General features: G+C 40.5%; 8 protein-coding genes, 2 long non-coding RNA genes and 1 pseudogene across 18 annotated transcripts; 6 read left to right on the top strand and 5 right to left on the bottom strand.

Annotated features, from left to right (window-relative positions):
• The first annotated feature begins 8,766 nt into the window (after positions 1-8,766).
• Positions 8,767-14,152, top strand: LOC108951165 (glyceraldehyde-3-phosphate dehydrogenase GAPCP1, chloroplastic-like; annotated as a pseudogene).
• A 1,318-nt stretch (positions 14,153-15,470) lies between these two features.
• On the top strand, positions 15,471-18,517 carry LOC135612377 (protein RGF1 INDUCIBLE TRANSCRIPTION FACTOR 1-like). Of its 2 annotated transcripts, XM_065108613.1 has the most exons (4): positions 15,471-15,949; positions 17,516-17,590; positions 17,681-17,821; positions 17,909-18,517. In XM_065108613.1, exons 1-4 carry the CDS (start codon positions 15,752-15,754, stop codon positions 18,215-18,217), a joined length of 723 nt encoding a protein of 240 aa, XP_064964685.1. In that variant the 5' UTR covers positions 15,471-15,751; the 3' UTR covers positions 18,218-18,517. The 2 variants fall into 2 exon arrangements, 1 of the variants encoding a protein (XP_064964685.1); XR_010486947.1 differs by lacking the exon at positions 15,471-15,949 and having other exon boundaries at positions 16,829-17,590; positions 17,894-18,051.
• A 1,368-nt stretch (positions 18,518-19,885) lies between these two features.
• LOC135597121 (uncharacterized) lies at positions 19,886-20,744 on the top strand. Its single transcript, XM_065089656.1, has one exon. The coding sequence runs from the start codon at positions 19,886-19,888 to the stop codon at positions 20,567-20,569; it is 684 nt and encodes a 227-aa protein (XP_064945728.1). The 3' UTR covers positions 20,570-20,744.
• A 475-nt stretch (positions 20,745-21,219) lies between these two features.
• Positions 21,220-32,567, top strand: LOC135597107 (uncharacterized). The gene is made up of 13 exons (XM_065089633.1): positions 21,220-21,378; positions 21,452-21,547; positions 21,930-22,007; positions 27,545-27,625; positions 27,707-27,926; positions 28,006-28,064; positions 28,581-28,630; positions 28,747-28,834; positions 28,920-29,174; positions 29,266-29,358; positions 29,867-29,971; positions 30,127-30,243; positions 32,218-32,567. Exons 1-13 carry the CDS (start codon positions 21,304-21,306, stop codon positions 32,281-32,283), a joined length of 1,383 nt encoding a protein of 460 aa, XP_064945705.1. The 5' UTR covers positions 21,220-21,303; the 3' UTR covers positions 32,284-32,567.
• A 743-nt stretch (positions 32,568-33,310) lies between these two features.
• Positions 33,311-36,106, top strand: LOC103970258 (uncharacterized). Of its 3 annotated transcripts, none has more exons than XR_010481127.1 (4): positions 33,311-33,381; positions 33,543-33,636; positions 35,567-35,833; positions 35,929-36,106. It is a non-coding gene; the product is annotated as an uncharacterized LOC103970258 (long non-coding RNA). The 3 variants fall into 3 exon arrangements; XR_010481125.1 differs by having other exon boundaries at positions 33,543-33,674; XR_670637.3 differs by lacking the exons at positions 33,311-33,381; positions 33,543-33,636 and having other exon boundaries at positions 33,682-35,833.
• LOC135597102 (polygalacturonase QRT3-like) lies at positions 36,061-38,985 on the bottom strand. Its single transcript, XM_065089621.1, has 3 exons — positions 37,881-38,985; positions 37,373-37,618; positions 36,061-37,294 (listed from the first exon to the last, which is right to left on the bottom strand). The coding sequence occupies exons 1-3, from the start codon at positions 38,052-38,054 to the stop codon at positions 36,257-36,259; spliced, it is 1,458 nt and encodes a 485-aa protein (XP_064945693.1). The 5' UTR covers positions 38,055-38,985; the 3' UTR covers positions 36,061-36,256.
• Positions 38,986-39,859: 874 nt separating this feature from the next.
• On the bottom strand, positions 39,860-43,814 carry LOC135585083 (uncharacterized). 5 transcript variants are annotated; one of them, XM_065089683.1, is made up of 4 exons: positions 42,391-43,116; positions 41,524-41,633; positions 40,166-40,409; positions 39,860-40,068 (listed from the first exon to the last, which is right to left on the bottom strand). In XM_065089683.1, the coding sequence occupies exons 2-3, from the start codon at positions 41,618-41,620 to the stop codon at positions 40,180-40,182; spliced, it is 327 nt and encodes a 108-aa protein (XP_064945755.1). In that variant the 5' UTR covers positions 41,621-41,633; positions 42,391-43,116; the 3' UTR covers positions 39,860-40,068; positions 40,166-40,179. The 5 variants fall into 5 exon arrangements, with proteins under 5 accessions (XP_064945755.1, XP_064945762.1, XP_064945767.1 ...); XM_065089690.1 differs by lacking the exon at positions 42,391-43,116 and adding an exon at positions 43,674-43,814 and having other exon boundaries at positions 39,860-40,409; XM_065089695.1 differs by lacking the exon at positions 42,391-43,116 and adding an exon at positions 43,674-43,813 and having other exon boundaries at positions 39,860-40,409; positions 41,524-41,639.
• Positions 42,791-43,227, top strand: LOC135597148 (uncharacterized). Its single transcript, XR_010481129.1, has 2 exons — positions 42,791-42,928; positions 43,003-43,227. It is a non-coding gene; the product is annotated as an uncharacterized LOC135597148 (long non-coding RNA).
• Positions 43,469-48,766, bottom strand: LOC135585043 (uncharacterized). Of its 2 annotated transcripts, none has more exons than XM_065089639.1 (12): positions 48,608-48,766; positions 48,435-48,534; positions 48,223-48,370; positions 47,415-47,503; positions 46,390-46,446; positions 46,171-46,279; positions 45,986-46,087; positions 45,846-45,910; positions 44,749-44,852; positions 44,595-44,659; positions 44,245-44,299; positions 43,469-43,838 (listed from the first exon to the last, which is right to left on the bottom strand). In XM_065089639.1, exons 1-12 carry the CDS (start codon positions 48,750-48,752, stop codon positions 43,678-43,680), a joined length of 1,200 nt encoding a protein of 399 aa, XP_064945711.1. In that variant the 5' UTR covers positions 48,753-48,766; the 3' UTR covers positions 43,469-43,677. The 2 variants fall into 2 exon arrangements, with proteins under 2 accessions (XP_064945711.1, XP_064945720.1); XM_065089648.1 differs by having other exon boundaries at positions 48,223-48,331.
• A 215-nt stretch (positions 48,767-48,981) lies between these two features.
• Positions 48,982-49,723, bottom strand: LOC103970222 (histone H2AX). The gene is made up of 2 exons (XM_009383915.3): positions 49,435-49,723; positions 48,982-49,350 (listed from the first exon to the last, which is right to left on the bottom strand). The coding sequence occupies exons 1-2, from the start codon at positions 49,648-49,650 to the stop codon at positions 49,123-49,125; spliced, it is 444 nt and encodes a 147-aa protein (XP_009382190.1). The 5' UTR covers positions 49,651-49,723; the 3' UTR covers positions 48,982-49,122.
• Positions 49,724-51,091: 1,368 nt separating this feature from the next.
• On the bottom strand, positions 51,092-63,944 carry LOC103970217 (methionine aminopeptidase 1B, chloroplastic). Its single transcript, XM_009383900.3, has 10 exons — positions 63,808-63,944; positions 63,184-63,262; positions 62,874-63,111; positions 61,876-62,037; positions 61,754-61,795; positions 61,538-61,609; positions 61,103-61,182; positions 60,595-60,692; positions 59,492-59,539; positions 51,092-51,508 (listed from the first exon to the last, which is right to left on the bottom strand). The coding sequence occupies exons 1-10, from the start codon at positions 63,908-63,910 to the stop codon at positions 51,363-51,365; spliced, it is 1,068 nt and encodes a 355-aa protein (XP_009382175.1). The 5' UTR covers positions 63,911-63,944; the 3' UTR covers positions 51,092-51,362.
• Positions 63,945-67,126: the final 3,182 nt, after the last annotated feature.

The raw sequence follows: 67,126 nt of genomic DNA, 5'->3' as shown, positions 1-67,126 counted from the left end.
CTGCCGATGACTCTTATTACTAAGACATGCATCACAATGTATCATAGAATTAGTGGACTTAAAAAGAGGAAGAGAGTGATGAGATAATAATTTCTACTGAATAAAGGACGAGGGATGACCAAGCCGACGATGCCACACATCAACTGGAGCCACAATAGAAGAATGAACAGTGGGCTGGGTTATTCGAGAGGCTGACGACCATTCGTAAATGTTGTCTTTATTCGGGCCTTGGACCAATGATGCCCCCGTGCTCAAGTCCTTAACAAGAAATGAATCAAGAAAGAATTCAATGGAAGTATTGTTATGTTTGCAAAATTGAGAAACATAAATGAGGTTGTGTTTAATATGAGGGGCACATAAAACATCATCGAGGGTAAATATATTAGAGTCAGAATTAAGCGTTGTGGAACGAGTTATAGGAAGTCCTTTACCATCACCGATGATGATATCTTCATCGCCGCCATAGGGATTGTGAAGAGACAAATTCTGAAGATCAGCGGTGATGTGATGAGAGGCACCAGAGTCGACAATCCAGTTGGACTGGCTAGGCGTCGGAGTAGTTAGAAGATTTTCCTGAGGCCAGTGTGACGGAGCAGGGAGGCGGGGATGAGACCGGCAAACTTTAGCGGAGTGGCCGACTTTGTCACACAGTTGGCAAACGACCCGTCTTTGATGGCTCGGTAGGGCAGAATGCCAAGACGGATGATGGCTGGAGTTGCCACTTTGCGAGAAGTGATGACTAGGAGGATAGGAGGGGTGTTGCATGGAACTCACAGAATCAAGAGGCGCATTAGCCAAACCTTGGGTGATGTTCGGCGAGTACCGAGTGCTCTTCCGTTTAGACTTGTGACTGACTTGAGCTGTGATAGTCGATCCAGGCAGTTTGTCCGCACGCTTCAAGTACATCTCATAGTCAGTCAGCTTATCATAGAGATCTTCAAAAGAGACTGGCGAGTCCCATGCCCGAATTGCAGCAGCCAATTCCTTGTAGTCGGTGTCGAGACCATTGAGGGTATAAATGACAACCTCTTCGTCATTTAGGGAATGACCTATCAAAGCCAAGTCATCGATGATAACCTTGATATGTTGTAGATAATCAGAGATAGTACTTCCCTCTTGTTTTGTCACCGTAAGCTTGGATAGAAGACTGAGCTTGCGAGTACGCGAATGATTTGCCAGGGTGGTTTGCAGTTTAGACCATGCATCGGCAGCTGTCACACATGAAGATATCAAGGGAGCAACGGATCCAGCAATTGAAGCTTGAATAGCTTGGAGGATGAGACGATCTTGACATAGCCATAGTTTGTGAGCTGGATTGGGTACTAGATTGGGATCGCCGGGGATGTTGAGCATGGCCGAAGGACAACTGAAAGAGCCATCAATGTAACCTAACAAGTTGTATCCAAATAAAAGATTAGAAAATTAAGCTCGTCAGGACGCATAGTTGTCACCCTTTGATAACTTAAAGGGGATCAGCGTGGCAGCATTGATGGAGATAAGCCCTGTAGAAGAACAAGAAACATCAGAAGAAGTGGGAGTCCCTACAAGAACTGAAACATCAGAAGAAGTGAACGAAGAAATTTTTTTTTTTTTTTTGTAGAAGCAATGCGGCGAACCTTGTGTGATACTCAGGTCACACAAGGTGGAGAATGAGGGAGGGGGCTGCTGCTATAGATTGCTTGCTTGCTGCAGCAGATTGGGCAATCTACAATAGTGCCCAAAGCTGCCGGTAGCTGCTGTGGATTGCTGCTTGCTACAGCAGATTGTAGAGGCTGCAGTTCGCTGGAAGATGGCCGCGAAAACTGCAGCGGTACTCAAGACTGCAGTTCGCCGGGAAATGGCCGCGCAAATTTGCAGTGGTACTCAAGGAAACTACAGTGAGAGAAATCTGCAGCAATTAGGTGTATAGAGGAAAGCGACAGCGAAAGCTGCTACGGTAAAGGAAGGAAGATGCAGCGGTTGCGGCTGCTGCTGGCCGGGAAGCGACTGCGACAGCGAAGGAGGAAGACGCGGCAGCCGTCGTTAAGTAAGGAAGACTGAGCGAGGAAGACACCGTCGTTCGCCGTTCGTCACTATTGAGGAGGAAGACACTACCGTTAAGGAGGCGTCGTTGTGTAGAGGGAAGCGGCAGCGAAAGCTACTGTGGTAGAGGAAGATGCAGCAGTTGTGATTGCTGCTGGCCGGGAAGCGAGGAAGACACCGCTGTTCGCTGTTCGCCGCTATTGAGTAGGCAGTGAGAGAATATTTTCCTCCTTGCGTGACGGCGACGGAGAGTGTCTGCTGTAGGCAGCAAATAGGAGAGGGAGCAAGGCCGGCGAAGAAAAGCAAGACCGGCGATGAAGGAAGAGAAGGAGTGGATAAGTAGACCCAAGACGGTGCTCGTTAGCACTGGCTCTGAATCCATGTCTTGGTGCTTCTTCAATGACTCCGCTTGAGGCAGTGTGTTACGCTTGGCTAACACACGGTGATACTGTTGTCGCTAGGAGGAACTGCTCTGATACCATGTTAGAAAATAAATAAATAAATAAACAAGTTGTAGAAGAAGTTTGATTGTTATTAACATATCCCCTTCTTTTTATACAGGTCAGAGGATTTCCCTCAACAGAGTAGAGAGATTTCCTCAAACAATTAGGGAAATCTCATCTACTATCAGAAATGACCCTATATTTTTATTCCAACTCACTAATATACTCTAACACAATAAGCGTTAGCACCCCGAAATTAAGTATTAACACAATAGTGACTACTATTATTTATAGAATATTTCACTTATATTATTCACAAGCAGTGTTTGTTACTATCTAACTTATATCATATGTGCACTTATATTTATTTTTTGTATCTATCTAGCAATTACTTATTTGCTTATTCTTGTGCTCTTGTTTTATTACAACTCTTGTGCGACACCCTGAAACTCCAATAAGTGGTATCTATCATTTAGGCAGGCTAGAAAATCTCTATTGTAATCGTATCAAGAATAAAAAATGCAAATGCTAAGCTTAGCCCACTCCGCATGAACGAAAGAAAATAGTAGATGTAGAGTGCTACTATAGCTCCTTATGGTAAAGGAGAGTACGATTTCAAGTTATTATATCAAGTAGAGAGAATCTTTACACAGGTAATGGAACAATTATAAGGCTATAGGAAGCGGAAAAGAAAGAAAGAAAGAAAGATTTATAACCCCGAACTCCTTAACGCATAATGTCTTATTCCATTTCTTGTTCTTTCACCCTTGTATGTGTCGATATGAATAATTAAAGGAACTAAAGTAGTGCCATTAAAGAAAGCAATATTGTGTCATTATAGATAGAATCAGTAGTTAAGTAGACATATGATATACAACATTAACAAAACACCGTGATTTCATTATAACCGACATCTTTTATAAGTAAGCTATTCATATCAGTTCAATATTCTATAAGTGATTAACAAAATAAAAATATAAGAACTTAGAACAATTATCTTTTTAAGAATTAATAAGTTTTCTTCGAGTTCATAAATAAAGACTTGCAAAAAAAAGGAAAAGATCAATCTATAAAGTAAGAATTACAAATTAAGCTTGCACTTGAGAATAAAGATGAATGTCTCTTGGAGGTCTTGGAAAAAACGAAGATGTGATAGAAATCAAATCGATGAATCCCAAAAGAACGAAGATGATGGGGACTAATCAAAGCTATGGACGTGACTAAACTGAGCTCTAATATATATATATATATATATATATATATATATATATAGTCATTATGTTTCTTCATGTTATTATCATCCTAATAATCGGTGAGAAAAGTAATTTAGCTGAAAAAGAAGAAAAGAATGGAAATCCTATTCACATATATTATAATATGAACAAATCATATATGTGTGACATCAAAAAAAAATTTATCAAAATGAATATAAATGATAAACATCACATTTGGTGATTTGACCAATAAAAGATAAAGGTCAAATCTTCCTTGAACTTAATAATGATAATGAATTATGAATTTCATCTATAAATATATTTTTCTAATTTAAAAGTATAATAATATATAAATAAGAAGATCAATGATTGACGACGATGTTCACCCTTACGTTTTCTCACTTCATTCAAATCGATGCTTTAGTGTAGCACCAATTTCGACAACTCTTTATAGATTTGATTTTCTATATCCTGGACTCAAGAAAGAAATCAATTATCTTTTTACAGCTCCACTATTTTGTGCTACTACTAAGCAGATAAATTCATACAAAGCAAAAGAAAACGAAAAAGTGTTTTTAATACCAAAGTCGTTATGACATCAGCAAGTTTTTTTTTTTTTAGAAAAGATTTCCATTACTCCATTATTATATAATAAGGTGGTGGAATTTGATCAACAACATCCAAAGGTGGTTTAAGGCAAGTGATGAGGGGTTTAATATGTGATTGATTGTAAATCCAAGCAATCATGTCTTTCCAAGGCTACAGGCTGACTTCCTTTTCTCTTGCAGTTTCTATCAGCTCATAATCAAACTGCTGACAAAAACCAAAAACTTCGATTATTGATAGGGAATTGAATCTCAGCATGAGAGGAGCACGTTCGCACGGCTTTTCCATAAAGAGGTCCCTGCATCAATCAGACTTTGCTAAAATGTGGTCGAAATTGCATTCCTAGTTCGTAAAGGAGAGGACACCACTTGGAGATTCCATGATTATCAACTCTGAATTATACTTCAAAAGCATATGTATTAGCTGTAAAGCGTCTCTCACTGACGATAGGTTAGACATGAACAAAGAAAGGAAAGAGAAAACTCAACTAATTCTTATGTTGGTTATTCATAGTCCCACTTACTATACATATCATATAAAGTAAGATGTTACTTTTCAATTCTTTTACTGTTATCAATGAGTCTAACAAAACAATCTAAAAGATAAAACATGTTAATTTACTAAATAAATTCTGATTTTGATACATATACATAAATATAACTTCTAACTAAAAGAAATATACACCTATACAATATGTCCAAAAGTTATACATATATAAATGTCATTATCGTTTATATCTATATTGGCACAGGCTCGTACATGCTTACTTTTCAACTCAATCATTTGGGTGAGATATTAATATCTTTACCTGCAAAATAGAATATATAGTGAGTAATCACTTAATAAGTATAAATCTTTATAGGTTTATTTAGGTGAGCATGCATCATGTTTTATTATAATATTTTAAAATCATTGACAAAAAATATTTAATGATAAACCCTTCGTCTTATAACTTTTTTTTGTAAGTATTACCCTATAACATAGCATATGTAAAATAAAGAGATAAAATTCTATATCAAAATAGTTCAAAATACTTATATGCATTCACATGTAGGAAACATAACATGTCATAGCATATACTTGCACGTCATAATATATTTATACACTCTCACACTATATATTATTGAAAACACGTGCACTCTTATATTACGTGTGTATATATATATATATATATATATATATGTGTGTACGTGTGTGCACATCTCAATTCATATATTTTTGTGTTTATAAAATATATATTCATTTTTACTATCACTAATTTAAAGTGAATTAAATTTATATTTACCTTATTTAATTTAAAAATAAATATGTAAATGAAAGATCATATTTCTTAATGATCAAGTATGCTAGAGAGTGGTACACGTATTAAATTAAAAGTATAGGGTCATGAGATATCTTAATTTATTTATTTATAATAATTTATAATAATTTTATAAAATTTTTTGATAAAATCTCTAATAAAATAGACTATACTCAACCTAAAATGTATCAAAATTTCACCATAGTAGTTAGTATCACTTAAACTATTACATAATTTTGTGAAAATATTTTACGTTACTATTTTAGTTGACCAAATAATCTTAAATTATCATAAAATTTTGTAAAAGACTAGAAGACAAACTAAATACACAATTTTTTTTTGCTTAAAACAGAATTATTTGGAGGCTATAGTACCTTCTTAATTTACCTATTTTATTCTATTGAAATTAGGTTGAGATTATTTGAACTTATAAACTTTATATGTTGGTGCACAAAGTTGGTATTCACTTATTTTCAAATCTCATAGAACTCTAAGAAAATCTTTTAAAATATATCAAAAGGATGAAGCCTAATCATAGTACATTAATTCAACTCAAATAAAACTTATTCTCAAAAAATAAGAGATTTTAAGTATCACGGATTAAGACACTTATAACTCTATGCGTTATTCCCAAACTAAAGTTATACTAGAGGTCTTAGACTATAAGAGATTTATATAAAATATATTTAAAAATTAAATATTAATTTAAAGTCTAGGTTACTCAAAAGTAGATAAAAATATTAGTCTATAAATTATAAAATTAAAATCCTAGGTATAGTAAAAAATGATTGAGTTTTTCTTATCTTAACATTTCTTAAGGCTGAAGTACCTAGCTTTGATAGAAAAGCTAAGAGAATGACCAAACAATAAGAGAAATGAGTTATAAGTTTGTAAAGATGATGAGATTAAAATAAAATGGAGTTATTTAAAAAATTATCTTGAGTTCTAGGGTTTAATCCCATTGGTCCTTGTTTTAAGTTTTTTTTTTTGCTAATATAATTATAAGGTTGCAGCATAACACTTATCTTTAATTTATATTTTTTATTTAATTTTTTGTTGCTTCATCTATGCATTAGTAACTTATTATCCTCTATTACATGATATTTAAAACTTAAAATTTATTATTTTAATCATGTTCAAACTCATTTAACCATTGAGATTCACTTAAGGTTAATTACAATTTAACCACAACTTTTAGTCACTATAAACATGTTTATTACCATAACTTAATATTATACTCAAATATACTTGTACACTTAAGCTTGTTGCGTCAAAGGACCATATCTTTTGTGCTGTAAAATATGTTTAAAGTAAATATTTGATTCTTTTGTATTCTCAACTAATATTTCATAAAATATTAAGAATAATATTTTTGAAAATCATATACTTCAACTTTAATGTCGAAAATATGAGCATGTCTTTATCATATTTGTGAAGTACAGACATTATAAAATGATTATATATATATTATTTGTATCTTTATCGATAGATGAGTTTTAATTTAATTTGTGTGAGACTCAGACACCGGATGTTTGATAAAAAATCGAGCCTCGACTAAATTTATTATAAATATAATAGTGAACTTATACTTAATGACAGTCCAATATACAGTTAAAGATAATTATGAACCCCTAATTAACCCTATATCATTAGTAGAAAGAAGCTCCACTATCATAGACCCTTTCACGTCCTACCAAAGTAATTGTAGAATTCATAAAAAAATCATACGAAAGAGTTATCAGATTAAGGGATAATAAAGAATTAGAGAGATGCTATAATTTAGTAATTCATTTTATGAGCCCGAGAGTAGTCTTCTTTTTTAGTTCAAGTAAGAAATGAGAATATAGAGTTAAAGACAAGCTTCTCTGAGGGGCAGAGGACAACCAATATTTTGTTAGAGAACTGTCAACTTCAAATATTTCAATTAAAAGAATATTTATACGGAATAGAAGAAGGCTACTATATAGGAGAGAGTGAAGGGGTTTGATTAGATAGCTGCCCAGTCATAGGTAGTGGAGGACTGATTGCTTCCTTAATTCTTATTATCGATGCCTACAATAATAAAAAGAAGGGCTTTTCCACTTTCCTTGAGATATGATGATATGCTTTCCATTGTTTTAGTAGAAGTGCTATCCACATTCTCATGATGCTTAAATTAGGAGTGGTTTGGAGAATCCCTTAAATAACGATTCTTTCGTAAACATATTGGATCATTAAGGTTATTCTCTCCATTCCATTCTCTCTAATAATAGATAAATAAAAGATACACTACTCAAAACATTCATAATATTTCTTTACTCATAAAATAAGGAAAAAATCATTCACAATTTATATTAGATCAATTCGACCTTTCATTCATCTCGAGAAACAAAGAGGCTTTGATCTATAATCCTACGAGTGTCAAATCAATCGAGTTTATAAAATGGGACATTAACCTTTATGAGAACAGTTATTTTATTTTTTTCTACTGAATTATTGATCCTCACTCTCACTACTTAAGTCCGTTTTTATTATTGACTTTGACACTGTCTCTTCGATACACTAAAGAAAATGATTACTTTTTACGTTTGATCTATGCTTATTTTTCTTCGTCTCATCGAATCTTTCTTGAGTTGACATCCTTGAGGTATCTATGAATGGATCTGCTTCAGGCACTGCTACACCAGTGGAAAGCACCAGACACTGATTGATGCCATTCGATCAAATAGAGAAGCAAATCCGTGAAAAAAGAGACTGGATTGTTGTTGAGATTCAATTCGAAGAAAAGAAGAGATTGTTTACGAGGAATAACGTATACTAATTCTCATTAAGAGACACTTCATCAATTACATAATGCCCGTCCCCAAGAAGTTAGGACGATCCTCTGTACCTGTCTCTGTAGGATTCAGGATCCAGGATCCGACCTCAGGTCATTGCATGGACAAGTACTGTGAGTAGGAATTCCTGTTCGCTGTTTCTGGAGCCCCAGCCGAGCCACCTAACCGCCTCCAAACACCAAATCTCCTCTGGACGGCGCTGCGTGCGCGTTTCTGTCGCCCGCTTGTTCTTCCTGGTTCAATTAGTTCGTACCCTACTCTTACCTGCTTTGTGATTGGCTGACGCTTCGGGCCCCACACTCAGGCAGGATGGTTAAGGCGGCTTATGAGAATGGCGCAGAAGAGCATCGACGTCACCGCCCACCTGACAGAGCGAGAGAAAGTCGCCGAATCACCTTCTGCTCTCCCACATTTGGGCCATTTCGTTCGCCTGTAGGGCTTTTTCACTTTGCGAGAGAGAAGGGAAGGTCTCCGATGGCAATCTCAACCATCCTCGGATCCGCGATTGCTTCCCCTCTGGGTCTTCCAAGGTCCGATCGATCTCCCCCGAATTATCTTATTTGGCGATCCTTTTTTTTTATCGGTCCATTTTCGATCCATTTTACGTGGATTCACTGGGAAACTGACGGTTATGGCATCTCCGTTCCATTTCCAGTTCGATCGAGTCTTTGCTAAATGGTCTCTGTATTCATCACTCATGCTCTGTAATTGACTCAACGATTCCATGTTTTGCGTTCACTGTCTTTTCTTGCTCATCCGGAGTCTTAACTCGGCTCAGATTTCTTCAGACTTTTTCGGTTCTGCCCTCAGCTCCGTGGAAGCATGCTCGTCCCCGTTAAGTAGTGATTAGCAGCTATGTGTTTAGTGATCTGAAGTATGACTTTGCTAAACGAGCATCCATCTTTCTACTTTTTGCGAATCGTGCAGGAACTATGATGTTAGGAGAAATATTCAGCCAGATAAAGCGACAGTGACTGAAGCTCCTCCTTTACTTAAAAGTAATCCTTTTCGGGAGAAGTTAAAAATAGAATAGGAGTCACTTATGTCTCTGCTTGTAACTTGCTTATGGTGAGGGCTTTTTTATGGCGTTGGCTTCTATACTTGCTTTCTATAGGTTCTAAAAGTGGGAGAAAGACAAAGATTGGCATAAATGGTGAGTTCCCTTACAACCTTTCTCGTTGCACTGTTCAGTTTGTTCATATTTTATGAATTGTATGTGATCGATGCTATTGCTTGTCACATATTTCTATGATGGCAAATAGTCCTTTTTCTTTACTTGCATCTACCGAAGGATATTGAAGCAATGGAAAATCTACTTCTTTGAATGCTAAAGAGGCAACAATACGTGATCTGGTCCATTGTTGTAAAGGCTGGATTACCCTATTTTGATCTACAGCAGGCATCACATCCTGCATAACTTTTAACTCCACATTTGAGAGCCATTTAGCTTATATTAATCACTGCTTTTCCTAGGACATTTGATGGTGACTTATTGCTTATGCACTGTTATTCTGGTGTGCATATTTCTTATTAGTCTGTGTGTATATATGATTCTGATGTTAGCTGCCGAAATATGTTGTTATATAAAAGTTTTTCTCCACTGTTCACTTAAATGGAATGTCCAATTATATAGACCAGGACTAGCAGAAAAATGCATGCCTTATCTAATTTCACCCTTTTATATCCTAGATAGCTGTACAATGTAGAAGAATATACTAATATTGTACACTAGTTTTTGAATAAGCTTTCGAGAGCATGCTCTCAGTCAAAACGGTTGGTTAGATAAGCGCTGACATTTTGTGTATATCAGGATACTCAAAAGTCAATGGACTACCAAAGAGTTTAAAAGTGCCAAACTAGTGCAATCTGTGTCTGTAACATTTTCCTGTGCAAGGTTGCTATGTGCTAGATTTTGTAAAGATTAAGGTCCTTTCATAGGAATGGTTATACAAGTTGTTCAGGATATTTAAACTATACGAGTGCACCTTTCTTTGCCTTAAATTTGTATATTTACAATATCTTTAATGATTTAAGATTTATTTATTTTATCGAAGCTAAATGTAACTGTATCTTGCAAGTTATTACATTATAGGTTTTGGGCGTACTGGAAGGCTTGTAATGCGCATGGCAACAACCAGAGATGACATTGAAGTAGTAGCTGTTCATGGCCCCTTCATTGATGCCAAGTATATGGTAGGAAACTCACATTATAGGTTTTGGGCATATTGGAAGGCTTGTGATGTGCATAGTAACAACCAGAGATGACATCGAAGCAGTATCTGTTAATGATCCCTTCATTGATGCCAAGTATATGGTAGGAAACTGGGAATCTTTATTATTCTTATTCACATAATGATACTCATAATTTGCATAGAACTAAAATTTCCTTGCTTTTTATTAAGTAAATCAATAAGGATAAAAGTATCTTTTATGCCAATAGTACAAGTAATATTGTGCTATAACTTTTGATGATTTTTTTTAAATTTCTAGTTGCATAAATTTGTAATCACCTGTTAATTTAGATTGTTTCAATTATTTATAGCGTAGCTGATTATAAGTTGTATCTAGGCTTTAACTAGTCAGTAATCCTCGTACTACTTAGTTTAGCTAGAACTTACCACTTATTAGATGAATGATATTAACTATAGTAAACCAAGAGAAGGCCTCAGTGAAACAGTTATGTCAAAGGATTATCCAACTATATTTACTTGATTAGTTTTATGGACTACTTGTATCTGGTATTAATGGAAGTTGAAATTATCAACAGAATCCTTCTGTTGTGTGCACACTTTACTGCCTTGATGACTGTGCCAACTTATCTTGGTCTAAATGAACACCCATGCAAATGGAAAATAATTGGTATTTATATGTATGATTATATGGGCTCCAAAGATTTTGATTCTAGAGAAATATATCTTATAGCTAAGATCGGTTCACAAATTAAATCAATTTGCAAGCAAAGTATTCAGTGAGTAAATTAAACAATTAACAAAGAGGAGCAACCACTGAGATTCATGGAATTCTGATTTCTCCAAGGTTCTCCAGTTAAATTCCAGTCTGATAATAAATGCTGGTACATTTCACCTTTCTCAAACCAAATCATCAACCATCTAGTGTCTTTAGGTGTTTGTTTACTTAATTAATATCTTAAATATACTTGTAGTTTGAATCCTTGTTATATTGATTTTTCATTTGGAAGTGCTTTTGTCTACTCTAGATCATATACCTATCTGCTCATTTACACAAAATGGTTCTTACTATTTCTTCCATCTTTTTTAAAATAATGATCATATCACTTTCTCTGGGCATACATGTTTAAGTATGATTCAACTCATGGAATCTTCAAGGGAACCAATAAGGTTTTGGATGAATCCAACTTAGAGATCAATGGTAAAAGGATTGCAGTCACAAGCAAAAGGTATTGCAATTATATTTAAAATTTAGCAGCATGTAAATTTGTATTGGATATCTTGATGGTATTTGCAGTATACTCTTTTGCCTCTTTCTTTAATTGTTGCGCATTGAATCAATATATCTACATATGTTTGGATGGATGTACGAGCACATGAATATAAGGTTTGGATTGCTATACGTCATCTGATTAGCCTATTATCTGAAACTTTTTCTTTACCATTTTGTGCTACATTTATTAAGAGACACTATCTGCAATGGAGGAGCTAAACTGAATTTGCAGGTTTATTTCTGTTTGTTTTGTGATATAGAGAAAAATTACTGTTTGTTTTGATTTAATAGTGGAATTCAAGTTTTACCAACTTCGCTCCATATATTGCTTATACATGAATACTTTCTGTTTGAAGTAACAAATGACTAAATGCACCCCTCTACCAGAAATCCAGCTGATATCCCATGGCTTAATTTTGGGGCTGAATTTGTTGTTGAATCTTCTGGTGTTTTTACAATAATGGAAAAGGCATCAGCTCACTTGAAGGCATGCTGCATCTTTTTCATATGCTCAATTATTTCATTTAGCTTTTCTTTTTATGTCTATGAAAATGTTAGGGGCTACCTCTTAAATGTTTCTGCAGGGTGGTGCAAAAAACGTGACAATATCAGCTCCATCTGCTGATGCACCCATGTTTGCGGTTGGTGTAAATGAGAACACAAAAAAGCCAAGCATGAATATTGTTTCTAATGCAAGCTGAACAACAAACTGTCTTGCTCCTCTAGCCAAGGTTGTTGCTTGAATTTATTGTTTTATCAATCATGTGTCTTTTTCTCCTCTGATTGCCCGGCATGACCTGCAATGTCATAACTGTTAGAGACATGTGGTACTTGAGACATGTGGTACTTTGTAGTTTATAATTATGCTTGTCCCCTACCATCTGACCTTTTAGGATTTTCTAGTGTGTTTTGCCTCACCTTCTGTCTTTTCGGATCCCAAGTTTCATAGAACGTGGAACATCGCTATGCCACTACATGATTGACCATTTCATATCTTGTAGGTTGTCCATGAGGAGTTTGGCATTGCTGAAGGCCTTATGACCACTGTTCATGCAACAACAGGTTTCTTCTTTTACATCAACTGTAGATGAAATAGGAACACATTTTCCAGAATATGTTTTGCAAGTTTGCTATTGCATTTATCATCATATCATATTGTTTACTTTATACTGTTCTTTTAATTTAGTTTGGTTCGTTCTGTTTCAGCAACACAGAAGACTGTTGATGGCTCTTCAATGAAAGATTGGCGCAGGGCCGGTGGGGCTGGACAGAACATCATCCCCAGACTGGTGCAGCAAAGGTGAGGTTGAAATGATATGTGAGACACTATGTGATTCTGATTTATCTAAATGAAAATGATTTTATCCTGGATTATAGACTTTTGGAAAAGTACTTCCAGAACTGAATGGGAAGCTCACTGGGATGGCTTTCAGAGTTTCTACACCTAATGTTTCTGTTGTGGACTTCACTTGCGGACTTGAGAAAAGTGCATCATATGATGGTGCAAAAGCAGCAATTAAGTATGCAAATCTTTCCCTTGTCTCACTTATATTCCATATATTTTCTTGGCTGATATATTGAGATGTGTGCTACATGGAGTCTGCTTTGCCTCTTATCCTTTTGAATTAACCTTATAGCTATTTTCTGTTGTATCTCTTGTCGTGTTTGATTTTTTTGTCTCTACCACATTGCAGTTCACTGAAACTACGTGAAGATTGATGAAGCTTTTGTTTTTCTATGATGCATGTCTATTCTTTGATTATCATTCAGGTGTGCCTCAGAGGATTCACCGAAGGGCATTCTTGGCTTCACCGATGAAGACGATGTCTCCAATGACTTCATTGGTGACTCGGGGTAAGTCTGTTTCGGCATGTAATTTACAACTAGGAGAGGTACTGCATGATCGTACGGATTATATTCTGTTCATTTGTTTAAGGCTGGTACTGGATCGAATGCCTCTTCCATGAAGCCAGTCTCATGGTATGACAACTGAGTGGGGTTACAGGTTAGAATCCACTACACCTATCCATTTTTCTTTCAATATTAGAAATTTCCACCTGATACTTGAAATTTTCACTTCAGTAACTGGGTGCTGGACCTCATCGAACACATTGCTCTAGTGAGTGCCAAACACTGAAATGTGCTGAGGAACTACCTAGAGAGATGGTACCGCTTCCTACGGCTTTTGGAGTTTTTCAACTGTATAATTGATGCAATTTTGATGCCACTCATTTGTGATTTGTTCCTAGTATTGAAAATAAAATGTGGCTAATGTCGACCTTATTTCCATCGCGACAATCTTTATGAGTTGACAAAGAAGGAGAACAAAAAAACAAGATAAATAGGAGTTCTGATTGCAATTTACATCTGAAGTCTGATGTGTTTTCTGTTGCTCTGTATAATAATAATCTGAAGCCTGATTATTATTATACTCGATCTGCGGCTGAAGGGGTAATGGTGAACTGTTTCATCTTCTGTGAGTGGCAAAGGTTTCGGTCCAATCCATCACCATGTTGTCATGATATTTACTCTTGGCAGGAATCCAGCAGTAGGGGATGGCGAGGTGTACAGTATGGGGTGATCCTCCGTAGCAGCCACGGTCGAAGCTGAAACGCGAGTTTGTAATGGAAGCACCGAGTCCACTTCTACAGGTCAGGGCAGATGGTTTAGCACTACTGTTGCAGTGGAGTTCCTATGTTGCATGTACCACCACACGGTTAGAGTTATTGCCTCCTGACATGGTGCCGATTCCTTGTGCATGGTTTTGGAAATCTGCTCTTCTTTTTTTTGTCTCCTGTTAAGCGTTTTGTGAGTCAGATAATGTGATGCAAACCAGAGTGGTCGTCTCTCGGAGGCCGTGCCTCGAGAAATAGGGGTGTGAGAGCTCTCCTTTACTCCATGATAGGTTAGACTAACTCGAGTTCTACCTGCTGCCGCACTTAAAAGATAGCTGACCTCTGTCATCCAACCATCTTAACCAAGTCCACCTTTTCCCAGGAAATAATGCGTCAACATAAGAGACATCACATCTTTGCAGGTACTGCAATCTCCATCCTCGGGTGGAGGAGGAGGCGAGTGGTCGTCACTTGACAAGCTTCTCGGTTGGGGATGGGGATGGGGATGGCGATGGGGATGGGCTGTCCCCCAGCTGAAGAAACAATGGGTGGAGGAGCAACCATGTGAACTCCTGGCGATGTCTTGTGACAGCAGCTGCTTCATTGTGAAGTCAGAGGGTCCTTCAAAACCTAAGGGGTGGCAAACATTTGATGACGAAAGTCTTTGGGATGATATGATTTTTGTGTGTGTTTTCGACCATATATATATATATATATAATTCATTCAACCTAAAAATAAGATAGAAAATTCCTCATTTCCATTTAATCTCAACCTACAATCCATTCTTAGTATTTAATGGGGGAAGAAGAATAAGCCATGCAGGATAGTAGAGAAAAGGTACAAAGAAATAGTAGTGGGGTTTGTGAATCCCATAAGATAAACCCACCAATTCGTCCACTCCCCTTCCCAAACAAAAATAGCGTGACATGACAAAGCTATTCGTAAAATCATCCCATTATTCCATATATTACATTTATATGTAAATGCATAATTGCTCATCTGGTTGGGCCCATCATCTTCTCTCTTGCCTTTCTTTACTCATTTCTCTATTCTTCCCCTGTCTTCATCTCTTTAATCTTGTCACCTTCCTCTATATATAGGCGCAGCAAGTTCGTTAGCCTTCCCTGCTGCACCACTGCCTTCCTTCTCTCCTCGCCTCTTCTCAAGTCTGCGTAAACCAGTGGTAAAGAACTGTTCTTCTTCTGCATAGATATTTACATAGAGAGAGAGAGAGAGAAAGAACAAGTCGTGTGTGTGCGCTGGCGCGCGTACATGGGGAGAAGGGAGTACGTAGGAGGAGGGGGAGGAATGCCGGGGTGGCTGGGGGGACTGGTGGAGGAGAGCTTCTTTGTGGGTTGCGAGGCCCACGAGAGCAGGAGGAAGAACGAGAAGAACATCTTCTGCCTCGGCTGCTGCACCAGCATCTGCACCCACTGCGCTCCCGCCCACCGCTCCCACCCGCTCCTCCAGGTGATGATGATCCTTCTCCCTCTGCATGATGTGCCCCTCTTCCTCTTTATTCTCCTCCCAACTCTTCCATCTTCTCTGCTCCTCTTTTGTTCCTACTAATGTTACCAGCACGGCGGTTGAGATATAGAATCATCCCTGCAAGCACAGAGGAAATTTCTGTGAGAAAAAGACTCTCTCTCTCTCTCTCTCTCTCTCTCTCTCTCATAATGTTGTGCTCCTCAGTTAGATTATTCTTCCAAATGATTATTCCAGGAATTAATTGATTGGATATTACTGATAGCAACACTAATCTTTTGAGACTCGCAGTGGTATCTTTCTCTCCTTTGTGTTCTACTTTCTCTTTATTTTCCAGTTTAGTCATAGGAAAGAAAAGACACTATATAGAAAGAATTCCACATGTTTGTGCAATTATATTCCCTGATCAATTCATTTTCTAGGATCTCTTATTTGGAAAAGGGGGAAATTACTACCATCCTGGTCAGGTTTTGTTTGGCATCAGAGAAGCAGCAGTTGTTGCAGCTTCAACAGTGGTGGGAATAGCTGCGGCACATCTCTCTCTCTCTCTCTCTCCCTTCTTCTGATACTTGCAATGCCAATAATTTTCTCCACAACATCTATTCCAGATAGAGAGAGAGAGAGAGAGAGAGAGAGAGAGAGAGAGAGAGAGAGATGAATGCATATGGGTATAGTAAGTGTCAGAAATGGGATTTGTAGGCATTGCTTTCCTGAATGGTGGTGGTGGTAGTCATGGCCCCATCTGCAGAAGCTCACATGCTAGTTGAAATATCACTTCATTTTCTCTTGAGGTCATCATCATTCTTGATTTAGACACCAACACCTTTTGTAGATTTTAGACACTTGATCCAAACTAATCTTGAACTCTGCTCTAAATTCCACTTGTTCTTCATCTTTGTTTGCATGCCTTGATCTACTTCTCCAGCAAGCAAAACCAGTTTCTGCTGCCTGTACCACTTCTCTCTGTTCATCGAGGCCTGTCTGGACTTGCCTTTTCTAAGGAGAAATGGTTGGCTCCTTTTTCTCCTTAGCTTTCTGATTCCTTTTGATAACTTGCAGCTTTTTACCACAAAAAGTATGAGCTTTCCCCTCCCCACAAACACAACTCTCATTCTCACTCCTCCTTCCATCTGTTTCCTGCCGTTTGTTTTTTACTATGGTAACTTTTTTGACCACGCTTACGGCCATTAGCCATGCCATGCTGAGTCCCAATCAATGGTGTGGCCCTTTTCACCCTCCAAATCCTCCTACATTTACCGGTTGTAGTCTGCCATTTTCCAAGGAATGCTCTCCGTGCTCTGTTGTCTTCCATCTCCCGTCCTCTCTTTTCCTTCGTGGCTTCCTCTGATAAGGATCGTGTCGTCAAAGCGTTACAACGCTCTTTTAACTTGGCATTCATTGCAGTATTCCCAGTTCATCACTTCTGATGCTATATGATAGCAAATGAGGCCAAATCTGTCTGCAACCCTTTTGCCAATTGTTCCCTTGCAAAATTACTGCACACAGTTGGATCTATCACCGATGACAGCAACCCGTCTTGATCCTGTTTAGGTGCGCCGCTATGTCTACAACGATGTGGTTCGACTGGATGATCTCGAGAAGCTTGTGGACTGTTGCTTTGTGCAGGTGCTCCAGTAAAATCTTAGAGCATTTGAATTGGTGCTGCAAATCGTGGCATGTGATTCTTTGATGACGCTTCATCTTTCTTGGTGGCAGCCTTACACCATCAACAGTGCCAAAGTGGTGTTCCTGAAGCCAAGGCCACAGTCCCGGCCTTCCAAAGGCTCCAGCAACATCTGCTTGACCTGCGACAGAATCCTCCAAGAACCCTTCCACTTCTGCTCCCTCTCTTGCAAGGTACCAACTCTCACAACTCGCGGAGAGCTCTCCGCATGCTGAACCCGACTCGACATAGATGACGATGTACAGAGTTTGGGATTGCAGGTGGACCATGTTCTGCTACGTGGGGAGGATCTATCGAGCATCCTGTTCAGGTTCGAAGACTCCGACTTCGCCTTCTCTCGATTCGAGAGTCTCCAGGTGGACGAGGATGACGGTCCGATCGCCGCTAATGCAACCCTGGAACAGCCAGCGCAGAGAAAGGAGGAGTGCTTGCCGCCGAGCCACGGTGGCGGCGGCGGCGGCGGTGGCAGCGGCAGCTCAGGAACGAGGAAGAGCAGGTTCTTCCCTCGGATAGTACTGTCCCTGAACAACAGGAGGAAGGGAGCTCCGCATAGATCACCTCTCTCTTAGCGTCATGCTTCAGCTTAATGTTACCAGAGGACTAAGCATCTAGGTTTAGCTTCTTACAAGTTGTCATTCGTAGAAGAGGGTGAAAGAGCTGTGGCTTACTGGTCCAAGAGGACTCTGCATTTCCATTACTGTCAAGGTGGAGACGATGGGCCACGGTTGATGATGCGGCTGTGGCCGAGCATTTCCACTACTGACAAGGTGGAGACGATGGGCCATTGTTGATGATGAGGCTGTGGCTCAGAGTTGTGCCCACCAGTTTTGCATCAGTGTAATGGAATGCATCTATATCTGTCCACATATATACATATATATACTGCTCAGCTATATGTTGACATGGCTGTAATAATGAACACCAAAGTCTCCCACGCGTACGACTGACTCAGCAGCCTTCATGTGGGTAATAAACAGAAAGAATTATTATTATTATTATTATTATTATTATTATTATTATTATTATTATAAGTGCACAGAGTGTTGAATCGATCCGAAAGAAATAAATTGAGTTAATAATTCGATGATTTCAAATTGAATCCAAAATGAGAGTTACGAGTCTGAATTGATTCCAAACCAACTAACAATAAAATAAAATATAAGTGGATTCCATGATATAGTGATTAACACTTCAAATTTAAAATCTAATAATTTGATCTTTAAATTTTGATGAAATAATTTATTTATTTTATTTTATTAATCAGAACCAATAGGTCAAATTGAAATCGAAATTGCTTCATAATTTGAATTTTAAGGTCTTTTATAAGTTGAAAGTGTTATTTATCATAATTCAACCTCATCGTATAATTGGTTCGAAATGCTTAAATCTATTTTAGTAGCATTAGACAGACCTTTATAGGTTACAGTGGTAAAGTCCACGTCTACATGGGTCCCTTTCCTTTGTTGACCAATTCTAAGTCTTCTTCTGGTGGGTCCTATTTCCCGCCTCTCTCTCTCTCTCTCTCTCTCATTAATGTCTTTAAATATAATTACGTCGTTTGTTGACTCCTTCGTCGGCCTCTGCAGCATCAGCAGCTGGCAACACAAGAGGGTGTCTGTGGCCACTTAGAACATGCGGTCACTTCACACGCATCTTAGTCTCTACTTCTCGAAGTGCCACACTTCTACTGTATTCTTTCTGAACAAAACATATACCTCTGTCTCTCTCCCCCCACTTTTGTGTATGCCTGGGAGACAAAATAGGGTTCGGAGTTGCTGTGTCGAAGTTGAAAGATTGAAAGTAAGAAGGATGATGACGATTCAAAAGTACTAATGTATTATAGATTAATCTCTTTGACTCTCCTCCTCCCTCTTTGACAGGTCTGCCCAGAAAACAAGAAGCGATAGATGCAGGTGACTCATCTTCCTTCGTCATACCGTGAGCTTTTGGAGACGTGAAATGATGAACAGTGTTGCTTAGTGTTGTGCACACCATGCGGAAGGCTTCGGCGCTGAAGGCCGACTTTGGTCGACCGACCGAGTCAACACCCCCTTCTTTCTCGACCAAACAATTCGGGAGGATGCTTCCGCGAACCAACCTTGCTTTTAAGATCAGAAAGCCGACGCTGCGGGTGCGACAGCCCGCACGTGGCAGCCATCCATGGTTCAGACGTCAGAATCGGATGGCTCACGTCCAAATCTTAGGCAACCATTGACCGCCCGAGTCATCCCCTATATATGCCCACCCTCGGCCGCTTACTCCATCCATCGATGGCCATGGGTGACACCGTCTCCGGCCCAGCGCAGTGGGCTCAACTCGGCGGCGGCGCCCGGCCGTACCCCTCGGCCACGCCCGCCGCATCGGACTCGAACCTGACCGTCGATGGGCTGCCGGCCAAGGTCACCCACCAACAGATCGAGGGCCGGGTGGGGAAGCCGGTGAGGCGGCGGTCGAGAGCCACCCGGAGGGCTCCGACCACCATGCTCAACACCGACACCACCAATTTCCGCGCCATGGTCCAGCAATTCACCGGCGTCCCTTCGGGACCGTACTCAGCCGAGTACCGGCCTGGCGGCGTCCCGATCTCCAACCTGGGCGGTGGTTATAGTTCGCATGAGCCACTGAACCAGCCAACCTTCACGTCCTTCGGCCACCTCCAGCATCACCAGTACCAGGGGCAGAGCTTGCAGTACCCACAGGAGGAGCGACAGCAGTATCGGTCATCTGATGGTAACATCTTTACCGCAGCCGGTGGCGCTTATCGTAGCAACAACAGCAACGATGCTTTTCTTCTTCAAGGGTTCAACAACTCCGGCACTGCCTTGGAGGTGGGCGATGACTTTTTCTTTGATGGTACGTACAGCCAAATGATGCCAAGGCCAACCTCCACTGACCACAGGGCTCATGGGTACTTTTCTTGAGACGGGATAAGGGCGGGGTTAGGGATGAGAGAGCACTTTCGATACTTCTATGTATGTAATGTGTGTACGGGGAAGAGAGCGAGACGGGCGACAACGCATGTGCATATACATTGTCATCATATCCTTACTAGTCATATGCAATATGTATCGAATCAGAAAGAGGTGATGTGATTAATTGGTCTCCAAGTGGACAAGCTGTTTGCCGCAGAAAAAATGCACGCTTGAATGGGTCGCGTGTAAAAGGAGTAAAGGCGACACATTGCAAAGTCAACATTTTCCACAGGAAAATGTTGGACTCATGAGGTTGAAAATTCCATTATCACGTTTCTTTGACGCTTAGATTTCGTAGCTCTCCCGTGGATTCATTCATTGGGTAAAGCTTTCATCGAATTAGGATTGAACTCACTACCGACAGAACCAATGGAATGTGCCGCATGTGTGTACTGAATTCCTTAACTTGGTTCGATTCAACCGTTTAACTCTTATTAATGGTGAATTGACTCGAATCAATTTAATATACGCTCATCGTGACTCGAGATTCTACCAGTCTCGACCGTATTGAGTCTGACTTAAGCTCGATTGGAATCCCTGTTTTAGTTGGGTCGGGCATCGAGATTGACGGGTCCGGATTAACCCATTAATTGGAGCCTCCACACGGTTCGATTGGATGGCAGTAAACCCTCGCCACTCCGCACCGGCAGTTCTCGACAGCGAATTCGACCCGTCTCGTCCCGATGGCCAGGATGGATTTCGAAGTCGTCGTCCTCGCCGGCGGCACCTCCCGCAATCTCAACCCCCTCGTCTCCCAGGTCCTCCCTCTCGCTCTCGGTCTCTCGATCTCCATCGCGTGCGCTTAATCTGGGGTTTTTGCTTCGATCACAGGAGGTCCCCAAGGCGTTGCTCCCTGTCGCCAACCGCCCCGTCCTGTCTTACGTCCTCGAGCTCCTCGAAGCCAGCAACCTCAAGGATCTCATTGTGGTGAGCTCCGTTTCCCCACCGATTCTCCTTTCTGAAAATTTGACAGTGAGATGTCTCGAGTTCTTTGATCTTTTACTTTTCCCTTTCCCTTGGAAGGCTGAAGTTTAGTTCTTTAGGGCTTTTGCTTTATTACGAAGTTGTTTGAAATTGTTGTTCTTTTCCATGCTTTTTCCCTCTTCGAGACTACGAAGGATTCGGCTTTTAGAGATTTTAATCGTATATTTATAGATGCAAACGGATGAGTAGTTGTGTCCCGTTTATCCAAGTGACTTCAGCTTGAATAAGCTCGAATTTTTTTCCCTTATTTTACATGTTGAGGTATCAATAGTCGGATTTTTGTAGCTTTTGCAGTGTTTCTGAATTGACTGCCAAATGCACACAGGTGGTTGAGGGAGAAGATGCTGCACTCCGCATTGGCGGATGGATATCGGGTGCTTACGTTGACCGTCTTCATGTTGAGGTTAGTCTCTGTCTGGATTAATTGGAATGTTTGGTCTTCATATTAGATGGAGCCAGACTTCGGGACTCATTCTTTTGTGCTAATGTGGATACTTTAGTTTGTTAAAACCCAGGTTTCTAGTGTAACTAGCCAACCCAAGATGGTATATTTGTTAGATTTTTAACCACATCTTCTAAATTAGTTGATAATATACACATAATATTAATTATTACCTCTTTTACATAAACATTATAATATAATTTCACATTCATGTTCCTATTTTTATGACTTTGCAGTCACCATTGTTCTTGTTTCATATTGTTTTCTCCTTTTTATCTTCCATCGTATTGTCACGAATTTGATTGGTTTTGCTTAAGTCGTGCGACACTCTTGCGTATCCGTCCGCAAAGGCTTAGCCTTCACGAAACCTTTTATGGTCCCTTAAGGACCTGTAAAAGAAAAGTCGGATTAGAGGAAGCGTTTTAACTCGAGATCCTACAAGCAAATATTTCAGTAAACACTTAATAGACAATGCAAATTAAAAACATAGACTTCGCAAGCTCTAAACGATCATGTGACAAAGGGTCAGTCGAGGCCGAAAGTCCCTATGAGTGCTCACATGTCATTGTTATGGAATAAGGCAACGAATCGGCCCTAGACAATACCCCAAAAGTCCATCTAACCATGTGCCAACGGGTAGCTCTAGGGTGTTATGTTAGTCGACACTCTGCACCACTCTACGGAGCTAGAAAACTCTCAAAATGATTGTTTGGATGACTTATGTTTGGGTAGTTTTGCTTTAGCGTGACAACTACACACAATATATGTTTGCAAGACTAAAACAACAATAAAAGCCAACCAAAATAGGGTTGTGAAGCCTATTGCGAGCCATCTACATGCTATGTAAAGCATGAACAAATCCAAAAGGCACGAACATACACATACATTACATCGAACACTCTGTGTATAGATTTGTCCGTGACATTCTCCTTCACTTATTCTTTTGACATCCTCGTCGAAGCCTTTGCAAACACGACATTTCCTCGCCTTTAATGAATCTTTAATCTTCTGCCTAGTTGCAACGCACCTCTGGGCTCTTAGCTGCTCTCCGCCATTGTTGTTGAGTAATCGAACTTTAATTCGCCAATACTACTTCAACTCACAAATGATTTTGACTCGGGTGTGTGATCAGTCGAGTTGTGCTAATATTTGTTGGCTCCCACAGATCCCTCAGATTAAGGAAAAGATCTTTCTTATTGTGCGCTTTAACGAGCATTACCTCGGAGATCCCTCACTCGAGTCAAAAGTCTCGTGTTGCTTGAATTGGGTGGATGCTTGTTGGAGCTTTAACGAGCATTATCTTGCAGACTTTGAAGTATTTTTATGTCTTTCCTCCATAAAATTTGCCCATCAATTTTTCTTTTACTTGTCGCTTCCAAGTAGGTTCATATCACTTCCGCTTTCGATTGATATTTTGTTGGGAAATGAAGCGGACAATGTACTCTCAGTATAACCGATCACCATTGGTGAGGATTTGACAACCATTGTCTCCTATTAAGTTTCTTCGAAGGGTCTTTGAACATGTGCAGAGAACCAGGGTACTCGTTTTTGCCCATTCTTTTAAAAGTTGAGAAGGTAATGATTACTTGACTGCACTCGCCTCCTCGAGGATTGTATTTCATGCATCAAGCTAATTACTAGCCTTCCCTTGCTCTTTGCTTATACTTCTGAAGCACTCGAAGTGTTTGCACTCCTAGCTACTGTAATTCGCCTTCTCATAGCTATTGAACTTATGGAATACAAGAAGTTTTACCTAAAAAGAGTAAAATTTTGTCCCGACTCAGAGCAAGTCTCTGAAAGCTTTGGTCGCCTCTTGGATTATATCGTCTTCTCCATCATTTTCGCTACCTACTCCTCTGAGTAGATAAGGCACAACACCGCGTATTGCCTATTTCGTTCCTTGGTCGAATACTCCTACATCAACTTGAAGTCCACCACTTTTGGTTATTTTGATGAGAAGCACATCGACATCGGCCTTGTGAAGTTCCCTGGCCTCTGCCCTTTTGTCTTGTCTCAATACTTGGAGTTTGCCTCTGCATTCTCCACCTCGACCCTTTTCATGACCATGCGTTCTCTTTCCATGAGAGCAAGGGATCGATGACCCCATGGTCTAACTATCCGTCGTCTCGCATCTATGTCCCTTTCTTCGCGATCGGTAGGTTCATCTCTACAGCATTGTGGCGCTCCTTCGAGTCCACCTTTATCTTAATCGATGCTTAGTTTTTGGGTAGCTAACTCCCTCTGACTCGTCGTCGCTTCGTCACCCCTTTCGATCAGTCGCTTCAATACCTTTATGTTCTCCGAGTAGTTTCCCTTGGTCGATGGAAAGATAGACTACAACTCTCATGCATGACCTCTATCATTATATTGAAAGGCTCGCATCGATTATGTTCTCCTTTGCATCATTGGTAGCAACGTTTGTTTACTCAACCTTGCCTCTTGATTTGTTGGGCTTCCTTAAGCGAATATGAGCTCTGGAGTAGTACAACTCTCCAACTGCTCTAATCATACCGTTATATAATCAAGTCCCCCCCCCCATGCGACTACAGGTACTTGCACTCGAAATCCCCTTCGATGGTACACAATCCCCATATGCTGATAATTAAGGCTTTCATCCGATACAAAATTCGATACACACACGAAAGACCCACCTCTTCGGTGCCATGACATTTACTCCTTGAATTCATAGCCCTTCTTGCCATCGTGTTGTTTACTAAAGTGGAGCTACCAATAGCTCTTAATCATACCTCTGTATGATTAAGTCCCTCACAAGACTTCTCCCGTGTGTCGTATTGCCTCGAATTGTTCCACCACGATTCGCTGCACTATGTCACCTCTTGGTGACATCTCCATTGCGTTCTGATCTTTGTGGGATAAACTCGGACTTCGATCTCTCCATGTTTGGCGTCTACCAATACATCGCAGGGCCTCCGTCACCTCCATTTGCTCCTTTGGAAATCGACCTTCGTCCATCCATTCTCGGGTCACATATGGACGAAACACAACTCTAGGACAGTCCATCGCCTAGTAGCTCTTGAAGGTCACCAACTTCGATGAAATTAATGCGCCATTGTCTGGATACTGGACCATTGCCCCCCAGCACAATCTCTACTATGCACAACTTGTAGCAATGTTGCATATTCTTCAAGAGTACCCGCCTTTGTGTCCTCTTACGTCATGCCAAAGCATTATGACCCGAACTTCGCCTCCGCAAGTTGAGTCACCTTAGTCCCTCCATCAATTGCTTTGTCGAAATAAGATGCATGTGCCTTGAAGCTCCCTTCTTCTTTGGCACCATGCAAGATGAATCCGCTCCATTAGAACGAGAGACTCATGGAATGACATGATTTCACTTTTGCTTCTGCAAGAGTTCATGTCCTTGACCTCTGTCCAAGGAAAACTTTGTGCTTCCACTTCATGTTCCGTCTTCTATATCGACTCCCTTCATACGGCTCGAGCACTTCATCAAGTTCCACCTAAGTTGCTTCGCTTGGTTTACATTGAGTTGATGGTGGCGCTCATGTCCACCATTCCATGGGTCAGCCTTTCATTGAGTCTGATTTCCTCATCGGTTTTAAGTGTACCTTCATTTGGTGTTGCCTAAGGTTGTTCCCCCACTTGATCTAACAATGCATCCACCAACGCATTTCCTCGTGCAAGATCATGTGACTCATTATCGCTCGCTCGATCCGTTGAGCTTTATGGAACTGTTGTCTTGAGGTACTCCCCTCAACATGTATAGTCCGTTGCACATGATTCTCCTTCAGGAAAACCAAGACTTATCCCTCCTGGATATCTGTCTTATTGGAGCAACTTTTCTCTTCGTATCATTCCTTTTAGAAGTTTCGGAGACCACCATCCCTTTGGACTACTCCGCCTTGCTGAAAAACTGTGCATTGTTTAACCATCGCGAATGCACTTGCTAGATTATGACTCTTCGCCAATACAATGGCTACTACGCCGCTCAAGGTCAAGAAAATGCTAGACTTATTGCACACTTCAGCCTCTTATGGACGTATCCTTCCCATGTTGAAGAGAAAGATTTCATGCTCCATAGCGACGAGTTTCGGTCGTGCCTTAGGATAGCCACGAATAATACGTCGTCCGCATACAAACCATTTCATGAGCATCAAATACTTCGAATTAGCAATTCCTCACCTCTGTGAGCTTTGTACAACTCTTTCGGTCATCGAGCAACTCATCCCTCCTTGTATAGTCTCATCCTTTGCCAAGTGCTCTGCTTGCCTTGAGCACTATCAAATTTGGTTGTCAATATCGAGTTGTAGCTCGAATTCAATCATCCCGGCCTTTGTGCACTACGCGTTCTTCCGAGCTCACTTGTCCTTATGGTGTCATTATGCTCGTTTCCCTCAAACGGTTATGTGTGTTGTCTACCCTTAACATAGTTCTGCTATGTCCCCTACGTTTGCATGCCAAGTGTTTCTAAGCGTGTTTGTCTCGCTCTAATATTATCTGTCACGGACTTAGCTAGCTTTGCCTAAATCATGTGGCATCATTGCATATCTATCCGTAAGGGGTCAATCTCCCCAAAACCTCTTATGATCCCTTAAGGACCTACAAAAGAGAAGACAGGCTAGAGGAAGCGTTTAACTCGGGATCCCACAAATAGATATTCTGGCAAACACTTGATAAATAATGTAAATTACAAACATAGACTTGAAAAGCTTTGAACGATCGTGCAACAAAGGGTTCAAGTGGTTCATCGTGGCCAAAAGTTTCCACAAGTGTCCACATGAGACTACTAAAAACAAGACAACAAACGTTATGGATGTTCTACAGTGTCCACATGATTTTAAAAGTGGTTCCATTTGCTGATTTTTTTCACTATCACAATCAAGTGTTATGGATGTTGTATGTTTTCTGAGTTACGCCTCTTAATAGCTATTTCTGATATGTCACCGACTATCCGAATGTTGGAGTTTAATTTCTCACCCAACTATTTAGCAGTATCGGCTATATACATCTTTTGCTGTCGTTGAGTAAAATCGGTAGATCCATGTTCATGCGATCCGTTGTAGAGCGTTGGTTGTCAATGGCCTAACACAACCATCCACCCTTTTTATCCGGGCTTGGGACCAACATAGGCAGTGTTTGAATGTCTTAGCAAAAGGCACAGGGACAAGTACATGTGAATTATGAGTGTGTATTACTTTATTCATATGTTCTGTTGGTAAGCCATGGATTGAGAAAAACAATGTTAGTTATATATATGATACTTTATAATCAAATTAAAGGTTGAAGTTTAGATAATTACAGACTTTAAGTAACTTTAAATGTCAGGTTCCAGGACATAATGTAGAAGTAAAGATTTTATATAGTGAACATCGTAGCTATAGCTAAAAAAGAAGTAAGAAAATACTACTTATTTGGAATGACTGCTGCGGTTACTTATATACGCACCAAACTCGATCAACTACTTGAAGTGAAGATTAACTTTCGTCGAGGCTCTATGAAAGCATCTATTTGTCCCTTTATAGGTGGCAGCTGTGCCCGAGGGTGTTGGCACTGCAGGAGCTTTGCGAGCTGTGGCATCTTACCTCACTGCCAATGATGTTCTGGTAGTCACCTAAATTCCTTGGTGATTTTGAAGGAGAAAAAAGACTGTGGGTTTCCGTTGTATTAATTCAGTGTATTTGTAGATTGTAAGCGGTGACCTTGTTACTGATGTGCCTCCTGGGGCTGTGGCTGCAACACACCGAAGACATAGTGCAGTAGTGACAGCATTGCTGTGTCCAGCTCCTGTTAGTGGTCCATCTGATACAGGAACTTCTGGAGGAAAGGAAAAGGCTAAAAAACCAGTCCGCTGCAATATTGTGGGGCTGGATCCAACAAGACAATATTTATTACACTTGGCAACAGGTTATTGAATTTATCATGCCAAGTATAATTTACCTAGCTTCTTTTTTGGTTACTTTTATGTAACATAATACCTTGACAGGGGCTGAAGTTGAAAAGGATATTCGAGTTCAAAAGAGCCTTCTTCGGGCTGTGGGACAGGTATAAAATCTGTTTCATAATTTTTCATATGGATAATAATATTGTAACCTCTTCTTGCTTTTCACTACATGTTTCATCCTTTTCTCTTGGTTCAGTTTTTGAGTGATTTTTTGGTTCCAATATTCTGTTAACAAGAGACTGAGATAACCACATACTCATGCAAATCATGTGGAACTGATATAGAAAATATTCTAACTTCTCAGTTAAAACAATTACCTGTACAATCAGATGCCACACACTAATTGTCACTAGCGTGTAAATGACACCTCCATCATATGCTTTTTGTACAGGCGAATCTCATCAATATTCTGTTGAATTTCTTGTCAAGTGGTATTTTTATTAGTTAATTTGGCTTTCTAGTCATTGCATGTTCAAGCTAGGAAGCGATATGAAGGTCATTTGTTGCTGCCACCTTTTGCCTTTTGTGCTAATCTGATCTTGGGTTTCAAATAATTATAGATCCTCTATTTAATTCACTTATTGTTCTCATGTCATGATTTTTTTGGCTGCCTTTAGATTGAAATTCGAGCTGACCTCATGGATGCACACATGTATGCGTTTAAAAGGTCTGGCATTTCCTTTAAGTGGTGACTATTATATATTTTTTTTATAAAATCTTCTTTCTTATGCTTTTGATCACTAAATCCATTTCTTTGTCCTCTAACAAGTTATCATATATCAGGAGTGTTCTGCAGGACATTTTGGATCAAAAGGATAAATTTCATAGCATTAGACAGGATATTCTACCGTATCTGATCAGAACCCAGCTGGTATGCTAAGTAATATCTGTACTTCTTAGTAATTTTTAATTTTTGCTACCATTAGCTAACATTACAATTACATCATTGTCATCAGAATTCAGAAGTATCAGATAATGGAGGTATTAAATCTGAATTGGGGATGGATAATATATCTTCACAAAATGACCTGAGATGGTTGTCTCAACACCGAGAAATTGCTCCTTCTGCTTTCCAGGAGCCCCATGCTTTTAGTCTTAAGCCGCTACCTGATGCTCGAACAACCCATAAATGCTGTGCTTATATCGCCAGTGAAAGCAAGTATTGTGCTCGTTTAAACTCTATTCAGGCATATAGTGACATTAATCGTGATGTAAGAATCTAAAAACCTAGAATACAATCATGACGTTGCAGCTGAGTAACTTTGTATTGTAACAGCTAATAAATTTTCATATGGCAAATAGGTGGTAGGAGAGGCTAGTCACCTTTCTGGCTATTCTTTCTCTGCACAAAACAACATCATTCATCCATCTGCTGAGCTGGGATCTAAAACTACGGTGAGCCATTGCACATTCTTAGTATCATTTTGTTCTACCTATGGTGCGTATGGTATATATTTGATTTTTCAATATATATATTTGATTTTTCAATATATATATTTGATTTTTCATGCATGCATTTTATTAGAAAGGTAAGGTAAATGGCATCATACTTCTGGTATGGCATAGATGATCATCGAGTCACTTTCTTATGCATGATTAATGATATAATAGACATCAGCCCATATATAAAACCCCAGAAGTTACCTTGTTTAACCAATAGGGCTGAATTGTTAACTTGTTGCCACTTCAAAAATCAATTTTGCTTTTACCTTTTCATGTATTAATGCCCTTGCAATCTTTACTTTCTAAGTGAAGTTCATTGGAGTTATGTTCTGTACTGAGTTTTCTCTGTTGGACTACATTTTATTTTCAATGCATTTTGGTACTTGATATTTTGTTGTACTTTGTAAAATCATGTGTTGTTTTTTATTATCCACATGACTCATGTAACTTAGTGATATAGGTTGGTCCACAATGCATGCTTGCAGAAGGTTCAAAATTAGGTGATAAATGTAGTGTGAAACGATCTGTCATTGGTCGCCACTGCAGGATTGGTTCAAATGTCAAGGTACATAGACACTGCAGTAAACCTGATCTCAAGCCAATTCTGATGTGTTATTATCAAAAGTGTAATTCTTGCAGCCATATATGAAAAACATGTATATGCTGCGGGAAGACATTACTTCAATTTATGATATTAATGATTTGTGTTTGGGACTGCAGATTGTCAATTCTATTGTGATGAATCATGTCACTATTGAAGATGGTTGTTCTATTCAAGGTTCTGTTGTATGCAGTAATGTGCAGCTTCAAGAGCGTGTTGTTCTAAAGGACTGTCAGGTGCACTATTTTTTTTTCCTTCTCTGTTTCTCTAACTTACTATTTGTGAATGAGAAAAAAAAGGATTACTACAAAGATCTCTTCCTGAATACATTACAATGAAGTGCAAGTCATACAGGAAGATAGAGATATGTTGTTTTGTCTCAATAGTCTAAGTCCATGGGAGAGTTTGAGAATATTTCTATTGTGGGTACAAGAATTATAACCTCTGACATAACGTTTACGTAAAATTTAAAGCCTAATTACTGCATGTGGAACCTCCAACACTTGTAACAAGAATCTCTGCAGGAAATCTCACTCTGATCACCTCACTGAACAATTTATGCGTGATAAATATTAAGTTATCTAGGATAAAGGAACTGCATGTCTATAATGCCAAAATATACAATAGAGCTTCTGTAATTACAGGTACAAATCAGTCCTAACCCTCCCTTGTTAATGAGCCTAACCACTTTGTGAACCATACAGACATGCAAGGAAGCAAGTTACATGTGTATGTGCAACTCATTAATGGAACAACCCATTTGCAATACAGCTTATAGTTTTGAATTTTTGAACTTGTGCCCACAAGGATTAGACACAAGTTCACTAGTGGTGGTCTTAGAATCAGAAAGAACTCCCAAGGAAGGAATCCACATCGAACATCATATATGAGTTGCCCAGATGAGTCTTGTAGTCCTTAATGGCTTTTTATTTATGATTATGATTAACCTAAGTTCAGATCTAATAGGAGTTGGCTTTGATCTCTTTATCCCATTTTTCACACCAGATGCAAGTGATCTAAAATTGAATTCAAATTACCAATGATCTCCACTTTCTTTAGTGGTTAGAATCGTAAGACCAACTTATTACAATTTTCACATTGACTTAATTTTTAATCTCTTTTTTAATGAGTACTATCATTTCCTGTCGCCCTGAGTCTTGGGCTATTATTATGCCACTAAGAATTATATCATCATATTTGAGTTTTCACCTTCAGCTCTCTGTAGCAACACAAGCACCTTCCTGACCCATTGTTGAACAGCTGCCTTGTGCAGCCTTATAAGGACCATCGTGTTCTCATACAACTATAGAGTCTAATCAAAATTGCACCTATACCTGCATTCATGGTTTTACTTGCGTAAGTACTGTTACATTACACATCTCACCCTTCATGAGTGGACTTGCTTGGATGATTTTGTCCATTTGAAATATCAAACTGAGGATTGCTTTTTCTATTTGAAGAGATTAGGAGAGGGGAAGTTGAAAGGGTTGGAAGCTATAATCGTCTTCCATCACAGGCAATCCTGATGTTTCCAAGAAAAGGAAGACCACCTTTTCACAGTGAATTTCTTTAGGATGAGTACATTTACCTTCTCCAATCCTGCATTCCCTGTGCACTGCTGGTCCATCCTTTTTTTAGTCATTTGTCTTTCTAGACACACTCCCATCATTCGGTAAACTAAGAACAGTGTTGGGATGCCCAAAAAGACTCAAAATTGTGCCGAGATTATTCTGTGCATTTAGAGACACAAGTCTTAACCAACTATAGAGACCAACTGTTCAGCTTCCAACTCCAAGCACACTTTAGAGTGTTCTTCGCTACCAGCAACCGATCAAGTTGGTATTTGAAATGTTCATATTAAACCTATGAGCAGACAAAGAAACCCTGTTTTCTTGGGCTCTGGTATCAAACTAGAGTATTGCTTTGATAATTTGCACCTTGCGTGTAGTGTTCTATATGATACTTCCAGCTGAACAGAATGAGTATGAATTGCTTTCAGTGATCGCAAGTAGATGTCTCTAAGTTTGTTCTGGAAATTAAAAGTCCACTTCCCCATGCTGCCTAAAATTTGTCAAGCTTGCATGTTTTCTGCAAGCTGTGTTCCTGAATAATCTGTACCTTACACTGCTATAACTATTAGCATCACATAATGTTCTTACTGACTTGTTTGTTTGATTTCCTCTGGTTGTTCTATTGTCTTGAACCATCAGGTTGGTGCTGGTTATGTTGTCACAACTGGCAGTGAACACAAGTCCGAATCGCTTGCAAGAAAATAAGTGCTAACAAGTCTCTCGCAAGGTTTCCTAATTGCTTGCTTTTTCGGCGGAACTCCGGCCTATACATCCATGTGCTTTGAGGTCATGAGAGAGTGAGAGAGAGAGAGAGACATTTTGTTGTCTCCCTTTTTATCCATGTCTATTGCTTTTTCTTGTCTTCTTTTTTAACCCAAGTACACCATCACAATATGCCAAATCCTTGATAGAATTCTGAACTGTCTCGTATCATATGTTTGCATGTAAAATTTGGTTTCTATTCATATCACTGCTTTTGATTTCCTTAATTAATTTCTTCCATTTTTTTCAATAATTATTAGCTAATCTCTGTCAGATCGTCACTGTTGTATGGTTTTGCATTTTATTTTTTTTGGTGTCCTACTTTGTTTAATTGATTGCAGTGAAATGTTCGCTTTATTTCATTCAATCTCGATTTCACGTCTGACATGATGCTACTAAATTTTACCTCCATATACCTATTAAGGCCCTACTAAGATCATATTACCAGCTTGGATGCACCGAAGAGAACAACGCCGTTTGGTCATATAATTCTTAGGTTCGCTCTGAAACAGGTCCGATGTCTCTCTGGTCTCGATGCTAACTCGACTCGGCCCTAACAACATTCAATTCAATCGTCACCCGCCATGATCTCCGCCGGGGGGGAGGTGGTCTGTCCTTCACTCGTTAATCCCACTTAGGTTCGCTCTGAAATAGGTCCAATGTCTCTGGTCTCGATGCTAACTCGACTCGGCCCTAACAACATTCAATTCAATCGTCACCCGCCATGATCTCCGCCGGAGGGGGAGGAAGTCAGTCCTTCACTCGTTAATCCCACTTAGATTTGCTGCAAGCCCGACGATTCGCTCCCCGTGGAATTCGATTACGATCCATCGCTCTCCGGTGGCGGATGCGGAACCCGAACTCGAGCATGCGGAATAGCTGGACGAAGTGGCACGGCCCACGAGGCGGAAGCAGACGCAGGACGAAGAAAAGGTAAATATCTTGCTTCCTTCGGTTCCTTTCTTGATCGCTCGACTTGTGAACTGCGTCGGATCGGCTTTGCTCGATCTTTTCGATTGGATTATACCACAAGCTTTTCGGGTGTGGTGGTTGTCGGTCTTGGACTTGTTGTATCTTTCTGATAGAAAAGATCGAGTTTTTTGCCATTACAAGTTTCGATGTGCTAGAAAATGTAGTCATGCGAATTTATGTACCTTAGGAAATGATTTCTGGGAGAATAATTGATTCTTCTCGCCCTGTAGGTTTCGAAGCACATATCTTCTTGTGGGTTGCTGCGATGACGAAGAAACAGGAAGAAGACTGCCATGATTGGGAACCGAGGGTTATGAACTGCAAGTACCGTATCTTGCTCTTTCATTTTCATTTCTTACAAGGTTTCCCCTTATTCCATCCATGAAGTTTTCCTACTGCTGTTCTTAGAATTTGAAATGCTCTCTGAAGAATCGTGTGCCTCTTTTGATTGTTAAAATTCAATCACCCCCCAAAATACCCTAATTTTCAGTTGGCTTGATGTGCTGTAAGTAGAAGCTGATCAGCAATCACGCATACTAAATTTGAGCTTTGCGTATGAGTCAACAATAGACTGTGCTATGTTTTAGCTGGGAATTACCTTCTTATCATGCCTCCAAGGTTGTAATGCATGTTTATTGGAATTTGTGTATTGAAAATGATGTTGATTGCATATGTTTAGATTGGGTTAATCAGGTAGGTGGCGAGGTATGTCCCATATCTACAGGGATGCATATGGACTAAAGGCCTATATATAAATTTTATATGCACACATATAGTTTTGGTAAGCATCACAAAACCTCACATCTATCTGTATAGCAAGTGAGCAAAATAGGTCTTCCATTTTCATGTCAGCCAGCTCCAGTTTTAATACGATGGATGCATGTTGAAGCTCTAGAATTTCTATTATTTGTAATAATTCCATACATTATCGGCGCCATTATTGCTGATTCATTTGCTATAGTTTAATATCTACTACATTTGAGAGAGTGCTTCTTGAGGTTTATTCATTATTGCTAATATCTATAATGAATAATTTGTATTTCTTTCTTCCTTCAAATGTCAAAATCTTAGCAATTACAACGAGAAATTGTTCTTTCATTCACTTACCAAGCAACTGCTACTTAATGTTCTAACAAAAAACATGAAGGTATATATACGCCCTCTTATTATATTTCTCTTACTCATAATTTGTCGAATGTGGTGCTTTAAATCTTTCTGTTGATCCCAAATCTTGTCACGGTTCCTTGTTATGAGACCTACTTGATTGTTCCAAATGTTTTGGAGGACACCAATGTTCGTAGAAACCAAACCTTTCATTGAAATTCATATACACACCATCTTAATTAACCTCAGAATGCCAACTCCTGAAAGAAATAAAATTTCGTGTAACTTGGGTTAGAGTTGAAAACTAATGCTTAGCGATCTAGTAGTTTTCTACTAAACTCAGAGGAATAACTTAATTGATCTGAGATACTTGGGTTAAGAAGTAGACCAGCCAATCCACAGTTACAAGTGCTTCTTTTCATGTCCCCAAAGTGTATGAGACATATTGGATTTGAGAGAGAGGCAGTGGCTTTGCTTGAGACTCCTTTGACTTCAAGGTTTGTAGGTAAGCTAACATTGGGCTTTATCAGTTTGTTATATTAATTGCCTTGTGTTTGTTCACCAACCATGAGAATGGGTGATGGATATTTTGTGCTGTCTGCCTGCTTTTGACCAGGTTCTGTTTTTACCTAACTGAAATCTACATATTATATATATATATATATATAGTCATCTACCTGATGTGAAGCACAAGTGCAACACCTATACTTAGCCACCTGCCTTCATTGTGATACTGACACTACACCATCCAGAAGGAGAAAAAAAATTATCTGAGGTGGAGCAACAATCCTTTTTTACATCTTTTTTCTTGGAGTTTTTAGGCTTCAGAACAGAGTTAGGATACATTTGACTTCTGCTAACTCCTGTTGCCTTTGTCATTGCCTGATCACCGGTCCAAGCTCTTAATATTTGCATGTTCTACATACGGAAGAGACCAGCGACCATAGGATGATGTAACTTCCATGTGTTTGAAGAGGAATATGAATTTGTTCAACTCTTCTGAGTTCATGAGACACGTTGTTTCCTTTTGATTGTCATCCATTTTGTTTGTTTTTACTGGAAAATTTGTACTAAACCCATGTAATCCACCTCTGAATATTCTTTACCAACTCCATAAACTCATGTTTTCTTGTTCGCTTACCTTTAACAGGTTTGACCGTCATCAAGCTGAGCTATCTACATCAGAAGGAAAATTCAAATGGATGATTTATCATGTGCTTGCTGCCGAAATTGCATGTTTATTGATGATGCTAGTTCTTCTATTCCCCCTGCAATTATAATTCGATTGCACAATTTCTTGCACTGCAGGTACATCTCTTTGCACTGTTGCAAATCAATGGCAACAACATGGAACTTGACAGAGTCAGTAAAGCACCTCTGCAGAAAGCGATATGAACCACATCTCATGGATGACAAGGTCAGTGCAGTTTGGTACCTGCTCCTCCACATCAGTAGGTGCTAACAACATGATTCGTATTGTTCAAAGCTTGCACAATCTTTTTCTTTGTTTAGGTGCCTGCTGAAATCATTCAATCCTGCAACTCACCTTCTTCCCGAATCACTATACCTACTGCTGCCCTTGTGGATGCTGTGATTCCAGTCCACCATTTATCGTATCTAATTTTCTATTAGTTTTGCCAAAAAGAAACCCAAATAGTTGCTTCACAGAATTCTCCATGAACATTGTTTACTTACAGAGTGATTGAATGTCGAAGGCAGGAATGGAGGAACAAAACACAACCGGAGGAGCCAACAATTGCTTCTTTCCCATCAGCTGTTGTGCGGTGGTGCGTAAACTTTTTGTTACGTGTTTTAGAGAAAAGAAAAGAAATGGGTGTGTTCAGACACCATCCATGCTGCCCAAGCCCTGGTCGACCTCCACGTGGAGAGTAGCCTGAACCGCCACGTCAGATTCGATGACGACCGTGTTCCCCGACACGTTCCTCAACGCGTGGCTCGGAAACGCCGAGTCAGCCAACAGCGTGTACTGCACGTGCCCGATGCGCCCAGGAAACAGGAGCACCGGCGAGAAGTCCACCGTCCATGTCGTCCCGTTGCCCTCCACCGTCGCCCTCGCCGCCGTCGACCGCGCCGTCATGCCGCTCACGCTGTTTCGCCGCACGGTCACCTGATCAACGTTGACGAACTTCCCGTTGGATTCGTCCAAGCGGACGATGTCGACGCCTTTGCCGCCGCCGGAGAACATGTTGTCGACGATGTCGACGCCCTTGACCACGCCCTTGACCGACTTGAGCACCACGTTGGCGTCGCCCAGAAAGAAGGAGCCGGAGACGTGCAGCTGGACGGGATCCTCGGAGACGATGCCGGTGTAGTCCAAGTAGCAGTTGGTGATTCGGGTCTGGGTTAGTCCGGGAAGCTTCAAGTAGATCCCCGTCCCGCCCCACCCGGCCGCCTTGTTGTAGCAATGCACTCCGGACAGGGTGTTGGCCTGGCCGGAGACGAGGATGCCGATGGCCGCAGAGAAAATGACGACGTCGGTGACCGCATTGTCGTTTCCCGCCAGGTTGATTCCGGTGCCGGTGAAGTTCTTCTCGCCGGGATCGTTCCCGGCGGTGATGTGCTGACCTATGAAGGAGTTCCTGATGAAGGTCTCGTGCCCGGACCGGACGGAGACGCCGTCGGATGTGAAATGGACAATGTAGCAGTTGTCGATGCTGGTCCGGAGAGAGTCGACGACGGCGACGCCGCCGCCTCTGTAGTTGGAGTCCAGCATCAGGTCCCTCAGCGTGACGTACTCGTAGTCGTAGCCGGAAGAGCTGGCTCCACCACCGGCGGTGGAGTCATGCGCGGCCCAAAGCTCGATCAGATACCGATCCGCCGGGAAGTCGTCGGCCGCCCGCAGGCTTCCCCCGTGAATCTGTTCGTCCATCCATACTCGACTCAGCATTATTCTTCTTCAGTAGCACTTCTCATCCTCAACATAATTGAAACGTACCTTCACATTGCCGCCGTTGGCTGGTAAGGTTAAGGGGGAAGTGACCACGTACACGCCACCATCAAGGTGTACCTCCACGCCACCAAGGTTGGAGATTCCGGCGATCAGCGAAAGCCCGGACGCGGCGTCGGCGAAGGCGTCGGAGATGGCCTTCGAGATTGCCGCGAAGGAATCGGCAACTCCCTTCGGATCGGCGCCGTAGTCGATCACATGGTATACACGCGAACCGGACTTCGCCTGCGAGATCTGCGCCATTCATAGAGCATATCTGTAAACGATCAATCGCGAGCTCCGATGAACAAGATAAGGAAACGATCTGTGGGGAAGAGAGAGCCGACAAATCCATGGATTAAGTTGTGTGCAAGAAACAAGATGTTGGGAACAGCCCACCGAGTTAGGGCCGAGGCTTCCGAGAACAGAGTTCACAATGAAACGGGTTTCCGACATTGGATTCACCAAAAGCCCGAACCTGAAAGAGAAAGGAAGGGAGAAGAAAACAGTGACTCACAGACGGAGCATCGGCGGCGGACGACGGAGCAATGAGGGTCTCCAAGCGGCGGGCCATGCGGTCCCGGTGGCTGCGTGCTCCGCCACCGGAGAAGCCGAGCGGAGCGGCGGCGATGACTAGGCTAACGATCATCAACACACAGCAGCTCAGCTGAGCTCCTCCTCTGGCCACCATCGTTATCAGCTATGGTCTCCTCAGACCTACCTTCTCTCCACTCTTTCTCGTCCCCTTGTGCGCCTCGAAACGAGAGGAGAGGAGAAGAGGAAGGGTGGTGAGGAGCTTCTCCCTCTACCTCTTTATACGAGGAACTCTTCCGGAAGAAGCAAGAGTGCATGGGAGTCTTACAAACCGTGCATTGGATGGGAAGCGGACGGGTGGAGATGTGCTGAGCGAAGAGAAGAACATGAGCAGGCGTGGACGCATGTGATACGTTCTAAAGATGTCTAAGGTGGGCATAGAAAAGTTGCTTTGGTGCTGTGGTATTCCAACCCTTCTTTCTACCCCCTACTTACTTTTCTTTCAGTCTTCCCATCTTTGTGCTTTCTGGTCATCTAAACTTGGGATCCTTGTGCTGATCAAAGAGTGAAGAAGCAGACAAGAAACCTCACAGGTTCTGTGGGATTTCCTTCTGGAAAAAGCTCAGCTGGTATACTCCATCACTTTATCTTTTTGTCTCTGATACCAAGCTTCAACTTGATGGCTTTGCACCATAGTGGATGGATCAATTGGGTCCTTCTAATGTACAGAATATTGTAAATCAATAGCTTTGCATTCTGGAGCATCTTTTTCTCTCTTCTGTTCTGTTTTCTTTTTGTTGTTCTTTTGGACATGGATTGGGGCTCCAAAAGCTGAAAAGCAGCAGCATATTATTCTCCTACAAATGAGACTTTGAGCCTCTAAAACCAATAGCACATTCATCCAAGCTTTTTTATTGGAACAAATTGATGGGTTTTGGTACACATGACACCTCCCTGCTGCTTAATCTTTGACTTTGGCTGGTCTGTGTGATGTTTAATATCAACAAAGCTTTTTTACACCTTAAAGAACTGCTTGCTATGTTTTCCAGAAAACGATGCATCATTTGCCTACAAAGAACTTTCATATTTTATCAGGCAAAAGATAGATCTCATGTTTCCTCTTATTGATGAAAAGGTTGGTAGAAGAGCTCTGTTAGCTCATCTTTCCAAATCCCAACCTGACCTTTTCTAACTGCATTTAGGTCCCCCTATGATGCCTGTCTAAGCTCATCCTACCTCACTGATGCATTTCCTATATAAGCCCTATGAACAATGCAACCTCCTGTCATATCCTTTAATAATCAAGTGCTAATTTCATTGATTCAAAGGTCATTTGGCCTCAAACTTCTGAGGTGATGTGGATGCATAAGAAGCCAAAGAAATGGACATCACCTGGTGGTAGCAGCATGATAATGACCAGATGGTGGAGTATGCAAGCAAGGTTGGTGGAGAAAGTTGTTGGATGCCTCTTTTTTCTTGGTAATTTTGGTGGCCTTCTTTCAACTGTCCCTCCCAATGAATATAAAATGGCATTCTGAGCTCAATGTTGGCCTTGAGAAGGACCCTCATATCTTACCTGTCCATGCCATGAAGAAATTAAATAAGAAGAATTTATTACAGAAAATAAGCCAAGAGTGTTCCTTGTGATACCTCATCCTTTAAGGAGGGATGTTGTGCCTCTCACTAGATTCGATACCATGTCATTTATTTCCAATAAAATGTCAGTAGGAATGGATCATATGGTGGTGTAAGGATGGCTAGGCAGACAGGATAGGAAATAAATCACTGCTTGGAGAAAGAACACATTAGCTGAACAACACAAACCCTTCCAGTAAGGCAAAAGTCTTAAAGAGAGACCCATCATGAGGAATAAAGCAACTTGTTACGAACTATTCCTCATGAAAAAATAGAAAGCATAGAATAAGATGTCAAGCAACACAGCTGTCAGTCAAAAGCATCAGAGGCATGAACATGGATGTTGTCATTACAATTTGCACAAAGGTTTTGAGGTACACAAGTACTACCAATATCACATGGCCATGTTACTGTCCCAAGTAATTGCAATGTCAAACCAAAATGTTACAGGCAACATCATGTTCACAGTTTGTCTTTCTCTAGGTAATCCACTCCATCTGGGCGCCACTTGCATTAAATTTCTCAAGGAATTTGACCTAATGGAAGAAAAAGAAGCCATATACTACTGCATGATCTTACACAAACTTTCACTTGCAGTGAGAATGTAAATTAAGTTTGAGAAGCATATCTGACTTGGACATGAATCCTTATTCTGCTTTCTCCCGAGTTTGGGCATTGTCATCAGTTGTCACAGCTGCTGGTTGGTTAATGCTAGCTTTAGCTTCCGCTAAGAATGCAGGATCAGGCTGGTGCTCCATATTGCTGCCAGGCTCCTTTATCGCCATGATTATGTATAGCACAATCACCAGATTCACTGATATAACAGCAAGAAATCCACTAACAAGTGTTTGAGATGAAGATGAAAGCTTACTTGTACCTGCTCATCAAGAATAATATTAGATTGTGTTTGATTAGGGCAATAGAGATGGTGATCAACAAAGAGTATAGCACACATCAAAAGAATGGGGCAAGAAAAAAAAACACAATTTATTTTTCTTATCTCCATTGGTGGAACTGTCTGATCTGCAGTCAACTATTCATAAAAAAAAGCTAATCCACAAGTAGTCACGTCCATAAAATGAAATATAATCTTATGAGATTAGAAAAGTCAATAATAAAAAAGAGAAGCCCTTCTTTTTGGCACATATGCTTCAGAGTAGCCATGGAATTCACCAGAGCTGAAAACTAGTGAAAAGCATATTAAAACCACATGCATGAAGGCATTTAAACAACACAGAGATATGTTATCCCCTTATATTCACCTTGCAAACAATTTGCACTATACTCTTAAATACAAGTCTACATCTAAAATTCCAGTAACATCTTTGATAGCATACAACACCAAGGCAAAGAACATAAAGTTCTTCACTACTACTTTGCCAACGAGATCTAAAATAGAACTTACCAACACTTGATCACTATTAATTCTCTTTAACCAACATTTAGCTTCAAACTAGCATCTCAATCTATCTCATCCACTAAATCTAGAATCTGTTAATCAATTGTTCATATACCTTCTATAACAAAGACAACTCATTCTTAGATTCAAATGACAGCTACTATAGATACTATTATTTGACGGTTCTGAGTGACTGCGACTGGAGAAAGGAATGGGATTTCTGAATCAAACAGAACTGATCCAAAGTGTCTTGTGCTCTTATGCAAAGAATATATTATTGATGCAAGCTTTCTTTTTCTCCTAAGCTGCAAAATTCTGGTCCATGTAAAGTTTCCTAGCCTATAGCAAAAGAGCACAGTTCTGGTCCATGTAAAGCATAGTTTCTTATGATCTTTAGTCTAGACATCGTATTAGAGCATGATAAGCAACACAAAATAATGTCATAATGAAACAATTATTACAATGGAGCTTGAAGACATGCTTAAGTATACAGCTCAAACATCATTCTCAACTTGGAGATTGCCAGTATAAAAAGCTGGTAACCAACAATTGCAGATTATGATAAAGAATGCTAGAATGCAACTTACTGTACCAGGAAATATGTGATTGTTAAACCCATATAATATAGCTACTGGAGCTATCCACATGACCATCGATGCAATAAAGAACTTCTTGATCACCCTTGACATTGCCTCTACTATTCTGCAACTTCATGAAAATAAATTAAAGAAGCCTCATTTTACTGCAGCATCATGTGAAATTGCAATCATCAATGATATTTACATTAAACAGGAATACTGTTGTCATTCATTCACATTAAATTAAAGAAGCCTCATATTAAACAGGAATATTGACGTCATTCATTTACATCAAATTAGTAGAAATCTGAATATTTCAGTTATCAAAGCTATGTATATAAAACCTAGTTTTATCAGCATCTAGACGAACTCTCAGTCCAAAAACATTGAGCATGCAGAACAAAATTACAACTTAAGTAGAGCGCCCACTGGTTTTTGAATGTTGCCATAATGGCTGTAAGTCCATGTAATTAATGCGATTATACCATTACAGCAATGTTTTATGTGCTACAAGGGTTGGTCTAGGCGATGGCAACTTGCCATCATGTAGAGTGCGGCCACAGTTGGTACTACTCTGCCTAATGGGAACACCAAGAAGAATCAGTTGAGGCACACGAAGGTACCCAAACCCACTGGAAGAGACAACTCTGCCAGTTGATCCATAATTATCATGTAATTTTATAGAATTCCTGAACCATTTGTCTTTCAACAATCATGCGCACAACGCTTCACGGCCATAAAGATCTTAGTCACTACCAACTGAACCCCCCACCCTCTTCACCTCCCCCTGCACAAACCCTAGGAGACGGCAGATCATCATCGACACAGCGCAAGCAAACAAAGAAGACTCGACAGGAATTGCCGCTGGTGAAGAACCTTACCACGCTGAAGAATCAAGGAGATCAAGAGACAGATAAATCTCGTAAGCGAAGAGCAACAGCAGCAAAAAGGATTCCCCTATGGTCCCTCTCTTCTCCTCACAACCGTGTCCTCTCTGTTACATCCGCCGATGACCGCATATAAAAAGGCTCGTCGGCATCGGATTCGGATGTCACGAATCTCAAAGCAGTAACTCTCTCTCCCCTTTTCGAAGTTCTCTTGAATCGCCAGTCTCCGAAATATCCGGCGGCCGATCGAAGAGGATGGAATGAGTTGTCAACCCTATTGTATCGGCAAGGGCGGCGGCGTTGGGAAAAAGACGGCGAGACCAAGAGTTCGACGATGGGATAAATCCTCGGTCAGCAGCAGAAGATTTCAAGCGCCACGAGAAGCTCTGCACCGCGAAGACCAAGTAAACCCCCCTCTACGCCAATCTCAAGATCGGTTCCATACCCAAGGCTTGTCTTTCTATCTGATGGGAGATCGTTGGTTTAGGCCCCTGATGTGTAGATGCGTGCTTGTATGATTGTTTGGGATTGGGTAAAAGTCATGTTCCCGTGTTAGCTTTTTGTAGTTTTCTCGGCCTCCCTCCTCTGATCGGGGTTTTGCTGCAGCCATCGACTTGGGATCTTTGGGCGGTCGAGGCTGAGAGGCAGCCAATGCTTAATATGAAGACCACGTACTGGAAACCACGCCCCAGAAGCTGCCTCCGCCGCGTCTGATGAGTTCCGCTGTGTCGCCGAGCCCCACCGCCTCGGTGGCTCAGGCCACCACGCCATATGTTGTGGATAATTGTAGAAATGATGACTATATAGCAAAGAGAACTCCATGAAACATCAGTTCATATTGTCAACATTTAGGTCAAATTGTAGATGATGAGTATATGATGAAGAGAACTCAAAGAAACAACATGATGGATCAGACAATATATAGTTTCACAGCAGAAGGGATTCACAGAGCTGACTCGGTTATACGAAATATCCTTGCAAACAGTAATATGATTCGACAAACAAGTACACAAATGGTAATTAAGACTCTTGCAAAATACTGGATGGGAGTACTACCAAGAAATGCTACGTATCCAGGAGCAGAAAAATAATATACAGCAAACAAAGATCAAAACTAATTCCAGGTTTGCAATATAGCTGCCTGCAGCATACACAAAATCCAGACCATTTAATCATTTTGAATTTTCTTTCCCTCTCTGAACATTGGTTAAAGACACATGAAAAGGGATCTCTTTCAGTAAATCAATTAGAACAATAAATATAATTAATATAGGGACCTGGTCACGGGCAAGGATTTGGATATCTTGCATGAACCTTGTTGATCTCTGCAGTCATTTCTGATGTAAGATGGACATTACAAGCTTCGACCACCTCCCTAAGTTGCCAAACTTTTGTTGCACCAAAAACGGCACTTGCCACAAGAGGGTGAATCAACACAAATGCTGCAAAGGAGGAGCACATGAATCTTGGACGATAGAACACAATTTATAACCAACAGTCAGGAACTGACAAATGGCAGAACCAATATCTGATAATATTAGAAAGCATATGCCAAATCAGAAACAACACATAGGTAACAATAATGACGGAGTTCTACATCATAAAATTCCAGAAGATGATTGCATTTAAGCAATTTAACTTCTTAGTGGCACATAGAATCAACTGACAATGTTCGCTATTGGGGTCAGATGGTGGTGGTTCCTGGAACATCATACTCAAAAGATAACATCTGAATAAGCCATACACAGCTTAAGTCTATGGTGACAAAAAAATCATCCCAGAATGTTGCATGAGTGGGAATTATAGAGTTTTGCACCTACATCGAGTAAACAAGATTAAGAACCATACCTATTGCAAGAGATGCAGGAGAGAGACCAAACTTTCTGGCAATATTTATGTAATCCTGCATAAGTATACCAATCAAACCAAGAGCAGGTCAAGGATACTCGCATAGGTAACTTGTCTAAGTTTCTAGATGGCTGTAGGATTTGCAAACCTATCTGAGCACAATATACTTTATTCACATATCAAATTGTATTAAGAGGGTGACTTATTTTATATATAATCTAGTCAATAAAACTATACAATTAAGGAAAACAGCATTTTTCACTATTATCTTTATGTGTCCAAAATTTTTCTTGAGTGTTCAGATTTTCAGGTGCATTCTTCATGAAAAAACATAAACTAAACCTGCCTACCTCAACAGCTGCTTTCAAGGTTACATTTGAGAGGTTGTATCTGGATTCACCTTCAGAGTACCTTCCTAGGAAGGAGGAAAAAAGGGGGCAAAATCAAAAGGAAAGAAATGGATGCAGGATAATGTTAGCTTTTAGGATATGAAATGGCTTTAACCTCGAAAAAGATTCATTCTCGCATCTGATGGGCCTCCTCCTGCTGAAAAGTACTTCCCTGAAAGTATGCCCATTGCCATTGGACTGTAAGCTAACAAGCTAATGCTGTAAAGTTTCCATTGATATGATATAAGAATACAGCAGTAACCAACATATAAAACTGACAAAAGAAAGAAATAATTATATTAAGAAGAACACAACAGCGACTGGATTTCATTTCTAACAAAGCTGAACCCAAATAACATATGAAATAGCATATGCATGTTTTATTGATGGCACAATCATGATATTGAGAATAAACTGTATATGCCTACTTCAAACAAGAAACAATAGTTAGTTAAACCTCTCTTGACACCAAGATTCTGCTAGTATATTAGGCCTGATCTTTCACTATCTTCAACGATTCTGAATTTTTCGGGCCTCCTGCTTGCTAAGGGCCTTCACAAGAGAAAATCATCTCAAGAACAAATAGCAAGAGCATAGTCAACTAGAACTTTGAGCATTAGTATCAACTCTGATCCTTACTGTTTTAAGTGCAAAGATATAACAAGTAACACTTGAGTACCAAGTTGTACTTGTATGCTCGATCTATGAATTTTCTCATGTCTGTGCTATTGCACATCATCCCTTTTTTTTTATTTATTTTTGGCTGTACATGGGATTCCATGTGCTAAACATTTGAGCAATGCTACTCATATGATTGTACTTATCATTCAAGTAAGATCACCAAGTTGTCTTCTATGTTAATGACACAACCAAGGTAATAAAGGTAAGGCGTTTCTTTTGTCTTGAAGCAAAAACAAACTGATTACAGTATTCTATAATGGTTTAATATGACATTCAGATGCTGTTGAAATTAGCCGGGGTTCAAAATTGTCTCTTTGGAAGATCAATTGCTGCAGTTACTGCTCGAATTCTGAGTTCAAGATATGAAGAAAATCCTTGATGTTATTAAGAAAAGCATAGTACAACAAGACATGAGTGAGACTAGCTTAGAAATGAAACTAAATAAGACCACACAGCCATCATACTTCCAAAAGGAAACAGATCTGGACATGAATACAAGGGCAACACTAAATTAACATGAGAAAGTATCACCTCTCATGATGGCAGCACTCAGCTAATCCACAATCAAAATTTCGACAGAGCAAGTTATAGGAGTTCTGGCAGGAAAGTTAGCAATTGTCATAAATCATAAAAGGGTACACATATTTCATGTCTCAGGTTAAAGTTGTTACCTGCACAGTGATTATCTTAGGGCTGGACTGAATGTAATTAGAAATATGAAGAAACTTCATCACACCATATGGTGTTTCATTACTGAGCCCAATGTACCTGATCTGCAAGCAGGAGAATGTAAATCAAATGCTTACTATTAAAACAATCTGACAACCATTGCTAAAACATCACACTAAAGGAATACCTTGCCAGAATCAACAGCTTTTCCAAGAGCATCAAGCTGCTCCTCTATAGCTACAGACCCATACTGTTGACGTGGATCATAATCAGTTTCTCCAAACATTGGAACATAACTGAAAATGGCTCAGAGAAAAGATAGCAATTAGAAGTTAAGCTAAAATTGGAATTATCAGCAATGTATTTCAAAAATGTTTAATTTACTGAGTAATATATAGGCATATACCGGTCAGGCCAATGTATCTGGTAAAGGTCGATGTAGTCTGTGCTGAGTCTCAACAAGCTGTATTAAGTGAAAAGGCATGAATAAGAAAAGTAATCACCAAACAACAAACAACAATATATCATGTTCCAAAGGCAACCTTAACTGCTTGATATAAGCAATTCTGATAATCATTTCATTGGAAGTCTAATTTCTGTATCTGCACTATGAATGATTTGCTTGCAGACAAAGCATGCTAGGAGAAAGTGCATCTACAAGTTCATACATGTAATAAAATTACATGTTCTATATTACCTATTATTGCTCCACCTTACCTAGACTACTCCAGGCAAAATTCCATATGAAAAGAGATTTGACTAATCCATTTCATTCATATGTTTAGCTGACTCATCGAAGTTCAAATTTTAATTATCTTAACTGAATGCTCGAAAGTTTGCCTCTTAATTCTCTACAGCCAAAGCAGATGTTTAATCTAAGAAATTTGAAGTGTTTGTTAGTTGCTTACTGATGGTTGATATGGGTAGAGCGTTCATCTTTTGCTCCAATCTTACCAGTCCTTTTGTTATATGTGTGTGTGTGTGTGTGATGCACAATGAGTATGTGATCTTAAACTACAACTTCGATTTTTCATGGCCAGACAAGAACAAGTTTAATTAATAAAAAATGGACAACATACAGAGCTACGTTTGATATGTAAAATTTAAACTACAGAAGAATCGAAGATTGAGGCACAATAACAAGCCTCAATCGGTTAGCTACGAAAGGACCTCATGCAGGGCCCAGCTACACAATCTAGGCCATGCCAGTAGGGGCCACTTGTCTAGACAAGGCTGGTTTAGAATCCACCTTAAATATTACAATAGTCTCATCTGCATAACCTATCAATCCTTCGAAATTCCCAAAATCAGGTAACTTCCCTATTGTGGGAATATGGTCATTCTGATTTTGTCAATCAAAATAGCAATTAAATCACATTTTTCACTCTCCAGGTGAGGTAATTGCACACTGAAAGAAGTGATACAAAGAACCTGTCATTGATAGCCTCTAAAATGTTATTAGCATCCAATGATTTAGGTCCCCCACGTATCCAAGTCATCTGACCAGAAGGTCCTGTCACCTGCAAGTTGAGTAGTTTGAATTGTCTGAAGAATCAAATAGTATAGGACGTCCAACCAAACTATAGTATGCACTCCTGATAGAACAGATTATTAGGACTGATTTAGTAATTTAAATGTCTCAAAGGGTCAAGTAATAAGAAGACCAGAATTTGGTCACATAAATGTGTCAGATTGTGAGATAATGGTCATTAACCGACAAAAACGAAGAGGACAATAGAAGCAAGATTGTCGAGCAGTGTACCACATCAAAGAATCTGGATATGAATCGGCACCAGTTCCTGGTACTCAAACTTATATAAGATATACGAATTATGGAAGGTAATGTGTGATATCAGAGAGAATAGTATTCTAGATATCGATCTACTTCAATGGCTGTGTGCGTTTATGATGTTAAGCTAGTTCCTAGTGACCAAAGGTGAGGCATAGATGTCCATTTCCAAGAGATGAACTGTCCAATAAGTTCAGCTGAGGAAAAAATAGCTAGGAACCATAGACAATCCCTGACCTCCGTGTCTTTGCAACGTTTATAAAATGTCATGTTGTCATCAAAGAGCTTTCAGCTTGAATGAACAATACTTCCAGAATTCGAACTCCTAGATGGGTATAGAAGGCCAGATGCCAAGAACAAGATTTAGAATTTTCACCCTAGAAAGAAAAAGAAAAAAGAAGCTAAAGCATAATGATGCCAGTGACACGAGCACAGACACAAAGAACGGACCTTGGTGGCAAGAACAATGCGGTCGCGTGGTACATTCCGCGCGCGCATCCAACGACCAATGTACTCCTCGCTCCTCCCCTGGGTCTCTCTGCGCTGCGGCACCGGATACCTTCTTCCAGAAAGAGAAGTCAGCACAGACGCAGATACCCTAATCAAGAAGAGGGGCTTTGGTTGGATCGCAGCGTACGGCATAAAGGGAGGCGATTGCTTACATCTCGGCGCTGTCGAGAAAGTTGATGCCGGCTTCGAAGGCCGCGTCGAGAAGACGGAAGGACTGCGGCACCGTGTTCTGCTCCCCAAGCGTCATGGTTCCTAGAGCGACTTGGAATCAGAAACGGGCTAAAAAGGTAACCGAAGAGGGGAGGGAGAGAGAGAGAGAGAGGACCGAAGCAGAGCCTGGAGACGCTGAGATCAGGCGCAAGTAGGAACATGGGAACGGCCATTCCTCCCGAAGTCCCTCTTCTACCTATGCCGCCGTGCTCTTCTTGAGCCTTATGCGATGACAACCCTTCCGGTAGCATTTTTTCCATATAAAAGAAACGTTATCCCAAATAACATGTTTTAACTATTAAAAACACTTTTTATTATATGCGAAGAATAGTCTAGAGTTTTCCAGCTGTCACGCTAACAAGATGACGTCCGTTAAAAGAACTTTTCTTAGTTGCGGATAACGCCCCTTGTCGGATCTTAACCCGTTAAGTCTCGATGTTATAAACGACCGTATGAACAAATCTTGAAATCTTAGAAAAAACAAAACAATAAATGGCAACAGATAACATCCGCCGGCGAAACATTTGCATTAGCTAACCAAAAGCCTGATGGGTTCTTGGAGACAGAGCCGAGCAAACATTATACTACAAAGCCGGACAAAACAAACGGGATATACGAGGACTATAAACCCTAGAACTCCTGCGAAGCGGAACCGATATCGCCCTTCCCCTTGCCGCCGGTCTGCTTCTTCGGGAGCAGGACCTGGTGGATGTTGGGCACCACTCCACCGTTGGATATGGTTACGGCACCCAGGAGCCGGCTCAGTTCCTCGTCATTCCGCACCGCCAGTTGTATGTGCCTCGGGATGATCCGGTTCTTCTTGTTGTCCCTGGCCGCGTTCCCCGCCAACTCTAGAACCTGCAAACCCAAGATAATCCTCGCCAAGCTTAGATCAAAGGCTAAATCCTGTAATCCCACAAGGGGAAGAGGGGGTCGACTTGCCTCGGCAGCAAGATACTCGAGGACAGCGGAGAGATAGACGGGGGCGCCGGCACCAACGCGCTCAGCATAGCGCCCGGCTTTGAGGAAGCGCGCGATCCGGCCGACGGGGAACTGGAGTCCGGCCTTCTGAGAGCGGGAGACGCTCTTCGAGGCCTTTGGCTTGCCCCGACCTCCCTTCGTGGTAGTCGCCGCCGCTGCCGCACCCGACGAACTCATGTCTTCGACGGTCTCCTTAGCCTTGCCTCTGAACAGGTGAAAGATGGATGACCGAAGGCAGAGTTTAGGATCCGTGGGCGCGGTCTTTTATAGAAAAGACAAGTCGTCCGATGTTATTGGTGAGAGTTACCGACTCGCGGATCGCCATCGTGTCGGTACTTTGGAGCGTCCGATGGACCGGTTGCATCAGACATCGGACGGATATTATTTAACATCACCATTCTAGTATGTTCACGACCCCGCCGTTCCCGCCCTTTTACATGCCACGTCGGTTGACGCCATTTGCGATCACCGAAGCTCTCAACCGTTGGATACGAAATGCAAGGTGAGACGGTGCTGCTTTGAGATCAACGAACTTGCGTGCCTCCAAATGAGCACTTAGAAGACTCCAAATGAGCACTTAGAAGACTGTTGAGTCTTTTTTTCGTTATCATTTGATCAGTTTAACCTAAGTCATGCAAGAACGTAAGACTAATTACATTTCCTCCTTATAATTAAATATTTTTAATATTATTTTTATATTTTAAAAATTATATTAAAATCTTTATATTTATGACAATAAAATATTAAAAAAGTTATATAAAATTAAAAACTAATTTTATAGATTTAAAATTTAAAAAATATATTAAAACGATAAAATTAAATATTTTATTTTTATAAATATAAAATTTTCAATATAATTTTAAAAATATACCGATCAAAATACTAAATATGGGACTAATTGTATTTGATCAGTTTAATTTAAGTCATGCAAGAACGTGGGACTAATTACATATTCCTCCTTATAATTAATTATTTTTTATATTTAATTTTTTTATCTTTTTAAAAATTGTATTATGATTTTTATATTTATGGAAAAAATATTAAAAAATAAAAATAAAAATAAAATAATTTTATAGAATTAAAAATTAAAAAACATATTAAAAAGATAAAATTAAATATTTTATTTTTATAAATATAAAAATCTCGACATAATTTTTAAAGTATAAAAATCAAAACACTTAATATAACTAATTAAAAAATATATAATTAATTTGATAACATATCAATTTGGTTTAAGAAGCTCTTCGGACCCTCTTAGTTTCTGAACACACTGCAGTACATGAACCATAAAGAATAATCTAGGTTAGAAATAAGAATTAGGAACTTTTAAAAGATTAAAAGCCATACATATAATAAATTTTGACGAAAATGATATTAATAGGATGATTTGCATGATAAGAAAAACTATATTCCAACAATAACATTTCTGAAAATTTTAGGGGGCTTCACCCTAAACATGCTACTTCTAGCTAAGAATAAGCTAACAATTACAGAATGCTAGGGAATAAATTGTTTTCAAAGAAGAAAATTAGTCATTCAAGCAAAATCTGGGCTCATCAAACAGCCGGTAGGTACGACAACCACCATAACAATTAATTGGGATACACTCAATGGTAGGTTGGTGCTGCAAATTCAGGATCATACTTCCATTAGTTCTTGCCACATACAGTACAGTACAAGAACCAACACATTGTGACAGATGCAACCATGCACATTTATCAGGTGACTGCATCACAGGTCTCATATTATAATATACAGATGGTTGGCCAATATTAGGATCTTTGAGAAAAAGAATCATTGGATGCAGCATGAGAGTTATAATAAATCATCTTGGAATAGAAGTACAATTATAAGTAAAAAAACAAATCAGAGAATTTAATGATGCTAATCTAATACTTTGTTAAAATTTCTGCTCCCTTCTGGGTTATCAGTATGGTATGCTCGAATTGAGCAGCAAGGCTGCCATCAGCTGTCACCGTAGTCCAATTGTCGCCCCATGTTATGCACTCAATGCTTCCCATTGTGAGAATAGGCTCTGTGGAAATGATAAGCAGTTAGCAACAAGGAAGAAAAACATTAGCTGATTATTGATCAAGGATTACAATACCAAATGATATCGCTCATACCGGATGGTACATACCAATCCACTAGTAGACCGGTACACAGACCACTCGCTACCGAGCTGTCACGACCTTAGCTGGAATTGCCTAAGGCGTGCGGCACCCTTGCGGCCAAAGACGCGAACTTAGCTTGCGTTGCCTAAGTCGCGAGTCACTCTTGCGGCAAAGACGCGAACTTAGCTTGCGTTGCCTAAGTCGCGCTTCGCCCTTGCAATCTTGCTCCGCAAGGATCAGCCCACTTTGTAACCTCTCGCAGGTCCCGAAGGACCTGTAAAAGAGAAAGAGAGTTAGATCGAAAGAACGAGCAACGGACAAGTCCCGAAGTCTCGCGAAAAGGAAAGCTTTACAAGCAATTCGTCGAACACCTTGTGTGCACAAGAGAAAAGAGGGAGAGGGAGAAAAACAAGGCTTTCAAGGATGAACGAACAGCTGCAAGCCCACAAACAGCCGCTCACCTGGTCCCGGGCGCAAAACCAAGTTCCCGTAAAGGTCACGTGCGAACTTGCGAAAGAGTGTTCAACGCCCGGTATATAACCGAAGCCCCATCCAGCCATGTGCCACCCGGGGGGTTCCTGGGGTCTGAGCTGGCTGACATTTTGGTGAGCGGAGGCAGCTCTCCGCTCACCTCCCGCGGCACGCGAAAACGGAGCCGTTTTGGGCTGTTTTGGGGTTGTTTTGCTCGGTTCGGTGAACGGTCGCTTTGCAACGCTGCAGCTTGTTCGAACTTACATATTTACAAGCAAAATGACCCAAAACCATAAGAAAACATGCTGCCAAGCAGCTGTGTATGCGGGTGTGAGCGACGAACGGTTCGTTGAACGGAGTTGTTGCGGGTGCGCGACGACCGTTCGTGACATTCTCCCCCACTTAAACTGTCGACGCCCTCGTCGACGCTTGTTGGTAGTTGGTGATGACTTCTTCTTCATGTCGCAGGGCGTCTTCAGGCTCCCAACTGGCTTCAGTTCGGGGAAGCTTTCGCCACTTCACCAAGTACTCTGTCTGCTCCGCTCCGTTGGGTAGCTTTATCCTGCGATCCGCCAGAATGGTTTCCACTCGCTTGTCGTAGGAGGCTGTGATGGGAGGTAGCCGAGTTGGAACACTTCGAGAAGCATCTTGCGGATCCGAATGGTAGGCTTTCAGGTTGCTGGCGTGAAGAACGTTGTGAATTTTGAACCACGCCGGCAGCTGCAACTTGTAAGAAACATTGCCTACCCTGCTGATAATTGGGAAGGGCCCTTCATACTTACGCACCAATCCTTTGTGGACTCTTTTCCTGAAGAATTGGAGTGATGCTGGTTGGAGCTTTACCAACACCAAATCGCCAACTTTGAACTCCTGTGGTCGCCTTCCCAAGTCTGCCCACTTCTTCATCCGTTTTGCCGCCTTCTCCAAGTAAGCCCGCGCAATATCGGCATTTCGATGCCACTCCTTTGCGAAATGGTAGGCTGATGGACTACTCCCAGTATACCCAATTGCCATAGTGTGCGGAGTCGACGGTTGTTGTCCTGTGATAATTTCGAAGGGGCTCTTGTTGGATGCAGAGCTCCGCTGCAAGTTGTAGGAGAATTGGGCGATGTCCAACAGCTTCACCCAATCTCGTTGATTGGCACTCACGTAGTGCCGGAGATACTGCTCTAAGAGCGAATTTATTCTTTCAGTCTGACCATCCGTCTGGGGGTGGAGGCTTGTAGAGAAGTATAACTTTGACCCCAACAATTTGAATAGCTCGATCCAGAATCGTCCCAGGAACCGAGCGTCTCGATCACTAACGATATTGTGTGGGACTCCCCAATACTTCACTACACCCTTCATCATCAGTCTGGCCGCCTCTTCAGCTGAACAGTGTAGGGGAGCAGCAATGAAAGTTGCATACTTTGAAAACCGATCGACCACCACAAGTATCGATCCAAGTCCCCCTACAGGTGGCAAGCTTGATATGAAGTCTAAGGAAATGCTCTCCCATGGCCTTTCTGGTACGGGCAACGGCTCCAAAAGTCCCACCGGCTTCCGCTGCTCCACCTTGTCTTGTTGGCAAGTAAGGCATGTTCGAACATACTCCTCCACATCAATCCCCATCTTTGGCCAGTAGAAGGCCCTCTCCACGAGAGCCAACGTTCTGTGAATGCCGGGATGTCCAGCCCAAAGGGAATCGTGACACTCTTTTAAGAGTTCACGCCTTAAATTGTCCACTCGGGGAACATAAACCCTATTCCCTTTTGTGTAAACAAGTCCCTCCTGGACCCAAAATCGTCGTGCCTTGCCTTCTTTGATGAGCTGCATCAGGATAACTGCCTGGGGATCACTATACAGTCCATCTCTGATTCGGGAAAGGAAGTTGGAGTGTAACTGACTTGTTTGGCCTCTGCCCTCCAGTTGTGCAGCATTCACGCATTCCACTTTCCGACTCAGCGCATCGGCCACGACATTCGCCTTCCCGGGCTTGTATTCCATTGCCATATCAAATTCAGCCAGGAAGTCCTGCCACCGTGCTTGCTTTGGGGAGAGCTTCTTCTGAGTTTGGAAATAACTCAGGGCGATGTTGTCTGTCCTCAGCACAAATCGCGACCCGAGAAGGTAGTGTCACCAAACTCGTAGACAGTGGATCACTGCTGTCATCTCCTTCTCATGCACTGGATACCGCCTCTCGGTCTCGTTGAGTTTGCGGCTCTCGTAGGCCACCGGATGACCTTCCTGCATAAGTACTCCTCCAATAGCAAAGTCCGAAGCATCTGTGTGGACTTCAAAGGGCTCTCCATAGTTTGGCAATTTGAGCACTGGTTCCTCTAGGACAGCAGCCTTCAGGTCTTGGAATGCTATCTCACATTTGTCCGACCACTTCCAAGGCTGCTCCTTCTTCAGCAACTCCGTCAGTGGGGTTGCCCGCTTCGAATATCCGGCAATGAAGCGTCGATAGTAGTTGACGAAACCAAGGAAGGATCTCAACTCTGGCACCTTCTTTGGAGTTCGCCATTCCGCAACTGCTTGCACCTTCGATTTATCCATCCGAATGGAGCCATCACCGATTCGATGCCCCAAGAATAGAATCTCAATTTGAGCAAAGTAGCATTTCTCCCTTTTTACGAACAAAGTGTTCTCCCTGAAAACCTTGAAAATCGTCCGCAGGTGCTTGACGTGCTCCTCGAGCGTTTGGCTGTAGACGACGATATCGTCCAGGTAGACGACCACGAACTTATCCAAATACTCCTTGAATAGCTGGTTCATGAGAGTACAGAATGTGGTCGGAGCATTGGTTAAGCCGAAAGGCATCACCAAGAACTCAAACGCTCCATACCTGGTCACACAGGTAGTCTTCGCTTCGTCGCCTTCAGCAATACGCACCTGCCAATACCCCGACCGAAGGTCGAGTTTTGAGAAATACTTGGCCTTGCCCAGTTGATCGAACAAGTCCGCGATGAGCGGGATGGGATACTTGTTCTTCACTGTTACTTTGTTGAGGGCTCGATAGTCGACGCATAATCGGAGGCTCCCATCTTGTTTCTTCTGAAAGAGAACTGGAGCTCCGAAAGGTGCTTTTGAGCTGCGGATGAGACCACCGCTTAGCAGTTCACCTAACTGCTTCCTGAGTTCTGCCAACTCTGGTGGGGGCATGCGGTAGGGTGGTCTCGCTGGAGGCTTGACTCCTGGCTCCAGCTCGATACTGTGATCCACGCCTCTGCGTGGTGGGAGAGTCTTCGGCAACTCGGGTGGCATAACGTCTTTGAACTCCTTCAGGACGTTCGCCACCATAGCAGGTTCTTGAATGGCCTCTTCGTTGAGTGGCTCTAGCTTCATAGCAGCCACGAATGTCAGTTCGCCTTTTCGCACCCCTTTCTTCAATTGTAATGCCGAAATGTGTTGGGGCTCTTTGGTTCCTCTCCGAGAGACGGGAACCACGCAGGGGTCATCGCCTCCCATCATACATAGGGAATTCAAGAATGGCATCGGCACCAACTTCGCCGCGTGCATAAACTCCATTCCAAGAATCACTTGGAAGTCGTCTAGTGGCACGGCCATCATGTTGGTGTTTCCGCTCCAAGTCCCGATTTTGATAGGAACACCCTTCGCCAACCCGGAGATTCGCCTGGCCTCCGAGTTCACCGCCTTCATTCGGCTTGGGCTCTTCTCCAAGGTCAACCCAAGTCGTTGTGCTTCGTGATCGGCTATGAAGTTGTGGGTAGCGCCCGTATCCACCATTACACGGGTCGTTTGGCCATTTAGCTTAATGTCCACATACATTAGCTCGCTGCTTCCTGCTTTTTGTGCCTTCGTCTTTATGTTCTCCCCCACTTGACCCCGCATAGCGTTCAACAGACGCATTGCTCCCATTCGGGGTCCTTGCGACTCCTCATCGTCGCTGCTGGATTCTGAACTGCTCGAACTAAGAGCAACAGCTTTGCCCTTGTCCGATCGGGGAGGGTGGATGGAAGCCGTCAAAGCATTGAGTGCCTGCTTCTGTGGGCACTCCCTTACCATGTGCGATCCTCCGCACAAGAAGCATCCTCCAGGTTTTGAGGCCTTGCCTTTCGGGTTCGGCCCTTTGTGAGAGCTCTTCTTCTTCTGTTCGCCCCCGAGCTCCTTCCCTTGAGAATGTTTTGGAGGGCGATTGCTTGAAGATTGTTTCCTTCTCGCTGGGCCTTCAGAGGAAACGAAGTCGGTGAGCCTTTCTGCAGCTGCAATTGCCCCGACCACGTCGGTAACATTCCTTCGATTCAGCTCCTGCTGAGCCCATGGTTTCAACCCATCAAGGAAGCTGAACAACTTGCCTTTCTCGGACATGTCCTGTATGTCCAGCATCAGTGCAGAAAACTGCTTTACATAGTCTCGGATGGTGGTACTTTGGCGGAGTTGTCTCAACTTCCTTCTTGCGACGAATCTGTGTTCTCCGGTAGGAACTGAGTTCTCAACTCCCGCTTCAAGTCTTCCCATGTGTCGACTCGACACCGACCTTGTTGGATCTCCTCCCAACGAGTTCGCCACCAAAGTTTCGCATCTCCATTCAGATACATTGTTGCTATAGAAACTTTGGTATCTTCAGAATCGGGCCTCGTAGCTCGGAAGTATTGCTCCATGTCGAACAGAAAGTTCTCGAGCTCCTTGGCATCTCTGGCCCCTCCGTATCCATGGGGCTCAGGTGCCCTCAAGTTTTGTGGCGGTGCAACGCGGGTGTTGCCTCCTCCCGCATTTAGCGTTCTTGTGAGCATAGCCACCTTTGCCGTGAGTTCCGCCACAACATCCTGTAGGTGCTGCACGGAGTCCTTGGTGTCATCGGACAGTCGGTCGACTAGGGCCTCGACCTTGTCGATCCTGGACTCCGCTTCCTCTTGCGAGCTCTCTACCCCAACAAGTCTTTGTTGGCCATGGTAGAGTTCCTCCATGCTCGCTTCCAGAACATCCAGGCGGGTTTCCGCCGTCGTGAGTCTCTCCTTATGACTCTTTTTCCCAGTTAGCGCACCAGATTGCGCTTCCTCCGCACGCGGAGAGTTGCCAACTTCTCGCTCATCCTGTTCGCTGCCGCGATCCTCATGAGCGGCTCCAACAGCATGAGAGCGAGTGTGCACATGCAGCCCACCTGCGGCTGTTTGGGGCAAGGGTCCGGCTTGCCCCGTCTTGCTTGATTCGCCACGATGCTTTGCCATGGCGAAATTGCGAAGTTCGTTCGCTGTTCGATCGAAGAGCTTGCCCGCTCTGATACCACAATGTCACGACCTTAGCTGGAATTGCCTAAGGCGTGCGGCACCCTTGCGGCCAAAGACGCGAACTTAGCTTGCGTTGCCTAAGTCGCGAGTCACTCTTGCGGCAAAGACGCGAACTTAGCTTGCGTTGCCTAAGTCGCGCTTCGCCCTTGCAATCTTGCTCCGCAAGGATCAGCCCACTTTGTAACCTCTCGCAGGTCCCGAAGGACCTGTAAAAGAGAAAGAGAGTTAGATCGAAAGAACGAGCAACGGACAAGTCCCGAAGTCTCGCGAAAAGGAAAGCTTTACAAGCAATTCGTCGAACACCTTGTGTGCACAAGAGAAAAGAGGGAGAGGGAGAAAAACAAGGCTTTCAAGGATGAACGAACAGCTGCAAGCCCACAAACAGCCGCTCACCTGGTCCCGGGCGCAAAACCAAGTTCCCGTAAAGGTCACGTGCGAACTTGCGAAAGAGTGTTCAACGCCCGGTATATAACCGAAGCCCCATCCAGCCATGTGCCACCCGGGGGGTTCCTAGGGTCTGAGCTGGCTGACATTTTGGTGAGCGGAGGCAGCTCTCCGCTCACCTCCCGCGGCACGCGAAAACGGAGCCGTTTTGGGCTGTTTTGGGGCTGTTTTGCTCGGTTCGGTGAACGGTCGCTTTGCAACGCTGCAGCTTGTTCGAACTTACATATTTACAAGCAAAATGACCCAAAACCATAAGAAAATATGCTGCCAAGCAGCTGTGCATGCGGGTGTGAGCGACGAACGGTTCGTTGAACGGAGTTGTTGCGGGTGCGCGACGACCGTTCGTGACAGAGCGGTACCATTGATCTAGCCTTGTATCGGATAATACAAGGTTGTATCAGGCAGTAATAGTCGATATTTCGACCGTTACCGTCCGAAATAGGTCAGTAACAATCGATTTCGATCGTCACCGCCTGCTACCGGGCGATATCAGCCTTGCTGGGACGAGGGAAGAAGAAGCGTCGATGGAGAAGAGGGAGAAGAAACGGGAGAATCAAGAGAACCTCGACGCTTCCCGATTCGACGCCACTCTCCCTCAACGATCCCGATCCATGAGGTAACAAAGTGACAACGATTCGGCTTCTTCTTCACCATGTTAGTCGCCATAGGGCGGATACGTCTACGGCTTTCGATGTCTTTATCAAATGCCACAGATGAGGAGAAGAAAAGGAGACGTCGAGGCAACGTACGCCTCCTTTATATTTTTTTATATTTTTTATATATTAATTTTTATATTATTTTTTTTTGTAAGTTTAATTTTTATATTATATTATATTATATATATATATATATATATATATATATATATATATATATATATATATATATATATATATATATATATATATATATATATATATATATACACACACATGTACCAAGCGGTATGTCCTTGCAAATCACTCGGTACGCTCATATCATACTGTATCGAGCAAAGCTCGATACGTCGGTACAGTACGAAATTTGCATGTTATTGATAACTCTAAAAATGCATGTTCAAAGGCAGTAAAATTTTGGGAGCAGAGGCTGAACATAACTCATGATGTATCGCAAATCCTTTAGTGTGTAGACAACATTAATCACTGTCTGTCAGCTTCATTGAAGCTGTTCCTTCGCAATAATATAGGTTATTATGGGGCAAAGGAGTGGTAACTTTTCATTTGCTTCAGAAGTGGGATAATTTTGCAAGTTAAAATCTCTCAAAAGTTTGGATGGGACCAACTTGACATAATGTAGAAAACAGCAGCTGTAAGTTCAACAAAACATCATTTCTCCTTTTGTATTTCTACACGCTCAATTATGCAATTAGAATTGATGTCATGACTGATGACACATTTTGCATTCTACATCAATAATTGTCTGCGTAGTCATACATAACTTTCCTGACCTCCAATTCAATTTCCAAATGCCAACCATCAATTAACCACTCTCAACTACTGAGTGCCTAAAACATAGCTTGACCAATAGGAAACTACTATTACTATTCTGAACATGCAATCATAAGCATGAAGATAACAACTAATTCTGGAAGATCTGCCCAATGTATGCATATGATTTTATCAGAAGGATCAACAATGGCTTAACCATGAAAACATACTTATCATCTCTTTAAAGTTCCAAATAATGCAACAAAAACTGAAAGAAAAAAGATTATTCTGAAGTAGAATATTCCAGAGATATGATGTACAAGAAACATACCAATGGTAAATGTTTCACCTTCAACCATATAGCCAGGGTTATCGTTACCTGTCAAATTGAAGATTGTAATTCCGATGAGCAAAATTTGAATAATGTTAGATGCTAAGCAATCTTAACATGCATATGTCACAGATACAAATAAAAAAATAGCCTAAACACATATCTATATGTACACAACAAATGTACCTGCTCATGTAATGTAGTCTCCATAACATATCCATATATTTAAGAGTTTGATCAAGTTCTGAACTATAGTTTTAAGGAAAAAAGAGCCTTGTATATAAATGTCTATGAGTAAATCTCTTTCTTGAAATTTCGTCAAGGGTTCCTCCCCATCCTTACCATCTCATTCTATCTCCAAATAAGAAAAGAGTATAGTAATACATAACCAGTTTCATGTTACAACATTACATGACAATAACAAAATCAATGGTTGATCATGGCAATTTGCTATTATTTAATTAATAAGTAATCTGCTTTATATCTGCTACAAGATTCTAAGCCACCCTGATGTCTGCCAACTATCTTCCTACAGCTTCACAGTGAATAGTTCATGCCTCAACCAGCTATACTAGAAGCTTAACAACCCTTTGTTCACAAACTTTTAATTATGATATTGAAATTCTTATATCTAAGTGAAATTAATATATCTATTAATCCAATAAATATTTCTTGATGTTGGTCTACTAGGGGATCATAGCTTACCCAACTCAATTTGACATCTTATCAGGATGCCAATACATCCAGACCTCTGGGGTTTCAACTTCCAATAAGGGACCAAACAAGAAGACCCTCAATTAAGATCACATAAGGTAAAGTGTGAGCCCCTACCTTGCCTCATAATTGCCTAAAGGCAATTGTCAAGCTATCAGAAACAATGGATCAGTATCTTGTCATACTGGTATCTTTGGAGTATATGAGTTTTAAGCAAGAGACTAACCTAGTCAAACTGTCAAGTTATTGCATATGTGTGAGAGAGTGATGATAAGAACAATAATGTCTTGGATCTAACAAAGGACTTGTGAACATGATTCAAGGCCCTTTCAGAGACTCAAACTTCTCACTCAGGCATAATCATAAGTATATTGAGTTAGATGACTCACGATGATGCAAAATAATCGGTTCAGAGTGAAATACTTTCCCAACACCATGTCCGACAAAACGTTCCACCACGCTGAAGCCATGTCTTTCAGCAAGCTCACTAGGAGTATTAAAAGCATTAACTGAAGCATATGAATGCAAGTTAAAAGAAGTACTAGCAAAGAGGATCCTAGATTGACTTATATATTAAATTGTATAACCTCACTTTCTAAACATGAATGGTAACTAATTATGACATCTTATCAAGGCAATTAATACCAATCCACATGATTAAATTTGTGAATTCAAGGAAATAAGACAATGAAGCATGGAGTTCTTACAGTAATTGATGTACCACTATCTCAAAAGATACTACAATTTCCAAGACTTCTGTGTAAACATGAAGGGACAACATGCAAGGCAAATACATGTAACTAATATGGAGCAGCAACAACAATTTGAGCAGGCCAGAAGATGTTTGAATCAGATTCAAATTAATATTTGAAGTTTCTAGGATATTTATTTGCATACCTAATTTTCTTGCCGATCTTTTTAAAGCTTACACCATCTTTGCAGATAGATATGGCTCTGTGCAAGCATTCTTCAGTCACCTAATACAGGAACTAGTTACTGATATCAGAATCAACAATAAATGAAGATACAGAATTTCAGGTTAAGGTACAGCTTCAAGTATAAATATGGAAGAATGCTGCAGTTACCTCATTTAAGAAGTGTCATAAGCTTAGAGATTTCATGATTTAGACAGCAACTTGATATAGCACCAGAATTTAAATTGATCTAACTGACAAAAACTAGAGAAGTACATTTTTTCAATTTCAAGAATTCATCAACTGTTAATTGCTTGACTCTGGAAATTGACATATTGCGCCATCAGTGTTCTAGTAATTTAACTACCACGATGCTAATAACATAATTTATTTGTGCTACAAAGAAGTAACAGAATACCTTTACAAGTCTTTTTGTAGGTTCATCAACATTTCCACATAAAAATGTTTTTGATGTGTCACCATGGTAACCCTGAATCAAAGGCAAAAAAACTTTTAATATCCGAATGATAAGAAGTCAGTAGATAAATCTATGTGAGTTCCCATTTTTCTTGAATATATGGAAGGAAAAAATATTAGAAAGGAAATGATCCCAGAGAATGAGAAAGGAATATACATTCAGGTAGACTGTCACATCTATGTTTATTATGTCACCATCCTGCATAAGAGAAAAAGTTATCTGTGAAAGGGAAATATTTGTTTAATGTTAAGAATATGACAATTCTCCTATTTCTGAACCTGTAGCTGGCGAGAATCAGGTATTCCATGGCACATGCATTCATTAACTGATGTACAAACACTTTTTGGAAAACCACCATATCCAAGCGGGGAAGGATAAGCACCAGCATCAACTATCATCTTGTGCACTGCTTTATCAATCTCGTCTGTTGTTACTGATGGCTGGTACAGAGACATGCTAATAATGTGTCATTCTTACAAGAAGGATGCAATTGGTTGATGTATATTTGAAGTTATTCTACAAAAGAACATAGATTTCTATGTGACAATAAATGGCTATAATATAGATTAAGTGAATTATTTTCTTTTAGGATACATGTTTTGAGAGTTCAAGAGGCCTCTTTTAGACATTTTTTGTGGGGTGATGACATCAACATTTTCTTCTATAGATCCTATAAATTAGTGAGCTTGTAAGCCAGAGAGGCATGGTTAATTGATATTATCCTTGTTTGTAATAAAATCAAATTTAGTTGTCTCTCTTTCTTCCCCTCTTGTTCTCTTGGGAGTACTACCTTTCCTTGAAGAGAAGTAAATAGGAGGCCCATCCTATCATTCTTCCAAGGAAAGATGTTTTTGTTGCAAAAAAGAGACATATGCCAAATCCAATCAAATCCTATCATTCTTCCAAGGAACATGGGACATGAGGATGTAGATGGACTCCTACTTCTATATTAAGTTCCTTCAACAATGAGTACAGGATACAATAAAAGTTTCGAAGTATTTAAAAAATAGTTTAAGGGTAACAACCAAGGGGAACACAAGGCCAGTTATTCTATCAAATACAGGAGAACAATTGGATCTTTTAGCATAAATGATCATTAAGGTCCTTAAATATAAAGTAACTCAATGGAGGATGACAGGAAGTTCTACATTATCAAACAACGTGACTACACAAAAGAAACTGCAGAGATACTGCACTACTGCTTTAAAGCACTTAGCAGTATACCATAATATCTGAACTAAGTCCTAAATCCTAATATTGTGAAATTCACACTTACCCTGACTAATGTCCCTGCAAAGTCTAAAACGCGTGCAGCAAGCTCACCAGCAGCCTTCATGCGATCAATACCCTCCTCATCATGTATCTGATGTTCACTAGAAATCTCAGGCAAGAGTTTTGTACCCACATAAGGAGGTCTAAGAATGTGCTCTGGAACTGGAAGTGGTCCTGACACTTTTCCACGTCTCAACGGAGGCCTTTTTGTTGCTTTACCTGAACTTTGGAGCTCCCTAGACCTTTAAGTAAAATATAATTAAGATACCCAGCCAATTCCAACACTACAGCAGAACTAACAACAGATCTAGTACCTCCTGATTCGCATGGCCTCTTCAAGTCCTGACAACTTCCTAGATACTATAACAATGTTCTTTTGTACAATACTGGTTCCTGTACAACGCAAAGGAATCAAAATACATGAATAAGCCAGCAAACATGCACACTGATTATATTGTATAAAAATGACGAACCAACAAATGGTATATATGAGCAAAATCTTCCTTACAAAAGTGACAGTATATTCAAGTTAGAGTTTTTGCCATTACATAGATATATTTTTTGAACGAAAACCCAAACAAAGAAAAAATCATCCTTTTCTTTTTATGATCATTGATCAGTTGCTTATTCGAGAAAGTAGAGAAGAAGAATAAGTCCCACTCCAATAAATAGCTAGATGCCTTTCTACACGAGATAAGACTTACACCAGAACAATCAGGACTACAGCCACTAGTAGTGTCATGGCTAACATTCGTAAACAGGGAATAATTGAGTTCCTATTTCACAGAAAAAGGGCCAATTTAGTCCTAAATATTGTGGACCACAATCCGACGGCACCTGTAGAAAACTTAGTTCCTAATATGATCTCGTTCGACGGCGAAGATAAACCCTAATCGAAGTTTAAACGGCTGGGAGCGCGAGCTCCTCAGAGTCCATACCTCGTCCGCCAGAAAACAAGGTCCGGAGGGTTCGTGCTTCCAAGAAAGAGGAGGAAGACGACGCGAGGGTCGGCCCGGTGATGAAGGAGACCATCGACTCCATCTCTCGGTCCTTACCGTGGTTCTTGCAGATGAAATTAAACGGACTGTAGATGTTTGAAGCCCGATATATCGAAAATAGGATTTCTGATGTACCGCCACGTGTCCGTCCACGCTATCACAGTATCCGGCGCTAATTAAGTATTATCCTCCGATTAACTACCGGCAAACCAAAATATTACATTAAGAGCCATATACTTGTAAAAATAAAATATTTAACATCATTATTCTAATAAAATCTTTTTTATTTGTAATCTTATAAAATTAATTTAAACGTCTTATTTTTATTTGTAACTTTTAAGAATATAAAAATCGAAACACTAAAGATAATTAATTATATAGCGTAATCTATAATTAGTATCAGTATCCCAATTATGAACTTATCCAAGTATATATAATATGTTGGGTCGAACACGTAAAATAATGATTTTTTATTATAAAAATTTTATTATATATCATGTGTATATTTTATTATAAACATTTTGATTTGTTTTATAAAGATTTTGATGTATTTTATTAATTATAAATATAATTAAGTTAATTATTCGAGTTTCGGAACTGGTCGAAATCTTTAGCAGCATATTCAAATTCATATAATGATTAATGATTGATCGAGTATTTAGAAGTATCTGAAATCTAATATAATAATTGATTAGATCGTCTCACAAACAAAATCGGGTTGCAGTTGATCCAAACAAAACCGGGTCAATTAGACAACCCAACAATGTAAAGTTTCATTTAAATGCACGTTCATATTGGTTGCTATAAGTTATCACTATGGGAAGATGGAACATTAATCAACCTGTATAAGTTATCTTCCAAATGAAAACATTAAGCTTCTGAGGTACTATCTACGTTAAGATGAGGTCGGGAGAGATTTTTTGACCCGATCTCTTTTTTGAGATATCACTTATATAAATATCAAGGTCAAAATATGTTTTCTGATCCGATCTCATTCAAGTTAGTAACTCGAGGTAGACGAGTATGGACGTAAGTAATCAAAAAATGATTTCATCTTGACTGTATTGAATGTGAGCTCTTATGTTCGATCGTAAAGAAATAAATTATTCTACATAATATATTAATTATACGAAGACAATTATTAATAATTTTCTCTTAACCTTTTTTGCATGTGAAATAAAGGAGGATAATCTATATCGAGACTATGTATTGAATGATGATTGGTCGATGATATTCTTTGAATAGTCACAAATAAACTAAGATTCGGATGTCCAACTCTATAGTTTGATCTATTAATCTATTGATTTGACTTGGGTTAAACTTTGGTTGAAGGCTCACTTCCATCTAATTTAGACTTTGCTAGTCAATGTTTCCTCGGTTCCAAAATTATTTGTTGGTCAATCTTCCGCCAGCGGCTGAGGCCCACAGCATAACCACCCACCGGTCAAATGCAAGATCCAATTAAACAAAAATTAATTCCATCTAGTCTCCAAGTCTACATAGATTAGTGAACAAATACATACATAGTATCAGCAACTTGCCATCTCTAAATGTCCACCATGTGCTTGTAGCTGAAAACTATAAAATTAGAACCAAACTTAAAAATAACAGTTCATGATTTTACCCTAAAAATGTATTTATATATCAATTATTTTGTAACTGTGCAATAGCAAACTTGCGCTTGTAAATTTCAATATTATATATATATATATGATAATATATCTTAAGGGATATATATATATATATATATATATATATATATATATATATCCATTAAGATATATTATCATACCTTAAGATATATTCAAATTTTGCATGATATATATATATATGGGTAATTTTACTGGAAATAAACCCGTAATAATGGTCTTTTAACAAGCACACCCATATTTAATTTTTACTAAGATGCTTTTTTTCAGGCTTTGAGAAACAGTATATTCATTTAATTTATAAAAAGATGGTGATTATTATTCTTTGACTATGTTTGATTTATTTTTTATGATTAAACTATTTTTTGAGATAAATTGGACCAAATTAGTCCAATTAAATCATAATCATTTTAATTTGATTTAATTAAACTTTAGATTACTCTTTAATTTTTATAAATTATCCCACCACCTCCTCCTCCTCCCACTTCATCTCTACTGCCTCCTCCTACTCCCATAGGCCTCCTCCTCTCCTTCTTCGTCCTTCCCTCCTCCGCCCTCTCTCACCCTCTCTCTTCTTTCAATTTTTTTTCCTTCTTCTCTTCCATTACTACTTTTCTCTATAGTCAACACGAATCATTCTATCGACATATTGACTGATCCTCCAGCCCGATGTCAAATCTTCTGACATGTTCACTTCGGTCTGATATCTGATTCCTCATGCTTTAATTAATTTGTCTCTCCTTGATCGAAGCTAGTTCTGCGCAAGGTTTGCAATACCGTATCGTACTGATATTTTGACCTGGGCTTGATACCGGTACGGTACGATGTATCGAGCGGTACACCCAGGTGCACCGATGCTACAATGCTTTGCTATAGTGTACTGGTGCACTGTACTGCTACTATAACAGTGCACTGCAATAGTAAACTGTACTGTTGCAGTGCTACAGTGCATTGAGTGCACTGTACCGCTACAGTACACTACAACAGTGCATTATAGTGCTACAGTGCACTGCTACGGTCGGACCGGTACCGGGCGATCTGCGTACCGTTGGCCTGTCGGATTGATACCGGGTGGTACGATTCGGTATGGCAGACCTTGGTTCTGCGTTACTCAAAACGCATATTAGATCACAAACTCATCAATTGATTTCATCATCAAAATCTGAGATTCAACAAACTTTCCTTTTTTGATAATGACAACCGATTGATGACGGAGTTAACCTTAAATCCCCCTATCAATATGCTATATTGATAGAACCTTAAATTCAAATTGAATTTAAGTCAAAGCAATATTTCATCATGTATATATGCAACACATTATATGCATATTATTATTATACATGCATCATCATAGTATCAAAATATCAATATATATTACATCCTACCATGTATTCTCATATCATGATATCTTCTCCCTCTTTGTCATCGACAAAAAGGAAAAGTACATTGATATATAATTTTAAATCATTGCAACATAATCTCAAGTTTTATCATCATGCAAGCTAGTATTTTTTTTTCTTCTCTTTTGATAAGTGTAATTTTTTGCTTCCTTTGCAAAGCACAATCTAGCAAAATTTGATATCATTTTATAATATACAAGCTAGCAAAAA

Source organism: Musa acuminata, chromosome BXJ1-2 (genome assembly GCF_036884655.1).
Source record: "Musa acuminata AAA Group cultivar baxijiao chromosome BXJ1-2, Cavendish_Baxijiao_AAA, whole genome shotgun sequence".
In the NCBI taxonomy this organism is placed as follows: domain Eukaryota; kingdom Viridiplantae; phylum Streptophyta; class Magnoliopsida; order Zingiberales; family Musaceae; genus Musa; species Musa acuminata.
This window is presented reverse-complemented; position numbering and strand designations above follow the sequence as displayed.

Coding starts and splice junctions, on each gene's coding strand:
- LOC135612377 (XM_065108613.1), top strand. CDS start 15,752: ATGGGGAGAAGGGAGTACGTAGGAGGAGGGGGAGGAATGCCGGGGTGG. Junction 15,950..17,515: donor GCTCCCACCCGCTCCTCCAG/GTGATGATGATC, acceptor GATCCTGTTTAG/GTGCGCCGCTATGTCTACAA. Junction 17,591..17,680: donor TGGACTGTTGCTTTGTGCAG/GTGCTCCAGTAA, acceptor TCTTGGTGGCAG/CCTTACACCATCAACAGTGC.
- LOC135597102 (XM_065089621.1), bottom strand. CDS start 38,054: ATGGTGGCCAGAGGAGGAGCTCAGCTGAGCTGCTGTGTGTTGATGATC. Junction 37,619..37,880: donor CCGCCGCCGATGCTCCGTCT/GTGAGTCACTGT, acceptor TGAATGGCGCAG/ATCTCGCAGGCGAAGTCCGG. Junction 37,295..37,372: donor CCAACGGCGGCAATGTGAAG/GTACGTTTCAAT, acceptor ATGGACGAACAG/ATTCACGGGGGAAGCCTGCG.
- LOC103970222 (XM_009383915.3), bottom strand. CDS start 49,650: ATGAGTTCGTCGGGTGCGGCAGCGGCGGCGACTACCACGAAGGGAGGT. Junction 49,351..49,434: donor TCGAGTATCTTGCTGCCGAG/GCAAGTCGACCC, acceptor TTGGGTTTGCAG/GTTCTAGAGTTGGCGGGGAA.
- LOC135597107 (XM_065089633.1), top strand. CDS start 21,304: ATGGCCAGGATGGATTTCGAAGTCGTCGTCCTCGCCGGCGGCACCTCC. Junction 22,008..27,544: donor TTGACCGTCTTCATGTTGAG/GTTAGTCTCTGT, acceptor GTCCCTTTATAG/GTGGCAGCTGTGCCCGAGGG. Junction 27,927..28,005: donor TTTATTACACTTGGCAACAG/GTTATTGAATTT, acceptor ATACCTTGACAG/GGGCTGAAGTTGAAAAGGAT.
- LOC135585083 (XM_065089690.1), bottom strand. CDS start 41,620: ATGTCAAGGGTGATCAAGAAGTTCTTTATTGCATCGATGGTCATGTGG. Junction 40,410..41,523: donor TAACAATCACATATTTCCTG/GTACAGTAAGTT, acceptor CTTGATGAGCAG/GTACAAGTAAGCTTTCATCT.
- LOC135597121 (XM_065089656.1), top strand. CDS start 19,886: ATGCCCACCCTCGGCCGCTTACTCCATCCATCGATGGCCATGGGTGAC.
- LOC135585043 (XM_065089639.1), bottom strand. CDS start 48,752: ATGGAAAAAATGCTACCGGAAGGGTTGTCATCGCATAAGGCTCAAGAA. Junction 48,535..48,607: donor CGTCTCCAGGCTCTGCTTCG/GTCCTCTCTCTC, acceptor AAGTCGCTCTAG/GAACCATGACGCTTGGGGAG. Junction 45,911..45,985: donor CTAAGATAATCACTGTGCAG/GTAACAACTTTA, acceptor CTTTCCTGCCAG/AACTCCTATAACTTGCTCTG.
- LOC103970217 (XM_009383900.3), bottom strand. CDS start 63,910: ATGGAGTCGATGGTCTCCTTCATCACCGGGCCGACCCTCGCGTCGTCT. Junction 61,610..61,753: donor ATGTGACAGTCTACCTGAAT/GTATATTCCTTT, acceptor CCTTTGATTCAG/GGTTACCATGGTGACACATC. Junction 59,540..60,594: donor ACCGATTATTTTGCATCATC/GTGAGTCATCTA, acceptor TCAATTTGACAG/GTAACGATAACCCTGGCTAT.